Source organism: Phocoena sinus, chromosome 1 (genome assembly GCF_008692025.1).
Source record: "Phocoena sinus isolate mPhoSin1 chromosome 1, mPhoSin1.pri, whole genome shotgun sequence".
Classification (NCBI taxonomy): domain Eukaryota; kingdom Metazoa; phylum Chordata; class Mammalia; order Artiodactyla; family Phocoenidae; genus Phocoena; species Phocoena sinus.
The window spans coordinates 152,094,969-152,167,057 of record NC_045763.1 but is presented as its reverse complement, the minus strand read 5'-3'; the positions used below and the strand labels follow the sequence as shown (position 1 = coordinate 152,167,057).

Here is a 72,089-nt window from a genome sequence, read left to right as displayed (position 1 = left end):
CGCTTTCCTTTAACGCTGTAATTATTTTATTTTGTAACCAGTGGTTTGCCAATTCTTTTTTTTTTTTTTTCTTTTTCATAAACTCTCATTTCCTTGTCCAGAGAAGAAAAAGATTAACATTCCTCCCCTTTATCCTAAATTGGAAGATTTCAGTAAAGTCTCTTAAAAGCCCCATATGCCAGTGATACCCAGATTCCAGGATTTAAAAGGAGAAATCTACTCTGAAAATGAAAATAGAAAGTAGCTCTGATTTAGGACAATCGAGTCTCATTTTTTTCATTTAACAAATAGCTATGGGGCACCTTTGAGTGTAAAGCATGAGGTGGCATACCAGGTCTGGTTTGTGGGCTCAGGAAACTTCCAGGCTCCAGGGGGGATAAGGCACAGGACATACATGTCCAGAGTAGAAGGAAGCATGTAAGGGACACATGATCAGTGTGCTCTTTGCACTTTGGGAGTGGAGAGGAAGAAGAAAGCATAACTCTCTAAGGGTGCCAGAGAAGAATTCTGGAGCGAGGAGATGTTTGAGCCAGTCCTGCAAATGGGTGGCAGATTTTGGCAAAGTAGAGAGGAGGGCATTCAAGCAGAGATGCAGTAGATCCACGTTTGCAGACTGGGGTGTGGTTGATAAACCACACATCAGGGGTGGACAGATAAGATACAGAAAGCCCAGTTAAATTGGAATATTTAGGATTACTTATTCTAGAAAATTTTTGTCATTTATCTGAAATTCTGATTTAACTGGGTATCCTGTATTTTTATTTGCTAAATCTGGTAATCTCATGACAGAAGCAAATGACCACTCTCATATGTTAAGTCCCTGCAATATTCCAGATGCTTAAATGTATTATTTGTAACCCACTGCAACTACCTCTGTAAAGTGAGTGTCAGCACTCCCATTTCAAAGGTGAGAAAACTAAGGCTTCTCGGGTTTAAGCAAGTTGGGGCTCTAGTCAAGCAGTTAACACGTGGCAGTGACAGGATTTCACTCTAGGTCTGACTAGCTCCAAAGATGCCTTGGAGTACTGAAAGGTCAGGTGAAGGGAAGACTGGTAGAGCCAGAGACAGACCTTGCTTGAATGCCAGGCTAAGGAGCTAGGCTTCTCAGAAGGCAATGGAGAGTCCTTGAAGGTTTTTGAGCCAGAGCTGAAATGATCAGAGCAGTGTTTGGAATATTAACTTGGCAGCAGACTGTAAAACTGGTTTGGTCCAGCTGAAGCGTTTAGAGATGAGGAACCCATGCAGCCTTCCTTTCCACAGAGATGTGTGGAGCCCATAACAGGTGCCAGGCACTATGCTAGGCACCGAGGGCACGACGGTGAAAAGGAAAGACACAGTCCCTGTCTTATAGCCTAATAAATTAACATGTAACTGATTTCAATAAAGGGTAATGGGTTTTATAGGAGAGGAACTTGCTCTACTTAGAAGATTATCAACACAGTCTTGGGAGGGATGAGGACTTAGGGTCATGGAAATGGGAATGTTTAGTGCTTTTTGTAAACAAGATTTAAAAATATACTCAGGACATGACCAAGTGACTTAATTCTTAATTATAAGCGTAGTTGGCGTGGGACAAATGCAGGTCATTAAAATCCAGAGCTAACTTTACCTTCCAATTACTCAGTTGTCTCATTCTTTCTACCCCCTCCTCCATGGGTTGTAGACATATTTTTGTCTATTCACACACAAAACAGTAAAGTGTAGTGGCTAAGAGTAAAAGCTTTGGACCTAAATATAAGAACTAAAACTATTCAATAAAAAACAAATTTAATAAAAGAAAAAAACTCTTAGAAGAAAGCAGAGGCACAAATCTTCTTGGCTATGGTTTCTTTCTTTTTTTTTTCAACTTTGTTGAGATATAGTTGATATATAACATACGTAAGTTTAAGGTGTACAGGTGATTTAATACATGTATGAATTGCAAAATAATTACCAGAATAAGGTTAGTTAAGACTTCCATCACGTCACGTTATCTTTCCTTTTGTGTGTGTGTGTGTGGATAACATTTAAAATCTACTCTTTTACCAACTATCAAGGGTATAATACAGTATTGTTAACTATGGTCAGACAATGGTTTCTTAGATATGAGACCAAAAGAATCAAAAAAAAAAATCTTTTATATCAGAACTTCATTTCTTTTTTTTCCCCTAATAACATTCTGTTGTATGGATATGACACACATTTTTTTAAAAATTAAATTAATTAATTAATTTTTGGCTGCATTGGGTCTTCGCTGCTGTGCACGGGCTTTCTCTAGTTGTGGCGAGCGGGGGCTACTCTTAGTTGCAGTGCGTGGGCTTCTCATTGTGGTGGCTTCTCTCGTTGCGGAGCACGGGCTCTAGGCGCGTGAGCTCAGTAGTTGTGGCTCACAGGCTCTAGAACGCAGGCTCGGTAGTTGTGGTGCACTGGAGTTGCTCCGCGGCATGTGGGATCTCCCCAGGCCAGGGATCCAACTGTGTCCCCTGCACTGGCAGGGGGATTCTTAACCACTGCGCCACCAGGGAAGCCCCCGACACACATTTTTTATCCATTCATTAATTGATAGAGTTTCTTTTTGGATTGATGAGAATGTTCTAAAATTGATTGTTGTGAGGATTACACACTCTGGTAAAAGCCATTGAACTGGTTGGATTGTATGGTATGTAAGTGGTTGGATTGTTATTGTTGGTATGCTAATCATATCTCAATAATGCTTTTTTTTTTTTAAAGTGAAGTCTTTAGCATCAGATGGATATGGGTTTGTATCCCAGTTCTCCACTTGATCTTGAATAAATCAACTTTCTGGGTCTCAATGTCTTTAGCTATAAAATCAGGATTGTTATAATAATATATATATATAGTTATAATAATATAATATATATTTATTATTATATTATTATTTCATAGGGTTGCTGAAAGAATTAAATGAGATAATGCATGTAAAATACTTAGCATAGTTCCAGGCATATAATAAGATTTTAGTTAATGTTACTTATGCCACTAAGTTTAGATGAGTACCAAATTTTGTGTGTGACTACAGACCCTGCTTAATTCTAGCATCTTAATTTATACAAAAGTGTCCTCTGAAAACTTCATGGGACTGTGTATACATCTGAGGAAGTTACAACTGTGCAATTCCATATAGCGTTTCAAAATTAGGAAATATACCTCTCGATTGTTGAAACACAATCCTCAGAATTAAAAACAACAAACCCAGAAGACACCCTGAGTTAAACTAATTTTGGTTAAAGGTTTCACAGCAAACTTAGCAGGCGATATTTATACTAACTTCACATCCTTTGAGTGGAACGCTATGAAGGTATGTTTGGTGGGTATGTGATTGACTAAAAGAGGGTATAACCAGGACCAGAAAAGCAAGGAAAAGTCCAACCACAATTTCTGTAGCCTCCACATAGGTTTATTTTTCTGTCATTTAAATGAACTGTGAAAATTAATTACCTGTCATGTCATTAAAGAATAACTGCCTATGAAAATATGAAAAGATGTTGTTAACTAGTTCGATTGGAAAATAATGTAAAAAAGTATATAGCAAAAAAGAAGTCATCTAGAATAGCAATTTTAACAATTTAAATTTCTTCTAATCTTCCTTCCCAACTTAAATGGGGAAAGGCTTGCAAGTGGAGAAAAGACAACCAAGAAAAGGGTTCTCATCTGGCTAAGGTAGCACTGCCTGTGTTAATGATAACTACTACTTTTTAAAAAATATATATCCTCTTATTGTCTCCTTTTATTTTCTTAATTCAATTTTTATTTTATATTGGAGTATAGTTGATTTACAATGTTGTGTTAGTTTCAAATGTACAGCAAAGTGATTCACATATATATACACATATACACATATATATACACATATATATATCCATTCCTTTTCAGATTCTTTTCCCATATAGGTTATTACAGAATATTGAGTAGAGTTCCCTATGCTATACAGTAAGTCCTTGTTGATTATCTATTTTATATATAGTAGTATGTATATGTTAATCCCAAACTTCTAATTTATGCTCCCCCCACCGTCTTTCCCCTTTGGTAACCATAAGTTTGTTTTCTAAGTCTGTGAGTCTAGTAACTGCTACTTTTTGAATACCTGTTATGTACAGGTATTTTCTGTGTATTATCTACCACACAAAACCCATTTTATAGGTGAGAAAATGGAAGCCCAGAGTTAGTTTCCCAAGATCTAGAGGTAGTAGGTGGCAGCACCAGAGCCCAAGCCCCGTGAGTTGTTACCATGTAGAAGTTTCTTCTACTACATCACTGGGGCCTTCACGAATCTTAAGGTCACACTCTTTCCTCTTCTCTGAGCTCAGTCATTTGAAATCTTTTAACCTTCTCTGCAGTGGTCTTCACCCAAGGCAGTTCATTTCCAACCTTGGCTGTACTGGTGCCTGTGTCCCTCCCCCAGAGATTCTGAGGTTGCTGGTCTGGGGGACAGCCTGGGCACCAGACGGCACTTAAAAGGTCCCCAGATGATTCTGATGGGCTGCCAGGTTGAGGACCACCGGATTTGGGGAATCTGTGTGGTAATGATTCTGAGAGGAGATGCTCCAATTTCCACTGAGCTATGGCCAGATGAGTTTTGCACAGAAGCTGCTGGGCCTTTAAGACAAGGAAGAAATATACCTCCTTACTAGGCCTAAAGGCAGCCCAGAAGGACTCTTGCTTTGTAGGCTCCTGTTAGACAGATAAGAAGACCAAACCCGGGCCCCCGGCCAGCAATCCCAGGGTCAGGCAGTGTTTAACCAGTTTAATTGTGTGTGAACAAAATGTACCACTGCAGCACTTTGTAGAATTTGATCTCAGAGGAGCTGTCTCTCCTCCCATCCCTGCCTGATGGCCTGAGCAGTAAAGAGAGCTGACTCAGCATCCTAGCTCTCTCATCTGGCTCCCGTCCGACTCTCCAAGAGCAAGAAACAGCTCTGCCCAGAAACAGGCCGGGAGTATCTGTGTCATTTAGGCAAACAGACAAGGAAGACATCAAAGGAGAATGACAGGAGGATGATTAGGAGCTACAGGGGACAAACACCGTGTGGCTTTTCCCTTGAGTTTTACTATTGTTTGCAAAACCCATAGTATTAAGACACTGTGCCTATCATGGGGATTGTGGAAAAGAAAAGCAGAATTTTAACATTCAGAATTTGAGTCCTCCTATTAACATTAATTGGAAGATAAAATTCACCCTCTCCTTTCCCCTTACATTGTCCACTTATGTAATAAAACCTTTTTCAATCTCAAAATCTTTTACCTAGAAGTCTCAACTATCCAGATCAAAAATGTATGGCCTTGACTTCGTAGCAGAGGTTTAGGCCCTCACTTTGAGCCTCTTTACTTACATTTTATTTTCAATCCTTATTAAGAGAGTATTCCCACTTGAATTTATGAGATCCCATTTATTGGTTCTGCTGGCACTAGACTAGGTGTTAGAGACTGATGATTAAGACATCGTCCTCGAGCTCTAAGAGGTCACAGTCTAGTTGAAAGCTGCCCATCTACAACATACCACGAGACGAGTCAGACAGGCCAAGAAATTTAATAAAATAATAATAATCATAGTAACCCAGTCAATTCTAGTAAGTCTGGTTAGAGGGTTTCTCCAATCTTTAGCGGATTAGTCAGAAAATTCAAATGCAGGAAAGAATTGTTCAAGATAGTTGATAGCCTGGGGCAGAGGAAAAACAGACAATTCCAACAACTCAGAGAGCACAGCAGTCTGGGACCATGTAGTGTGGGGCAAGCTGCCTTATAGGCCTATTTAGGTGTCCCTATTTTACTAGAGAAGTAAAGTATTAGTAGTAATAACAGTATGATTTATTGCTGGGTGCTGTACCGTGTGCTTCAGCATAGATCATTTCATGAGTCCTCACAACAATGCTGAGATAGATATCACTTCCCATTCAGCAGATGAAGGAAGGCCCAGCAAGGCCAAGCAGCTTGCAAGGACCCTCAGCTGTAAGGTGTGGGGTCAGAATGTGAACCCAGGTCTCTCTCTTTCCACTTCATCCCCAAAGTGATGCTCGTGGTTACAAAGTCAAAGACACGTAAGATTTCGCAGAGAGAGCGTCTCATTCAATGTCCTCATTTTACTGAGGAAACAAAAGAGGAAGTCATTCCAAAATATGCAAAATTATACTTATATATATTTTACCGAGGCATAATTTAACCTATATTAATTTCAGATGTACAGCACAATGATCAATATTTGTGTATATTGTGAAATGACCACCACAGTAAGCCTGTTCCTATATAGTTATAGAAAAATCTTTTTTCCTGTGACGAGTGCTTTTAAAAACTCCTCTCTTAACAACTTTCAGATATGCAACATAGTATTATTAACTATAGTCACCATGCCCGTGACATTTATTTTATAACAGGAAGTTGTACCTTTTGACCCTCTTCACCCATTTTGCCCACCATGCACCCCCCCACACACACACAACTCTGGTAATGACTAATCGGTTCTCTATATTTATGAACTTGGTTTTTTTGTTTTGTTTTTAAAATTCTATATCTAAGTGAGATAATACTGTATTTGTCTTTCTCTGTCTGACTTATTTCACTTAGCATAATGCCTTCTAGGTCCATCCATGTTGCTGCAGATGGCAAGATTTCATTCTTTTTTACGGCTGAATAGTACTCCATTGTATATATATATCACATTTTCTTTATCCAGTCATCCGCCAATGGAAATGTAGGTTGTTTCCATATCTTGGTTATTGTAAATAATGCTGCAATGAACATAGGGGTGCATGTATCTTTCCAAATTAGTGTTTTTGTTTCTTCAGATAAATACCTAGAGGTGGATTGCTGGATCATATGGTAACTCTATTTTTAATTCTTTGAGGAATCTCCACAGTGTTTTCCATAGTCGCTGCACTTATTTACATTCCCAACAATAGTGCACAAGGATTCCCTTTTCTCCACATACTTGCCAGCACTTGTTATTGCTTGTCTTTTTGATAATAGCCATTTTAACAGGTGTGAAGTTATATTTTGTTGTGGTTTTGGTTTGCATTTCCCTGATGGTTAGTGATGTTGAGCATCTTTTCATGTGCTTCTTGGCCATCTGTATGTCTTCTTTGGAAAAACATCTATTCAGACCCTCTGCCTATTTTTTAGTCATATTGATTTTGTTTTTTGGCTGTTGGGTTCTATTAGCTCTTTATATATTTTGGATATTAACCCCTTATCAGATATGTGATTCACAAATATTTTCTCCTGAAAAATTGTATACTCAGATTCTTTGCTTAAAAAGCAAAGAAAGGTATAACATTTCATGAAGATTCCTATAAAATATCGTCTTCATAACCCTGTCACAGATTGGGCTTCCTAGAAGCAGAGTCTGAGGCCTGTAACTTATTGCAGAAGTGCTCTTCAGAAAACCTGTAAGGGTCTGAAGCAGGATAAGGGGAAAGAGCCACATGGAACTTAAGCTCTTGTGGTCTCAGGTACAATCAAGCCCTGGCCTGATTCAAGGTGGATGGGTGGGAAGTGGAGCACTCTGGAACACAACATCACAGAGGTGTCTTCTCCCCACCTTGATGCCACAGGGCTGGCCTTTTGTTTTTCCAGATCAGTTAGTCTTTGGCTGTGGGCTACCCTGGGTGGGTCTGACTGGTCAGGAGAAGCAGCCCCCATCAGCTGAGGACAATGCTTAGGAGGAGAGTGGTACCCATGAGCCTTTGGCAGCCAACCCACAAAGCAGGCGTGGGTACACTGGGCAAGGGAAGGCGACCTGGGCAGAGCACCAAAGCAGCATCCATTCACACAGACTCCGGACAAGTTATAATCCTCTGTTTATGACTCTGCTTCTCCCACTAGATCGTCCTTATAGCCCAGCTCCTAGTACAGGGCCTGGGACATAGTAAGCCCTTCATAAATGTCAACAAAAAGACACACCATTAGGAAGGAAATTGCCACCGCTCTCGAAGAGGCAAACTGAAGTTATCTGGAAAAAGTTGCAGCTGAATGAGGAATCACTGAGCATAAGGCCATGCTGGACCACAGGAGTAGACAGGCAGAAAGACTCACTGAGTACAGAGCCACAACCTTCCCATCACCAGCAGGATTTGCTGAGAATGCAGATCTGTTCATCTAAGCAATACTTCTGCTTCCCCACTTTGGGAGAGCACATCACATCAAAAAGAACCTTTTGATGGCTTCTCACAAGCGGGAGACATCTGTGCTGTCACTGAGAATTAATTGTAGAAAACCTCGCCTAAGGAAATGCCCAGATTTCTCCTTTTTTTTTGCTACCAGTTTTGGTATAAGCAAGAAATAGACTGGCAGGTGATTAGCGATATATTCCCTACACCTCTCCAAATGGCCTACTTTTGCAAGCAATGTCCCACCTTTAAATAAAGCTGCTAGCAAACGCGGAAAACTGCCTATGTTCTTCTGCCAAGTTGCAATATCGGGCTTATAAGTGAAATACAGTACAGGCAACCTCTAGCATCTACATGGCTGTTACTACTCTGATAACATAAAATCCCTTTACCCTGAGGTCTCACGTACTGGGATGTATCGATATTTTCCACAGATGTCAAAAATCAAGAAATATGCATGATATCATCTGACTTCTGAATATGCTAATGAGAATCGACACCAGATATAGCGAGGAAGTTGATCAGTTTCAAAACAGAAATGAAGAGATGGAAGGCATCAAGTGTGATGGGAGAGTCAGGGACTATTTCACTAGGTCTCCATTAAGGAAAGTAAACCAAAAACTGATAGAGTTAGTGGAGTTTGGAGCTAGAATATGTACATAAGTGCCCCCCACATCTCTGATGGACCCTGTTAGGACCACCACAATGTTGACGCCAGCATACACGCCTGTTACCGGTGGAGTATATCCTGCCTGTTCTGGCATATTCTGGTTGGGTTTCCATGGGCACACAGTGGAAAGTCAAGGGACTTATCCAGATACGGCTTGTCTTGGCCACAATGTGTTATTGAGGGAGAAGCGGGGAATGGGATGCAAAGAAGAAAGGAAACCAGATGATACAGATGGACTATCCACATGGAGGGAGAAAATTAGAGGCCTGCAAGCAGAATAGAATTTGTCTGGCCCACAGTTTTGTGGGTTTAAAAACTTTTTTTAGATTAGTTGCCAATTTGAAGAATTCAGAGATTTCACCTAAGTATCCAGAATTTTCACTCTTCTTGAAAAATCTACCCACATTCCTACATGGCCAGTCTTGGCTGGGCTGGGGAGCTGCTGCCCCCTCCAGCGTGATGTGCATCTTGCAAGTCACGGGGCTCACTCATCCATTTACACAATTTGCCTGGGCCTGTGGATGTTTGAGTTTGAGAACCCCTGATATCGTGCACTAGTGCTGTGAAACATTGCCTCGTTTCTTTCTTATTCTTTTAAATTGTGGCAAAATATACATAACACAAAATGTACCACTTTAACAATTTTTAGCTGTGTGGCTCAGTGATCCTAAACACCCATACTGCTGTGCAACCATCACCACCATCCATCTCTGGAACTTCTTTTATCCTCCCAAACTGAACCTCTGTACGCATCAAACAACAACTCTCCAGTCCGCCTCCCTCCAGACACTGGCAACCATCATTCTGCTTTCGGTCTCTGTGAATCTGATTAGTCTAGGCAACTCACAGAAGTGGAATCATACAGCATTCGCCCTTTTGTGATTGGATTATTTTACTTAGCACACTGTCTTTAAGGTTCATCAATGTAGTTTCTAACTTAGAATTCCCGTGCTCATTTTACAGGGGAGGAAACTGAGGCCCCAGGAAAGCCGTACATGTCCACAGGTAGCTGGGGGCAGAGGTGGGATTGGAACCCGGATCCCCTGAGTTCCTGGTCAGTCACCTTCCCCTGTGTTGTCCTCCTTAGACTAGGCTTCAACTCTCCAGCACCATCAGTTAGAAAGGCGTGCTCTTCGTGGCAGCAGAGCCATCCTTACCCGGGCAGGTTGCAAACTTGCCCTTCTTTTTCGCTTGACATCAGTCTTGTGAAAAGCAAAAGAGCTGCCCTCTAATCAGAACAGTAGTGGACATTAGTAACCCACTTTCCACAAGAGGCCAAAAAACCCTAGTCGAAACAACAAGAACCAAAAGGCAAACTCATCCTGTCCCCTCAACATATTTTTAGCTAATCCCTCAACTCCAAAGAGGATTTTAACAGTGGCTCTCTAGGAACTGGAGTCGTCACAGCATTCTCCCATTGCCAGGAAATGAGGAGACACATCCTCAACCACATCGGCAGTGTACCTAGAATAGCCCCCTTCTGGCTCTCCAGAGAGTGATTCATTAGGCGGGGTTGTGTTTAGGTTACACCCACACACGAGAACATTCACGGGGGTCATCATTTTTCAGTGAACATGGTCCTGTAACGCCGGAGGGCCCGTGAAAGCAATGCTGCTTGGTGCGTAGCTACAACACCTCTGCATGTTTTTTCCTGCTCTCCACTCACCTGCTTTGCCAGCAGGAAATGGACAGGAAGCTGTCTGTGTGCACCAGGCAGGAAGAAGCCTGGACGGCAGTTGTGCTTACTTTTGTGTACTTTCTTAATGGGCGCATTTCTTCTGGAGCAAAGCTAGTTCAAAGTTAGCATGGCTTCACACAAGCTAATTGGCTTCCCTTTCATTTTCTGCCATCCAAGTTCCTTGGGGGAATCTTCCTCAGAATCAAATGCTAAGTTGGTTTGGCACTTTCTTATTTTAGTCTTGAGATTATTTCTTGATTCGGGAAAGAGTAAAGTTAATTTTACTTCAAAGATCAGCCTCTTCACTTTAATCAACAAGACTTTTCTTGGCTGGGGGGTACGGGTGGGGTTTGAGGACAGAAGGAAAGGGAAAAAAAAAAAGCAAAAAAAGACAACCTCTCAAACATCAGTAATCCTTTTTCTTGCATGTAAGAATCATTAGCAATATTCTAGATGTGAATAATGTGGTCTAGCACTTCTTTATTTATGACTGTGGCAATGAATATAACTTGGTGCTCAACCAATTATTTTTAAGAGGTGGTAGCGCACTGTTTCTTTGAATGTTGAAAACCAGAAATAGAGCCTTTAAGAATTTCTTCCATCTGCCAGCCTGAATTTTGGCTGGGTAGAGATTTCAACAGCACACGTGATAGAATAGGCCTCGTTGCCCCATATGCAGAACACATGCCCACAAAATCCAATGCCCCGCGGGACGTGCAATTAGCTGAATCCTGTTTCGCCAGCCAGCACTTCCCTTAACTGCTTGGCAATCAGAGGGAGAACATCCTCTCTGGGTGGCAGGTCTTAACCCGAGGTAAATAGTGACATTTACCCGCATGAACACTACCCATGCCCAGGAAGGACAGACTGTTAAGGGATAAACACGCATAATGAGGTTGATGGGGACGCCTTGCAGCAGCAGTTTGCTCATTTTAGGAACTTCTCGTCATAGGAATAAGTAGGAGGTGATATCTAGGTTATTGGTTTTGTGGTTTCAAATGTCTATTTGGGTTGGAAATGGCTTGAAAAGGAAGTGGGCTCATTCTGGATGGAGTTAAGACTTTGAGAAGAGATTCAGAGATGATTAAGATACAGTGCCCAACCCAAGGAGCTCCAGAATTTGTAGGGAAGGCAGACAAGTAGTTAGAACTGGAAAAATAAAACACCCTGATGGTTGGGAGTTTGCCCTTGACGAGAGAATAAATCACTATACCAATTCCCTTCCTATTGCTGAGACTAGTGGGGGAGGGAGCCCTGCCTGGGAATTTGATTTGGCCCAAAGTCAAGAAAATCTCAGGGCTTCCCTGGTGGCGCAGTGGTTAAGAATCCACCTGCCAACGCAGGGCACACGGGTTTGAGCCCTAGTCCGGGAAGATCCCACATGCCGCGGAGCAACTAAACCTGTGCGCCACAACTACTGAGCCGGCGCTCCAGAGCCTGTGCTCTAGAGCCTGTGAGCCACAACTACTGAGACCCTCTGCCACAACTCCTGAAGCCCGCGTGCCTAGAGTCCGTGCTCTACAACAAGAGAGGCCACTGCAATGAGAAGGCTGTGCACTGCAATGAAGACTAGCCCCCGCTCGCCACAACTAGAGAAAACCTGCTTGCAGCAATGAAGACCCAACGCAGCCAAAAATAAAATAACTTAATTAATTTTTTTTAAAAAAAAGAAAATCTCAGTGTCATGGCTTCTGCTTCATCAGTGGGTAGCTGAAGGTGGAGTGGGGGTGGGTAGATGACTGTGTGTTGGGAAAGGCACCAAAGTAGGCCCAGTTCTTTCCTCCCCACATTTCAGTTTCCTCATTATGTCTAAAATTTCAGAAAAACCTGTTACACACCCAGCTTCCCTGCATCAGCCCTCTGCTGAGGTCAGCTTGGTGGCAGCAGCTTCTGAGAGATGGAGGACAGTGGTCCTGGGAGGACAGTAGCCCCATTCCCCATACACACTTCCCCCAGATTACCAGGGAAAGGTGAGCCTTAAAGAAAGGGTCAAGAAATACTTGCGTCACATCATGAATATTCACAAGACATGGCAGTGCAGTTTTAGAGTTCTCTACGCAGAGGGGTTTCAACAGCTCGCCTTCACCCCCCCCACCACAACCCTATTTGCACGGGGCAGTTGCAGCTACTCCTTCCTTCCCTCTCCGGGAGTCCCATAAATGTGCTTCATGTCTGCTCACCAACACCGGGGAGCATCTCCCGACTTCCCCTCTGCTGCCTTTGCTCCTGTAGCATTGCTACATTTGCTGCCCTTGTCAAGGGTACACATGTTGAAGAGCATGTCAGAGTGTGCTCCCTCCCTCCCACGGATGCTGAGCTACCCACTCCTGTTGCTGCCAGGGCCCAACACAGAGAACTGCCCTGCGCGCCCAACGTCCCTCAGGGGGCTGGGCCACCAGCTCCTTCGGTTTGGTACCTCTTTAGAAGCCCTCTCTCCCCAGCTCTCAGGGGAAGTTGTGAAAACTGATGTGGAAGACAAACAGGGAGGCAGGGACGGTTAGTTCTAAGGAGAGTTCCTCTTCTGCATTAGCCTCAGGATTTAAGTTAGGACTCTTTAATATGGCCCCCAAGGCCTGCCATGATTTGAACCCTGCCTTCATTTCCAGCCCTATCCCTCACCACCACCTTCATTTTCCCTAGTGGTTCCAAACTCGCCTGTTCTCTTTCACATACCAATCTCTGTAAACACTGTGCCCTTGGCCTGGAGACAGTCCCTTCACCTTTAGCCTCACCCACTTTCCTCCCCCTTCTGTTGACTGAACCCTACTCATTCTGCTGGATTCAGCTATGATACCACTTGCTCTAGGAAGCCACCCATGTCCACTCCCAACATCTGAGAAAGTTGCCCTCTTTTGCTCCCAGGGCCCCCTGTCCTACCATCAAGAAGATCACTTAACACTGCAGTGTCTGTTGGCATCTCCATCTACCCTACCAGTTCTTTAAGAGCAGGGATTGTATCTTATATTGATTTTATTTGCCATTCTATTGAGGGTATACAGGAGACAAATTATTGGATGGATGAATAGTGAAACATTTACTGTTTACAAACAAACTTGTATGCCTGAGTGTCTTCCTTTAAGACACACTTTTCTCAAAGAGGGAAGCAGTCCCCAGTGTGCATAGACCCCTGATGGACCTACCCTACTGGTCCTCTGGCCTGACACTCCTAAGTGGACTCCAGGTCCTCAGGCTGGCTTAGGCTTGAGCTAGGATTCCTCCTACATAAGCATCTGATGGGCAGGGACCACAGCAGTGCTTCTCAAGCTTTTATACATATAGGAATCCTGGGATCCTGTTAAAATGTAGACTCCAGCTTGGTAGGTTGGGGTAGGGTCCGAAATGCTAATACTACCGGTTGGGGGACCCACACATTGAGTGGTAAGGCACTAACTAGAAGTCTTGTGCAGTCTCTTTAAACTGATTCCAGGATTCTGACTTAAAAGAACTAATTGGCAAAAATTCAAAGTACTGAAGAATCCTGTCTAGGAGGTTTATTTATTTTTTATAATGCTTGATCTTATTAACAACTGAACATGTGGCTGTCACTATAGGTTGCTTTCTCCCATTCTTATGCCCAATCCTCTTCTCCTTTGTCTGAAATAGAGGCTGCAAAAGCTCACGTGCCCACTCTCCCAGCCTCTCTTACTGCTCTGGATGAAATATGTAACACAGAGCTGGTGATGGGATGTGGTGAGCCCTTAAGTTCTGCCTTAAATGCTAATGCAATGGCCTGAGTTGCAGAACTAATTTCAGGAGTTCAAAGATAGCAGGCCAGGGAATTCGCTGGTGGCCCAGTGGTTGGGATTCCGTGCTTTCATTGCCGAGGGCCTAGGTTCAATCCCTGGTCAGGGAACTAGGATCTCACAAGCCTCGCGGCATGGCCAAAAACAAAAAAACAGAACAAAGATAGCAGGCCAATGTCTTTGTGATTCTCTTTGCCTTCCTCTTATGCTTTTTAACTCATGGTCACAGAATAGCTGCTGATGCTCAATGAGATCCAGCGTCTCTAAATATCACCAAATATCTAGTCAGTTTCAAATTTTCTTGAACATAATTTTTCTACAGTTCGTTTATTTGAATCAGGCTCATATTACATTTAGTTATTTTTAACTATATTATATGCTTAAACCCCAAATTTCTTTTTATGAGATAAAAATAAATCCCTGCTTGTTTAAGCCAGTTTTCCCAGAGTTTTTACGTTCCCTGCAGCCAAACTGTAATACGGTATACAATTTGTTAAAATTAAAATTTCCTCACATTAGCAAATTAACACACCCTGCTTATAGAAATCTTTAAAAACATGGAAACGTAGAAATAAGGAAAAGAAAATCAGAGTCCCATCATTGAAGTACTGTTAACATCTTGACATATTTTCTTCCAGTGTTGTTTGTATGGTTGCGATAATACAGTAGTAACAAATTTCTGTCCTTTTTTGCTTACCATTAAAAAAAAGCATTTTAGGTGTGATGAAAATATTCTAAAATTGATCGTGGTGGTGGTTGTACAACCCTATGAATATTCTAAAGATCATTGAATTGTACACTTTAGGTGAATTGTATGGCATGTAAATTACATCTCAATAAAGTTGCTATAAAATTTTTTATATAAGCATTTTCTGTCATGATAAACTAATATTTTTAATTCTTGCATAGTCATCTATCAAGAGGCTATACTCCAACTTATTAAAGCATTCCCCTATTGTTGGATATTTGGGTTGGTTCTACATTTTGGCTGCCATGAAAATTGCTACAGTCAACTCCCTGGTACCTAAGACTTCTCTGTATCTAGAATTAGCTCCTCCCAGAAGCCAAACTATTATGCCAAAGTGTAACATTGCTTAAGCATTTATTGAGCATTTATTGAGGGTTTACTACCAGTCAGGTGTGGCCCAAACTAAGTACTTTATATGCATATCATTTCTTCAAATTCTTCATCACCCTAAGAGGTCTATTTTATCCCTATTTTCAGAAGTTGAACTGAAGCTCAGAGAAGAAACTAATTCACCCAAGGTCACAAAGCCAATAAACAGAGGAGCTCAGGTGCCTACTCAGCTCTACCTGCTCCCAGGGGCCATGATCATTACACTTCCTCACCAGGCCTCAATTTTTTCAAACCTTGCTAAGTTTCAACGGCAAATATGTGATCTGGTTCTAAGTGGTTTTCCTTTCATTACTGGTGATGCTGGCTAGTTCTTTGTGTTTGCCAAACCAGACAATTCCCTTTTTTGTTAATTACCTGTTGTGGCCTTTCCCATAATTGACTATACAATTTGACGAGTGAATAAAATGTGATCCACGGCTTATTGCCATGGTTAAAGAGGAAAACTCCAGGCACAGTTTCCTTTCTAGAGGTCTGCACAAACATGAAAGTACCTTTAATGGTAGCCAACCTGACTCGGGGGATTTCCTACTGTCAAGCCCTTTGACACAAGTGCCTTGTTCTCTCCCTCATTGCTTCTACCTGTCTGAGCTTGGCTACAGATCCTTGAGAGCAACACAGTGCAAGGGAAGACTACCTGGCTATGGGGCTGGGCCGGCCCCGTTAAGAGTAGCCTCTCTTCTTTCCTGAAGCAAGAGGGCTTGGAGCAGTTCTCAGGCACGCGCTCATCACTCTGCTTCTAAAGCACTTAACCAAAGAGTGGCTTCCCTTCCACAGTTATGTAGACAAATATCACAGTGTTGAAGATGCCAAACACAGCAAGTTTCAAGCCTGCTGGAAACGTTTCTATGTTCCTGCTCCCAGCGCTCCTGTTCACTATGCAGCAGGCGTTCTCTCTGATGTTATTTCCATGCTTTGAATCTGACGTTTGATGCTCTCGCAGCACACCTGTGAAAACAGTAGTGGCTCTTAGGGTTGTGTACAACTGCTACTTGAGCACCCCTTAAAATCTGTGGGCCTTTGGGCCCAAGGGAGTAACCACGGTGGGGCTTTAGGGAAGAGCGCCACTCATTTAAAACCTGTGCTAATTTCAATGAGTAATGTTAACAGGGTATCACCAGGATGTGAGATCTCTAAAATCCCACAGAGCATTCATTTATCACCTACTGTGTAACGTCTTTCAATGCTGGTGCAAGGCCAGCTTAGGGACTTACAGATCCCCTGGTCCCCAGTGGGGATGGGTACAAGCTGTTGGGGGGCATCAGTTCACTGGCCCTCTTCCTTCTCTCTCCACAGGTATAAGCACTGCCTTTCAGGGTGGAGATGGGAACTATTTTTGAAATCTGCTTATTTTGCATTTAAAGGGGCAAGGGGGTACTTTCTGATCTGCTAGTCAAATCCTGGAAATCGGCCCAAGTTTATTCAGAAGTAAGGGAACTTTCCAGAAGGCTTTACTCTCTGACCCATAAAATGTCCTGTCTTGAGCGCTTATTTCAACTACTTGCTCTTTTGTTTTTTCTTCTCTTTTCCCTTTACCACAAATAGGAATAAATGTCTCTAAATGACTACAAATCAAGAAACTTGGGATGGTCTCAGCTCACCGTGATTTATGGCATCCTCCTCAGTCTCTCTGGCCTGTTTGCTTATCTCTAAACATGGGTGGTGAACTGGACAGTGTGTAAGGCCCCTTTGGCTTCGAAATTGTGAGATATCACCAATCTTTCTTCTTTCTCAACACGTTCTTTACAGACTCAAACCCTTCACAGAGATCTGAATAATGAATTTTTTTCCCGAAGTTACATAAGACAATAATATCTCCTCATATGTTAAGAAAAGCATTACCTTCTTTCCTCAGAACGCTTAGAATCCAGGCAGAAGCCTTCTAGGGCTTTTGGTTTACTGATGGAAGCCTTGGGTCTCTAATGAATCAAAAAAATATATATATATATCAAGAAGAATTTATTGTTTCCAATGTCTTGTACAAAGAATCTTTTTTTTTCTAGAAAAAGTCATATACTCTGAGAACTGATAAGTTTTTGGTATATCAGGTTGTTTACTACTTCATAGCGCAGACTTTCACTTTGCCTTCTTTTATTCAGTAATTAGTAAAAACATCCAAGTTCCGCAGAGTAATATTTTAGTTCAGTGATTCACACACAATAGACATGCCAGTGACGAAGGTCACATGATGCCAGCAGCATTCTGTTCTTAGATAACTGTTTCTTTTGCTCTCTTATTTGTACTTTTTTATTGCTGGAACTTATTTTATGAGCCTGCGCCATTCTTATATAAAGAATAAAGTTAGGGCTTCCCTGGTGGCGCAGTGGTTGAGAGTCTGCCTGCTGATGCAGGGGACGCGGGTTCGTGCCCCGGTCCGGGAGGATCCCGCATGCCGTGGAGTGGCTGGGCCCCTGAGCCATGGCCGTTGAGCCTGCGCGTCCGGAGCCTGTGCTCCGCGACGGGAGGGGCCACGGCGGTGAGGGGCCCGCGTACCGCAAAAAAAAAAAAAAAAAAAAAAGAATAAAGTTATTTTAAAAAACAAGTTGGCCAAAAAAAACAAAAAACAAGTTGGCGACGAATGAGGACTAGAAAATAATTTAGGAAAGTGAAAATGTTCTGTACGAGGGGTAGAAGGAGAGACAATCGTGGCTTTTTTCTTTTTTCCTTTTCCCCCAAATTTCTTTCATGATGGTATTTTTTTCAGTAAAGTGAAAAGGTATAGCTCTTTAGGCCTTTGTTTCCTCCCTGTGAAATAGAGTTGCAAAGATTAAATGATTTAATATATGCAAAGTGATGAAAACATCTCCTGGCACATAGTAAGCATTCAATAAACATTAGTCATAATGATTGTAATAATGATAATTGTTATTAATTTCATGTTGCTGTTTCTCCTCATATGTCTGGTTTTCCTTGACGGCCCATTCATGTTTAAGATTCAGACCTTATCATCCTCAAATGTCTGCAGTGTCCAGGGTGACCCCTAAGAATGTAAAGATGTGGTATCAGATGATGTTGCTGACTGCTGTTTATCAAGTTCCAGGTCCTATTTCCCATGAATTCACTGAGCCTCCTAGACCACCCTGCCCCCATCTGGTAGGCACTCTCATTGCTCCATTTTGAAGATGATGTTTGAGGCACAGAAAGGTTAAGTAACTTGTCTAAGGTCATACAGTATTATCAATGGAACTCTACACTAGACTCCTCTCTACCCTTCAGTTTCTAAAAATAATTTCCCTCCTATAAGAAGTCTTCTTTATTACTCTGTCTACTCAGATCACTCATCTGGTCTGTATTTCTTTGGCACTCATGTACATGTTCTGTACCTGACTTTATTGACCTGAGGTTTTATTTATTCATTCAACAAACATTTGTACCGTGCTGCTGAGTACCAGTCCCCACGCTGGCAGTGAGGATTTCTGAAGGGACAACCACACTATCCCTGTCCTAAACAGCTGACCATTGAGCATGGGGATTTTGTTAAGTATTCTGCACTGACTTCCTTCTCCCCAATCAGACCATCTGTTGGATCTCACAGAGCTGTTTTCTATTTCTCTTTTTCCCCCTGTTTTATTGAAGTAATTGACACATGTCACTGTATAAATTTAAAGTGTACAACATGATGGTCTGATTTTCCATTTCTCTTTAATCAACCCATAATATCTACCACTGGGTGTAGATATTTGCCCCCCTCCCAGGGGCTCAGGACCCCTAAACACAACAGGAGCCTCTGACACCTGCCGTGCTGCCAGAGGCCTCACGATACTGCCAGAGGCTGAGGGCAAAGGAGACAGGCACCAAGAACTCCCAGATATACAGGAGCAGGATGGGACTTGCCTCAGACAGGGAAAGGACTGACCGACACCAGCACAGAACAAGAACCAGAAGGAAAATCAAAAGGAGACATACTTTTTTTTTTTTAATGTAATTTTAAAATACATTTTTATTTATTTATTTTTGGCTGCATTGGGTCTTAGTTGCAGCACGTGGGATCCTTCGTTGCAGTGCGAGGGGTTCTCTCTAGTTGTGGTGTGTGGGCTCCAGAGGGCCTGGGCTCAGTAGTTGCAGCACACGGGCTTAGTTGCCCATCAGCATGTGGGATCTTAGTTCCCTGACCAGGGATTGAACCCACATCCCCTGCATTGTAAGATGGATTCTTAACCACTGGACCACCAGGGAAGTCCCAAAAGGAGATGTTCTGACAGCAATATTGAGAAAGACTGACTAGGGTGTGATGGAGGGTAGGACAGGACAGGGGGCACATGGGCATTCACGTGAGTCACAGAGTTACCAGGAGAAAGGAGAGCCCTGGTCTTAGCAAGTGTGTCATCAGGACACCCCAAAAGAGCATGTAACTCTAATGAGTCTGGACAATCACTTCCAGGGTGTGTTGTATCAGCAGGTGTGATGGTCTCAGCCCAAGGTGGGGTAGAGAGGGCATGGCCTGCTCTACAACCGTTTACTACCGGTCACCCCTTCCCAGTCTAGGCCAGCAATGATGAGTCAGCTACTGCCTCCACCCCTTCCCCTCTACTCCCTGCCCCACCCTCTTAAAGATGTTCTCAACGGTGGTTTAGTGATACCCGGGCAGGGTCTCTGCAGATGGTGGGAGCTGTGCCAGGCACAAGAGTGCCACATCTGAGGGAGCACTGTTCCCAGCATGGACATCTCTGCACATACACTATATCAATTTCCTGGAAGAAGGAAGCAAAGACTCTTGAGGTAGAGAGACTTTGAAAATTCCCACGTGCGTGGGCTGTGGGGATCTGCTCACCAAAAGACACCTCAAATGATTTCCAAGGGTGTCGGAAAAATCCTTTATAAGCACATTCTTTTCTTTAAAGCTTGTTAATTACAGAAAGTGTCAAACATACACAAAAGTAGACAGTAGTAAAATGAACCTCCACGTACCTGTCACATGCAACTTCTTTTTAATTCTCTTAAATTTAAAAATAGATACGTTAAGTAAAGCATTAGGGTAGAAATCTGTTGCAAAATCAAATTACAGGATTTCACAGCTCTTAGGCAATCAGATACTCCCTCCATCTCTTTTCTCCTGCCATAAGGAGGTATAGGTCTTTGATTTCCTTTTCTTCTATAATTTATTGCCCTTACTAACATTCCTAGAGTTCTCCTACAGTATGTAAAAGGTAGACATTTTGATTTTCAAAAAAGGAGTAATTATGGCCTATCAACATGACTCTGCAGCCATCAATAATAATAATAATTATAGGGGCTTCCCTGGTGGCGCAGTGGTTAAGAATCCACCTGCCAATGCAGGGGACACGGGTTCGAGCCCTGGTCTAGGAAGATCCCACATGCCGCAGAGCGACTAAGCCCGTGTGCCACAACTACTGAGCCTGCGCTCTAGAGCCCGCGAGCCACAACTACTGAAGCCCGTGTGCGACAACTACTGAAGCCCATGCGCCTAGAGCCTGTGCTCTGCAACAAGAGAAGCCACCACAATGAGAAGCCTGCGCCCCGCAACAAAGTAGCCCCTGCTCACTGCAACTAGAGAAAGCCCGCGTGCAGCAATGCAGCCAAAAATTAAATAAATGAATGAATAAATGAATTTATATAAAAAATAATAATTATAATGACTAACAGGGAAAAGGTTATCGATTAATGTTAAACACAGTAAACAGTATAAAATTGTATGTACACAGTGATGGCAACTGTGTAAATACATACTGCATATGCACAGAAACAAAACCTAGAGAGAAAAAAATTAAATCAGAAAACATTAAATCAGTTTTTGCATCAGGTGGCATATTTGTAGCTGATTTATTTTTCATCTTTAAACAATTCCTTTAATGTTGTTGTAATATGATTTTCACTATAAACACCATTTACAATGGCACTAAAAAATATTGGTGTTCATTAAAGCAGTGGCTTAGTGAGAGTAAATGGCACCCATGGGGAAATGGAATACTTCTGTTCCTTTCTCCCCATGCTCAGAGCTAGATTCTGCAAACACAGCTGTCTGTTTTTGGTTGTTTTTGTTTTTTTGCAGTAAGCGGGCCTCTCACTGTTGTGGATTCTCCCATTGCGGAGCACAGGCTCCAGACGCGCAGGCCCAGCGGCTATGGCTCATGGGCCCAACCGCTCCATGGCACGTGGGATCCTCCCGGACCGGGGCACGAATCCGGGTCCCCTGCATTGGCCGGCGGACTCTCAACCACTGCGCCACCAGGGAAGCCCCAAACACTGCTGTTTTTGCTCAAGTCAGAAAATTATACCCATCCACCTATTACTGATCAGCTGTAGTTATAAATGTGATAGTTCTAGGTATACCAGTACAATAAACCATGAGTGTCTCACTACAATACTAGCTAACACTTAAATAGCATTTCCTGGGTGTCAGGCCCCACTCTAAAGCATTTTACATAAATAAACTCACTTAATCCTACCACCCTATGAGGAAGATATTTTTATAATGACCATCTTACAGATGAGAAAACTGAGGCATGGAGAGTTTAAGTAGTGTGTCCATGGTCACAGAGCTGATGAGCTGGTGGAGCCAGGAGTCAACTCAGGCTATGCAGCCTCGGGGTCCCTTCCCTTCATACCATGCTGTACTGCAGGATGATGGTATTGCTTTACTAGAAAGGAGTTAGAGATACCATGCCTGAATGTTTAACGTCTTGGGCATTGAACATGCCTCAATTCAGTTGATCTTTCTAACAACTCTAAGAGCTAATCATCACCATGTTATAGATGAGGAAAGAGAGACTTACGGAGCTCAATTATTTGCCCCAGATTACACAATTGGTGAAAGGAATAGCTGTAATTAAATCCAGATATTCTGGCTTCAACGTCAATGTTTTTTGGGGGTTTGTTTTGGAATCTTTCTATTGGGGAAATTTATCATTACAAATATATCAAAACATATTTGTAAAAACTGTTTTTGTTCATTGATAAATTATCTAATCGTCAATCAATTTCTTATAGAAGTAATACTTGCAGCCAGATCTCTTCTTAAATATTTGGGAAATTGGCTTTTTCATAAGATTTTTCCAGGTAGACTATTCTGTGCTAATTCTGGCCTACTTATGTATATCATATTGAATCTGAAAGTGGATTGTGTATGAACTATTATGTCATACTGTGTTACGGTTAACTACAAAACACTGGGCTGATATCTAGAGCCAGAAAGAATAATAATCATTTTGTATTCTCATTAAATCATTACTCATCCGAAAATATATTCGGTTTTTGAAAAATAATCTACCTTGACTAAAGCCGTTCATATTTGCCCATAAAGAAATACAAGTTTGTTTGCATATCCATGAGAAGTATATTTTACACTGTAGACCCAAACCTAGCCAGAAATGTCCTAGGCTGATACCTACAATTACAGGCAATCAAAGGGGTGCTGCAGGGGTTTCCCACCCTTCCTTTCTCTGATTCTTCCAGGACTTCTTACTGTTGGATTCTGGGCAGTCAGGAGCAGTGAAGCTCTGGGGGGTGGGAATGAAATTCTCTCCTAACTAAAATGTGTTACATTTTCCAATTACTTTATTTCACTACGAGACATTTTTACCGATGACTTGGCAAACTGGCAGTTGCAACCCTGATTACAGGCAGAAAACACCTTTTGATTTAGAACAGTTTAAAATTGAGTTAGCCCAAATCCCTTTATTGACTAAAATGATTTAAGTTCATAAAAGATTTTACAATAATTTCAGACCCTTACTTCACTGTTTTTACCTCAACCTTGATTTAACAAAGCTCTCATCTAAAACATTGTGTTTTTGAATTAATTTAAAGCCTTTTAAAATAATCTGCACCACATTAACAAAAGAAAGGTTAAAAGCCTTGTGATCATTTTCATTTCTGATTTTGAAAAAAATTCTCTAGCAAACCAGGAATAGAACGGGAACTTCCTTAACTTGATAAAAGGTGTCTTTAACACCTATACCAAATATCATACTCATATCATACTCAAAGGGAAAATATTAAAAGCATTTTCTTTAGAATAAGAACCAAGGAAAGAATTCCTACTATTATCCCTCTGATTTAATATTGTAATAAAGAGATCTTAGCCAGCACAGTAAAACAAAAAGAAATTAAAGGTAATCAAACTGGACAAAAAAGAGTCTACAGAAAAATTATTGTAATTGCAAAGAGTTCATTTTTAGAAGATCAATATACAAAATCAACTGCATTTCTATTTATTAGCAACAAACTATTTAAAACATAATTTGAAAAAGATACTATTCCCAATAGCAACAAAAATGAAAAGGCCTACCTAACAAAGCTACCTAATAAAGCTAACAAAAGATGAACCTGACCTTCACTGAGAAAATAATAAAATCTTACTGAAGGACATTAAAGAAAATTTCAATAAACGTAAAGAACATGAACAGGAAGACTCAACAGAATGAAAATCCAGCTCTTTCCAAATTAATTTATAAAGTCAATAAAATGTCAATCAAAATTCCAATCTGAATTTTTTTTTTTTTTTTTTTTTGCGGTACGTGGGCCTCTCACTGTTGTGGCCTCTCACATTGCGGAGCACAGGCTCCGGACACGCAGGCTCAGCGGCCATGGCTCACGGGCCCAGCCGCTCCGCGGCATGTGGGATCTTCCCGGACCGGGGCACGCACCTGTGTCCCCGGCATCGGCAGGCAGACTCTCAACCACTGCGCCACCAGGGAAGCCCTCCAATCTGAATTTTTTATGGAACTTGATAAACATTCTAAAATTTATATGGAAGAACAAAGGGACAAGTAAAATAGACACCATTTAAAAACAACGACAAGGTGGGGGAAGGGGTGCTATGGGAATTAAGACATCCTGCCCTCAGCACAGGCTAGATGAATTAATCAGAGTAGAGACCCCATTGTATTAATCATAGTTTTTATTTTCTGTATTTTATGCCTTGACATCTTGGGGCCTTGCTAATCCTTAAGAGACTGCCTCTCAAAGGGCTAGCTAGGGCTTCCCTGGTGGCGCAGTGGTTGAGAGTCCGCCTGCCAATGCAGGGGACGCGGGTTCGTACCCCGGTCCGGGAGGATCCCACATGCCGCGGAGCGGCTGGGCCTGTAAGCCATGGCCGCTGAGCCTGCGTGTCCGGAGCCTGTGCTCCGCAACGGGAGAGGCCACAACAGTGAGAGGCCCGTGTACCGCAAAAAAAAAAAGGGGCTAGCTAATTCCTAGAGATAGTAAAGCAAGCCTTTCATATGCAAACCAAACAATCCAAAACGCATACCCCAAACACCTTCTTACCTAACTCTCACACACCAAGCCATTATTTCTCCTAGTTGGCCAGATATTGGACAACTAGGGACCACACTTATAGCCCAGAGCCCACTAAAATTATTCAAACTAGCTAATCCTAAAATGTTTGCCTTGCTTGACCCACTCCTTCCTGCAAACATCACACTAAAGGCATGAGCCCATGCTTTCTTTCACTCCTACTTCCTGCCTGACCCTGATACTTCCCCATGTGGCCCTGCATGGCATGACGTGCCTGTTCCTCTTGGGAACTGTAGGTAATAAACTCTTCTTTCAAAGGCAGTTGTCTCCATGTCTATCACCTTACCATACTTGATTAAAACAAATCCTAGGTACGTTTTAAAACACCCATGTATGTATAGAAATTTGATATATGACAAGATTTAACACTGCAGATAAGAAGAGAAATGACAGACTGCTCAAAAATGGTTTTGGGAACAAGATGGCTTAGATGTGCTTCTCCCAGTTTCTTTTGCTAAGTACAGCCAAAAACCTGGATGTTATATACAAAGCAAACATAAAAAGACTCTGAAAGATGGAGAGAAGCAGATGGGCTAGGGACCTTGGGACCCGAGGGATGACATGTGGTGAGTGCTCTGAGCTTTCTTTTTACCTCACAAATCCTGGACTGGGTGCTGGAGAAGCCGTAACCTGGAAACATCAATGGGTTCAGACAGAAAAGCCCCCCCAAAAGCCAAAGGACAAAGAAAGGGAAAATGAGCAGCCTAGCAAGACAGAAAACTTTTTTGACAGAAAACAGACTAGCAAGACAGTAACTGCTCTACTTCAGCCAAATGGCACACTCCACCCCCAACATAAAGGCACATGGGAAGCTTGGATTTCCACTTCCATGTGTCAGAAGCCCCCTCCCCAGCTGGGTGATGTCAGGGGAGGCCACGTGGGAGCCCCTGCAGCAGCCCAGCAATAATAAGGCACACATACACACACCAGGGCATCCGTGGAGGCCCAGTGGGGGAACTGGACTTCTACCCCCACGTGAGAGCAAAGAGTTGGCACCCCTCTTCCCCACCAGTGTGGAGTATGAGGAGGTCAGCTGAAGCAAAAGATTTAAGTAAGATCTGGAGTCTCATAACCCAAGTGAGAAAAAACAATAACAGATGCCAACACCACGATGACAAAAATATTAAAATCATCTGACCAGGATTTTAGAGCAACCACCATAAAATGTTTCAAGGAACAATATGAGACGTGTTTGAAACAAATGAAAAATATTAATTCTCTGCAGATAGTACAATATATACAGAAAAAACAAATGTAAATGTTAGAATTGAAAAAAATTCAACAACCAAAATAAAAATTTTATTTAGATGGGTTTGACAGTAGAATGTAGAAAACAGAGGAAAGAATCAATGTCCTTGGAGATAGATGTATATAAATCATCCAAACCAAACAAGAGAGAGAAAATAGACTAAAAACAAAACAAAAACAGAGTCTCAGAGTCTTAAGGGATTAGAAGATCTAATGTATGTAATCAGAGTTCCTAAAGCAGACGAAGATGGTCAGGCTAAAAAAGGTATTTGGAGGGCTTCCCTGGTGGCGCAGTGGTTGAGAGTCCGCCTGCCGATGCAGGGGACGCGGGTTCGTGCCCCGGTCCGGGAGGATCCCACATGCCGCGGAGCGGCTGGGCCTGTAAGCCATGGCCGCTGAGCCTGCGTGTCCGGAGCCTGTGCTCCGCAACGGGAGAGGCCACAACAGTGAGAGGCCCGTGTACCGCAAAAAAAAAAAACCGAACAAACAACAACAACAACAAAAGGTATTTGGAGAAATAATGGCTGACAACGTTCCAAATTTGGCAAAAAGCAGTAATCTACAGATTCAAGAAGCTGAATGAATTCCAAACAGGATAAACCTAAAGAAATCTATGCCAAGACTTGTCATAGACAAACTTCTGAAAACTTTTGTGATCTCAAAGGACATCATCAAGAATGGCAACATACAGAATGGGAAAAAATATATTGGTAAATCATATATCTGATAACAGTCTAGTATTCAGAATATATAAAGAACTCTTACAACTCAACAACAAAAAGACAAACTAACTTGTTAAAATATAGGCATATGGCTTGAATAGATGTTTCTGCAAAGAAGATACACAAAAGGGGAATAAGCACGTGAAAAGATGTTCAATATCATTAATCATTAAGGAAATGCAAAGTAAAACCACAATGAGATACTACTTTACACCTACCAGGCTGGCTTTTAAAAAGAAAGTTGGAGTGGAATAAGAAGTGTTGGCAAGGATATGAGAAATTAGAATCCTCATATATAGGTAGTAGGAATGTAAAATGCTGCAGCCACTGTGGAAAACAACTAGCCATTACTAAAATAGTTAAACATAGAATTACCATAAGACCTAGCAATTCCACTCCTAGATATATATCCAAAAGAACTGAAAACACGTACTCAAATATTTGTATGTGAATGTTCAAGGTAGCACTATTCCCAATATCCAAGAGGTGGAAAGAATCCACATGTCCATCAATGAATGAATGAATAGTAAATTGTGGTATATCCATACAATGAACTGTTAGTCATAAAAAGATACAGATACATGCTGCAACATGGATGAACCTTGAAAACCTTAAGCTAAGTGAAAGAAGTCAGTCATAAAACATCACATACTGAATGATTCCATTCAAATGAAAAAATCCAAAAGTAAATTCATTGAATAGAAAGTAGATTAGTAATTGCCAGAAGGGAATTGGGGAATAACTGCTTAATGGGTACTGAGTTTTATTTTGGGGTGATGAAAATTTTTGAAACTAGATAGAGGTAGTAGTTTCACAGCATTATGAATGTCTTAAATGCCACTAAAGTGTTCATTTTAAAATAGTAAATTTTATGTTATGTGAATTTAATCTCAATTAAAATTTTTTCTGATTCCTGTCATTGTACTGTGAATGTCCTTATGTCTTTAGTCTAAGGAAATACATACTAAAGTTTTGGGAGGGAGTAAAAGGTCATGATGTCTACAATTTAGTTTGAGAAAAAAATAATAGATAAAATTACCAAAAAAATGTGGTAAAAAGTTAAGACTTGGTAAACCTAGGTTAAGGCCACACAGGAACATTTTGTTGGAATTTTTCTGTAAGTTTGAAATCATTTTTTTAAATTACATTAAAAAAAAAAGACACCAAGGGGGAGTTCCCTGGTTGCCTAGTGGTTAGGATTCTGGGCTCTCAGTGCAAAAAAAAAAAAAAAAGTCACCAAGAAAAGAGTGAAAAGATAAGCCCACTGGTGGGGGTTGTTAGTAATGGGAGAGACTCTGCATGTGTGGGGGGCAGGGGTTATATGGGAAATCTCTGTACCTTCCTCTCCATTTTGCTATGAACCTAAGACTACTGCAAAAAAAATCTTTTTCTCAAAAAAAAAAAAAAATTCCCAAGCTACTAGAAGATATGTTCTATACTTAATGACTAACAAAATTAGTATCCAAAATATATAGAGCTCTTATAAATTAACAAGAAAAGGGTAAACAATAGAAAAATGGGCAAGAGAAATGAACAGGCATTTCACAGATGAGAAAACACAAATGACCAACAAACATGTGAAAAGATGCTCAACTTATTAATAATAAGAAAAATACAAATTATAATCATAATGAACTACCATCCTCCAACCACTACATTGACAAAAATGAAATCTGGCAATACTAAATTTTGAAGAAGATTTAGAACAATGGAGCTCTTAGGAACATAAAATGCTGCAGCTTCTTTTCAGAGCAATTTAGCATGCTGTGTTAAGTTGAAGAGAGATATATCCTTTGATTCTACTACTAGTGGAGCAGTTCCACTCTTAGATCATTCATTCAATCAGAAGAAGATTTCTTGTACATTTACACGATGGAGCATTTGTCACAATGTTTGTAGCAGCATTGCTTGTATTAGAAAAACTTGGAAATGATCCAGATGTCCAATAAATAAAGAATGGATAGGGCTTCCCTGGTGGCGCAGTGGTTGAGAGTCCGCCTGCCGATGAAGGGGACACGGGTTCGTGCCCCGGTCCGGGAAGATCCCACATCCCGCGGAGCGGCTAGGCCCGTGAGCCGTGGCCGCTGAGCCTGCACGTCCGGAGCCTGTGCTCCGCAACGGGAGAGGCCACAACATTGAGAGGCCCGCATAACGCAGAAAAAAAAAAAGAATGGATAGATATATTTTCATAATAAGTGTATAGCAGTAAAAATGAACTAGAGCTACAAATATGGGATGAAGCTCACAACATAATACTGAATGATAAAGGAAAGTTACAGAATACTTACATTACGTTATAATTTAAATAAAGTCCAAAATCATGAGAAACTAAAGTCTGTGGATACTGTAAAGAAAAGGAAAAGAATGAAAACTAGAAAATTGAGATCAGTGGTTACCTTGCGGGAAAGGAAGGAAGGGAATATGATCAGGGAGGGATACATTGGGGTCTTCAACTGAATTAGCAATGATTTTTTTAAAAATCTCTGGAGTGGGACTCTACTCATTATGTGATTCTTTATAAATTTTTGGATGAGTAAGATATGTTATAATAAAATGTCAAAAAAAGTTTTTCAGGTTTGAGATTTTTTTTTGTCCACTTGGGAGAATTCCAGGTACTCATATGCATATGTGTCAGCCCGTTTTAACTCTCATGATTTCTGTAGCACGCTTTAAGGTGTGAATGGAAGTCACCAACGAGTGCCTCGCAAGGACTTTCTTTGCAAAGCAATCATCAGAAAGAAAGCCTTTGCTTCCATGGGTGAACAGATGTTCTGGAGTCCTTCTGCGATATAAAAAAAAGGGACACTGGGGGGAGCTGTTTCACTACTCAGGTGCCTGGTTGTTTTTCCACCCCTCTGGCAGCTTGATATACTGGAAAGGGCAATAGAATGGAAACTGGGAGACTAGAATTCGATTCCAATTTTTCTTCTAACTCTCTGTGCTTTGGACAAGTCATATGCCCTCTCTGCTTGTTTCCTCATCTATAAGATGAACCATATAGCCTCCTCCAAGAAGCCTTTCGGATAGTAAATTCCATAATCAATAATTATCTATAGTAAATCATGCCTGGACTCATGAATTGCGATGAATAGTGCCTGGTGCTCACAAAGCCCTAACAAGTCCCAAGAGATTAAAATAACTCAGGGGTCCTCATGTGAGAGGTACAACAGGAAATTCCTCTCCCTAAAATGGATACATATATCTATACTCATAATGCAAATTATAAATTAGCTAAAGTCAGTAATGGTTATTACTGGTTATACTCTTATAACCAGTATTATAATGGTTATACTCTTAGATGAAAGGGAAAGGAAAGCTGCGTTTCCTAAACAAATTCATATTTTTCCTACAGAAAAAGACCACCACTGCTCATAATTCAGTTTTATGAAAATAAATAAGTTTACCTTTATTATCATCTTAGAATCATTGTAATCAGAATTTGGTTTCACTGTCTCTTCCTGCTGCTCTTGTATTTCAAAACTGGGTTCTACTACACAGAAAGAATCAGCATGTAATCAATAAGATAAAGGTATATTGATCATCAGGCATATTTAAGCATATCTACCAGGAGGTCAGTATTTTTACAAGAAGCATGTTAGGGCTTCCCTGGTGGCGCAGTGGTTGAGAGTCCGCCTGCCGATGCAGGGGACACGGGTTTGTGCCCCGGTCCGGGAAGATCCCACATGCCGCGGAGCGGCTGGGTCCGTGAGCCATGGCCGCTGAGCCTGCGCGTCCGGTGCCTGTGCTCTGCAACGGGAAAGGCCACAACAGTGAGAGGCCCGCATACCGCAAAAAAAAAAAAAAAAAAAAAAAAAAAAAAAAAAAAAGAAGCATGTTAAATTACATTCCTTGTAAGGATGGCATTTAGCTCCCACTAGCACATGTCATAGGTAAGAACAAAGGGCTTATTAAGTAGTTATAGAATATGTAATTTACTCTTCACTTTGATCCAACTGTAATATATAACTACTATTGGGAATAAGGATGCTTTTCAATTAATTAAGAAACTGTTGTAGAGATGTTTAACCTGATCAGGTCTCCTAAAATCTTGACATGCGACTCAAACCACACACTTAATGGTAGTCTTAATGGTAGTATATTCCCTTGGTACACTGGGCCTTCTGATTGCAGCACTTGAGGTAGGCCCTGCACATGATAATTATAGGCCCACAAGATATATTATCAGCAACAATAGCAACTGAGACACAGAGAGTAAAAATCCTATTAAAGTCCTGACACAAAGACAATGAAACAGACCTCAGAACTGGAAACGAAAAAGAGACATGAAGCTTTCTTTCTCTTCCTTTTCCTTCCCTGGAATGTCAGTGTGTCCTGCACTGGAAGCGTGGCAGAGGGGACAGGGACTCAGAGTGTCAGCATGCCTGGAGGACAATGAAATGGGGTAGGGAGCTATGGATATGGAGGGGACTTTGGGGTGCCTGGTGGTTGAAGAACAAGAGCAGTAGGGGAGGGGACCGCATGGAGGCTTTAGTGCGCCCTGTGTCCAAGGAGGACGGTAAGGGGAGGGCCACATAGAGGTGCTGACATGTCCAGGGGTCACGGAAGTGATGATGGGGACCATGCAGAGGAGGAGCAGGCTGCTATGATTGTGAGATTAGTTACACTGAGAAAATTAGAAAATTGAGCAAAAATGTAAACATATTGAGGCTAATGGAAGGCAGGCTTCTCACTATCAGAGAAGTGACTTACAAACACAGAAAGGGGAAAGGTTAGAAAGAACACTGCAGTGCTGGGTTGTAATTGGAGGTCAATAGGGACTCATGGTTTAAAAATACATAGAGAGAGATATATAAAAATAGTGATAGATGCATGTGTGTATGTGTACATATATACAAATATTTATTTTCTAGCTCTGTCCACTGAGAGGGCCTAGAAGCAACAACTCTCCAGCAACCAGGAGCTCACTGAAGGCCTAGATCTTGGTTTCTGAATTGATATCCTGCAGTAAAAGGAACCAGCTTTCCTGCGGCAGAAAAAGCACAAGATGGGTCTGAAACATCTTGTTGGGCCAGAAACTAAGGAAATGCTCAAGGAATGATGAGGACACGTCAAAAGGACACAGTATCCATCTTTTTTTTCTTTGCCGCATGGCATGTGGCATCTTAGTTCCCTGACCAGGGATTGAACCCACGCCTCCTTCAGTGGAAGCGTGGAGTCTTCACCAGTGGACTGCCAGGGCTCCCACTAGCCAAATCTGGGACAAATTGAGCATTAGGATAAATAATCATATCAACAGATACAACCACTGAAATGAAGAGTCAATGAACTCATACTAGTATGAATGAATGAATGAATGAATGGACATATGGACAAACCAACCAACCAATCAACCAACAAATAAATAAATAAATGAGGGTGAAGGGAAAGTCTTCCTCACAATAGAATACCAACTAATAAATTTAGAAGAAATAATAGAAATAGAAACTTCCAATGGGCCATGATGATGATGGAAGTTGAATTCGGCAGTCACTTATGGGTACTGGGCTAATGGATAAGGTTTGATGAGGTGTCATTTCAGAATATCTCCACAAAATACTGTTCAGTTCCAAAGGGGAAAATGATGGCTTTATGGAGGAATCTGAGAGACACCAACTTTTCCAGGTGATTAAGGCTGGCATTACCAGCAGTGAAACAGAATTAGAAGAACACAGCATCATTTCTGAAGAATTCCTGCCTGGATACACGGCCTCTATGAATAGTCAAAAGAAAAATCAGAGAAATCACCTGCAGAATGAAAGGTCTATGCTCTTTAAAACAGTCAAGGGCATTTGACAGGGAAAGACTGAGGCACTGTTGTTCCAGACTGAAGGAGGCTGAAAAGACCTGACAACTAAAGGCAACACATGTTCCTGGATTGGCCTTGGACCAGAAAGCAAAAGATATTATTGGAACAGTTGATGAAATCTGAATGGGGTCTGAATATTGGATGTTAGCATTGAATCAATGTAAATTTCATTATTTGGAGTGTTATAAGGTGGTTATGTGGGAAAGTATCCTTTAGGGGTAGCAGAATACATGCTGGAAGGCGGAGGGGCTTCATGTCTACAGTTTGCTCTCAGTGGTTCAGAAAGACATAATGGTAAGGTACCTGCATGCACACACACACACACACACACACACACACTAAGGACCTACTGTATAGCACAGGGAACGATACTCAATATTTTGTAATAACCTATAAGGGAAAAGAAGCTGAAAAAGAATATATATATATATATATGTATGTATAACTGAATCACTGTGCTGTACACCTGAAACTAACACAACATTGTAAATCAACTATAGTTCAATTAAAAAAAAGTGTGGTAAAAGGTAAAAATTAGATTATCTGGGCTATGGGAATTCTATGTACTATTCTGGCAACTTTCCCTAAGTTTGAACTTATTCTGGCAACTTTCCCTAAGTTTGAACTTATCTCAAAATAAATTGTTCAAAAAAATGTTTAAAGGGGCACGGGAAGGATTTGAACCTAAGATTGAGAAGACGGAATCCTATATACTGGGAGGGCACACATGACTTTTTTTAAATGCTTGGTCTCCCTCATTCAACACACGGCGCTCACAGAGAACAATCTTTAGTTATGTCTGTATATTTAACTATATAAACATATCTGTGGGCACCTGTAAATCACATTCTATGGTACTCGGGAGTTCAATACTAAAGATTCGGTTTCCATTATATTATTTTTCACTAATTATATTGCTTTGTATTGCAGATAATTAAAGATCATGCTTTTTATATAATAATAATATTAATGATAGAATAATACTTATTGCACTTATATAACTCTTATTATATGTCATCACTACTCTATTTTACATATTTCTACTGAATCCTCACAACACCCTATGAAGTTGAGACTATTATTATCCGTATTTATAGATGACGAAACTAAGACACAGAGAGGCCAAGTGTCTTGTCAAAGTTAGTGGCAGAACTGGGATTTGAACCCAGGCAGTCAGACTCTAGAGTCCATATTTTTGGTACACGTATTCTTTGTTTCCAGAGCTCTATTTAAATTTCTTCAGGACAGAAACTACGGCTCCTTTTGCTCCTATTTTCTTCCTGAAGAAGGTCTAGCACGATACCCTGTACACAATAAATAGTTGTTAACTCACAGGCTGAGATCCAGGAGTGGAAGCTCTGCTACAACCATTCCCTGGATGGTCATCAATTTGTGATGACCTAAGCATTGTCTCTCAAGAGAATACATCAAGGTATGTCCAGGAGATGCCACAGACTAGGAAGTCAGAAAGCGAGCTCTTCAACATCAGTGTAGGGTAAAGTTTCCTTTCAGTTTTCCTTTCAGTTTGGCCAACAGGGACTGAGTAACTCCCTCTCCCCCCATATGTTGAATTAAACAGAGGATTCAGACATAGGTTTTCACCCTCAAAAGTTTACAGCCTAGAGCAAAAGCTCCTGGGCAGAGGGTGGAAGTAGGGGTTGATTGAAAAGGCAGATTCCTAGAACCAGACCCACAGAATCCATTTTGAGAAACTCCTAGTGGAATGTAGTATAGGACAGGTGGCAAGATGAGAAGAAGGCATTCCAGGATGGGAGAACAGAATGAACAGAGATTCTGGCAGGAAACAGCATGCTCTGTCTGGGAGAGAATAAGGAAACACCCAGATGGGGTCAGGAGCACACACCTGCCCGGGTCAGCTGCCCTCTGGGTGCTGCCTGCATCAGTCCTCCGCAACCAGCATGCACGTCCAAACACTTCACCCTTTGGAACCACTCCCAAACCCGGGGTGACAATATGCCCTGTTTCCCCAGTTCAGTACTGTTTCACTTCTGTTATTCCAGAGTCCCTTCTGGTTAGTCTCCCCTTTCATTCTCAAAAGCATCCCCTTTGGGATGATAAATTATATGGTCACCCTACTTAAACCCCACTTTGTGCAATCTCGATGTTGTAGATTATTTTGCCTCCCTACTGCCCCCAAACCCTATTTTTTTTCCTCTTTGGGGGAAGGGGACTTAGAGCCTGAGTTATACACATTGGCTTAACTCCCTCCTCCATCAGTGGAAACATAAGCTGTGTCTAGAGTCTACCTGATGAAAAAAAAAAAACAATTAAAAAAAATAATGACCTGGCTTTCTGGTGGTCTTAATCACCAAATCAAATGGGCCATATATGTGACTTGATAAAACACACAGAGTATGAAAAAGTGTCCAGAAATCGACATAATCCAAATCTCAATGTGGTTTGTATTCCACTAGAAACCTACTAAAATGAGAGGAAAATGTGTGTTCATTGGTGTTTCGAAGAAATGCAAATACTACCTTTGCAGGTACTTAGAGGACTGTTAGGTACAGACCACTGCTTTTAAGTAATTAAAGTCTATGGTGTTCGACAAGTGTCTCAATAAACACATGTTCTACCACCTTTTACATGGAAATTTAAGTGCTTATTTACATTTACTTTCAGATTTAAAGTTGAACAGATGTCCTGGGGCCCTTCTGAGAATCAAAATGGCTTATGTAAATCCTTCAGATCAAAACATTTTATGGCCATCACAAACTTTCTATTAAATTCTATTGCCAATTCAAAATATTGATGTGGTTTTATTTCGGGTTTATGTAAAGCAAAGACTGAAGGGCACTGGTCCCACCTGATGCATTTTTAAATACTCAGGCTGCTGTTTCTCCTGTAAATGTCTTTGCAGGAACTATACAAAAGGGTTTTCTGTGGAAACGAGGTTTAATGAATGGAAAGGATTCCTTTAATGAGCCATTTAGAAGATTTTAAAAAACCTTTTAGAAAATGTATAAGATATCTGAATTCCTTCATCTAATTTGAATTATGTTTAAACGGGAAGTTAAAGCTAGAGCGTACTGCAGGAGTGTTTACTTGGGGGCTCCTTTTCATTTGGTATTTAAACTCAGCAGGTAGTTTAAATACTAGATCACATTGGTAAACTTAACCTATTTGTCACTAGAGTGTTTGATGAGGTGAGCTTTGGGACCCTACTATGTGCAAGAGCCCGTGACAGCCAATGAAGGGAATAAAAGGCAACTGTAAATGGATGCACAGGATTGGCCTTTGAGACGTTTCTTAAATGATCACAGTATTTTAACAGGAAGAAAAATGGGGAGGGCGTGGGAAAATGAAAGGAATTCCAGCCATAAAGAACAGTTGAGGCAAAGGCACGTGGGAAGAAAGTGTGAGAGGTGCAGAAACAAGTAATTATGGTTTGGATCCGACGATGAGGGAGATAAAGTTACCGGAGACATTGGTGTCTCCTCATGGTGCATAGTAAGTTTGCCTCTTGTTGTAAAGTCTCCAGGCAAATTAATAATGTGATTTAATCTCTGCTGATAGATTTGGACCTGAATTGGGAAAAGTTGGAGGAAGAGGCCAGTTAGGAGGATTTTGCAATTGTTTTTAAGTAGCTGAATGCAAGCTAAGATAGCAGCAGTGGGAAGAGAAAGGGGGATAATTTTTTTAAAACTCATAATTCTAATCCATGGGACTTGGCGATTGTTTATACCTAAGGAGCTGAGGGGCGTGGCATCCCAAGACAACTAGGAGGCTTTGAGCCTGGACAGTGGGAAGGCAGTAAAGCCATCAGGATAAACAGAGGTCACAAATGCAGGTTGGGGTGAGTGAAAATGAGCTTGATCCTGGATACCCTGAACGTGAGGTGCTGGAGTATAACCACAGGGGGAAGTATAAATACATATATCTAATCTTTGAAATGTTCATGATGACAAACATTTGTTGGGTGAATGCGGGAAGGAGGGAAAGCAGGAGGGGAAGAGAAGGAGAAGGCAGGAGTTCTCCAGGACAGAAAGCAACTGGATATGCAGGCCTAAGCCTAGGAGGGGTGTCCTGTGTGGAGGTTCTATGTGGAGTCACGACATAGAGGCGGGAAGTGAGGAGAGAGCAAGGGAAACGATGCAGAGCGGAAGGAAAGAGGGCTGAAGACAGACCTCAGGCACAAGCTTCTTTAGGGGCCAAAAGACAAAGACTCAGCACAGAACAGGAAGAGGGTAGAACCAAGAACCAAGAGAGCACAGAGCTGCCCAAATCGAAGAAAGCAGGTGTCTCTAAATAAGGAGGGGCAGTGGTCAGAAGACTGAGAAAGGGTCCCTAGAGTTGATGACCTGGAGTTCATTATGTGAGCTAATGATGTGCCAGGTCCAGGGCTAAGAGCGTTACCGGCCTTTCCCTTCCCAGCCACCCTGCAAGCGGGCGCTGCTATTAAGCGCTGCACTAGGGGAGGCTTAGATCTGTTAAGGTCGCACAACTAACAAGTGGAAGGGCAGGATCCCTAAGCCAGCTGGGCTTACCCGAACCTGTTACTCTCACACACCTGGCCTTGTGCTTCAATGACCGCAGTGTCCAGGAGAGAGAGAGAGAGAGAGAGAGAGAGAGAGAGAGAGAGAGAGACGGGAAACAGGAACTCATAGTTATTCCATGCTCACTGTGGGTCTATACGAGACCATGGGCAGCAAAAGGAGAGAGAGGGGACAACAGCTGGAGGGGAGAGAGGGTGGCTATCTCAGGGTGAGGAGATGGCGCAGGAGGACCCTGTGACTCTGGGTCCTATGCCAGAACGTGGAGATAGTTTCAGAAAACAGAAACCTTCATTAAAATGAGCTGTTTTAAACTAGGATTTTACCATTGTAACAGAATGTAGTGACTCTCTGTTTCCCTTCTTAATACACATGAAAAGTGCTATTTTCTACATTTAATATATGTGTAAAAGTATTCATGCATTAGAATTGTACATACTTTTTTGGGTCCCTTGTTTTTTTCTGATGAGAATATGATATTTCCTTTTGAAATGATAGTGGCATTAAGCTCTGGATCATGGGAAACAAAAGGAAAATAGGCCATGAGAACATATGAGCTAGCAAAGGGAATACACACCAATGGTAGGAGTGAATTCTCTCAACTGTAGGGCAAAAGATTTTTGTGAGGGGAAGAAAATTCACTTTGCCTTTCTGAGGGAAAAGAGCATTTCTGCAGTGGCCTTTGTGGAACACACAGGGCTTCCCCTGGGAGCACAGGGAGGGCTTCTACCAGGGAGGCTGTCACATTTGTAAGCCTCTGAGAGAAATACATTGCAGAGCCTGAGCTGGCTGCTCATCTGGGCGCGTTTTTAGTCTAGTCATTGCCCCTTCAAAACAGCTGTAAGCCTCATGCATCCCTGATTGTCAAGACAGGGAAGGAGGATTTCTTCTGTATCCCAAGAAGCATCCAGGGGAGGGAAGGCCAAACCTGTGCAAAAAGGCTTTAAAATCAGGGGAACCGCCAGGAGCAGAAAAGGTTGTTAATCAACCCTCGGCTTCAGTCTGTGAAGAAGCATTTTGATAAACTTGGAGCAGTTGTGTGCTGTTGGACATTCAGCAGAGGTTTTAATGCAGGGGATTTTATTAATTAATTTATTTTTTGCTGCATTGGGTCCTCTTTGCTGCGCATAGGCTTTCTCCGGTTGCGGCGAGCAGGGGGTCACTGTTCCTTGCGGTGCACAGGCCTCTCATTGCGGTGGCTTCTCCTGTTGCAGAGCACGGGCTCTAGGCACGTGGGCTTCAGTTATTATGGCACGCGTGCTCAGTAGTTGTGGCACGTGGGCTCTGGAGCGCAGGCTCAGCACTTGTGGCGCACGGACCTAGCTGCTCCGCAGCATGTGGGATCCTCCCGGACCAGGACTCGAACCCATGTCTCCTGCATTGGCAGGCGGATTCCCAACCACTGCGCCACCAGAGAAGCCCTAAATGCAGGGGATTTTAAATGAGTTCTCCATGTCACAGATATTTGGGAAGTTTGAAAAGAGGTGAGATCATTAACGCTATGTCCACCTAGTGAAAAAACAATGAGTGAAAATGAGAAAACTCGAATCCACCCATTGTTTGGATGACCTAATGCTCAGCCTCAGGTCTGGAACTGCCCTGCCCCTCCACCACAACCCCACTCCAGGCCTGGATGTCTCTGTGAAATGCCCAAGGCTGAATTCCACAAGATCCCATGAGTTCCATGACAACCCCTCCATTCTAATGGCACTAGGGTCTTATTGAGGGTCCTCAACTAGCAGATTCAAACATCCAATTTAGACCTGACCTTGACAAGCAGGTTTTCTGTTTGTATTAACCACCAGCCATTGACGTTGCAGAATAGCATTACAAGAGTAGGACTGAACCAGAGCTTCCCCCTCTGACCTGACTGCCCGCAGTTGGCTAGCATCTGGTAGACAGTCTAAAGCAAACCGAAGGACCAGCTTTCTCCTAGCCCTCGCATAAATGCACCTCTTTGGAGGGCTACATGCTGGGAACCAGGATGGCTTGAGACCACAACAGCTTGTTTGTGCAGGTCTGACCTGCAGTCCTGGGCAGTCGTGAGCAGTTGAGTGTACAAGCCTTCCTCTCTGGAATCTTCTAGTCTGACACTGCTTTTCATCAGAGGGCTGGTCTAGTCCCCTCAGCTCGTATCTTTGGCAGGGAACAGAGGCAGCCCCAGGTCTGGGTCAAGATTTTGAAGGCATCCCACATCCAGAAAGGGTCTGGGGTCGCCACTTGCCTTGAGGTACCCCCATGCTAACTGTTCTTCTCAGGGGCCAGTGGGATCTGTCCCCAAACTCTGCTGCCATTTCCAAATGAGGCCATGCCAGACTCTCGGGGAAAGCTCCGTGCCTGCGCCACCACCAATACCAGGCGATACAGGGGACTTTTCAGAGGGCCCCAGGCACTTACATTGTTTGTTGAGCTCTTAGTTTGAACTATATGAAACCGCCATTTTTTGTCCAGACATGGACAAAAATGTCATCTGTTCATCCTCATAATAGAAATTATGAGAAAGTGTAGAGTATGTGGTAGAAAGAGCACAACTATGACAGCCAGACCCGGGTTCAAATCTCAGTTCTGTCACAGTATATTCAATATATGCGAATTCCTGCTATGTGCCTAGTACTGTTCTAGGACCTGGACACGTGGTGGTAATGAAGACAGACGGGCCTTACTCTTCATGGCACATTCTAATGGAAGTCACCTGGCCTGTCTGAACTTCAGCTAAGTATCGTGAAGGTTAAATGAGATAATGCCTGTTAGGCCAGAAATGCACTGATGGCTTTCAATAAGTGATAGTTTCTGTCATTTTACTGTGGCTCACATAGGACTCCTAATAAATATTTATTGGATGAAAGAGCCTCGGAATGCATTGTGGGAATCTTCAAGCCCACCCCTAAGAGCCCAAACTGGACACCCCTGCAGGAGAACGGTGCACCTGGGGCAGGGGCCACTTAAAGGGAAACCCACGGATCCCAGAGTTCACCACTCCCGCCCTCCCTGGGACCTGGAAGAGACCAGCTGTGGTCAGCCCCCATTCAATCAGGAAGGCAGTAGGCACAGGAGGAGTTTGGGGAGGTGCAACCTAGTTCATATTTCATTTTTTAAAATTTTTTAAAAAAAATTTATTTATATTTTATTTTTAGCTGTGTTGGGTCTTTGTTGCTGTGTGCGAGCTTTCCCTAGTTGCGGCGAGCGGGGGCTGCTCTTCGTTGCAGTGCGCGGGCTACTCAGTGCGGTGGCTTCTCTTGTTGTGGAGCACGGGCTTTAGGCGCGCAGGCTTCAGTAGTTGTGGTACGTGGGCTCAGTAGTTGCGGCTCGCGGGCTCTAGAGCGCAGGCTCATTTGTTGTGGCGCACAGGCTTAGTTGCTCCGCGGCACGTGGGATCTTCCCGGACCAGGGCTCAAACCCGTGTCCCCTGCATTGGCAGGCGGATTCTTAACCACTGCACCACCAGGGAAGTCCCTAGTTCATATTTCTTAATGGATGTGCAATCGTTTAATCTGAAAAAAATAATTGTCAAATTTATTGATTGAGGCAAAGCAGAGGTTGAGACCTCAAAAGAGACCTGGAAATCACCTGTAGGAACTTCCGGTTTTAGAAATCAAACACAGAGTTGGCTCTGTTTAGTAAGAGAACGTGCAGAATGACCAGTCCTTCCCCTGACGGTCTACCCCACTGAGGCACCGGCATGAATGTAGACATGGAGTTAACAGATTCCTTTTGCAGCCCAAGGGCCTATTTTCCAGGCTCTGTGTGCAAAGAGCCCGTAGGGATATTTGCCTACCATTTAAAGCTGCATAAATCATGCCGGACAAGGTATGAGTAAGCGCACAGCTGCTATCTACAGTACAGCTTCTGACGGTACCTTCACTGTCATCATAGTCCTGAGCTCTGTCCAGCTCTCTGGGTCCGTTCATCTCCGGTGATGCACAGGGAGTTGAGACCAACAATTGCACTAACTTCTTTTCCTTCACTTTTCTGGTGGAAGCTGAGGAGGAATGTGGAGAGCAGTTAAGTTGCTCTGTTTGTGTATGTGATCTCACTGGATTCAAAATATTTCACAGTTCAGGTCCTTATTCTTGTATCTTACATTATTGGCTAATTATGGCTTTTACAATAAGGTAGACCCCACAACTACTCAACTCACTCCTTTCCTTCCACCATCACTTAAGGTGGGGCCTCTGTGGATTGGCCACGGAGTCAGGCATTGGGTACAGCGGGGAACAAGATGGACGAAGTTGTACATCCTATGTGCGGGAAATATGGACAGTAAGTACATAACCAGTTAACACAGCGCACATACTAGAAATGCAAAAAGAGCCCAGGGTGATATAATCAAGAGTAACTGGTGTTTCACTACTGTAAAAAATCAATCCTTCCTCTTTGGCACCAAATTTACTAATGTGTGAGTAAGAGCTGGGTTTAAAATTTTTTTCCTATTTCTATTTTAATGGTTTTTATTGCATGGGTTCCTTCCACTGTAAATAATTCTCAATCTTTGGAGGTAGCTTACAGGTAATCATTGAGTACCCTCTAATACTTGCTGCATACATACATACGTAGTATTGGGCCAGGTGAAAATCCAAACTTGTCAAGTTCGTTCTATAATTCATCGTCACTCAGACACTTCACATCCACCATGGTGATAAAAGTTTGGTCTCTTTTCTGACAGTGGAATCCTTGAAATAGCAAAACATTAACTTCCTTAAGACAGACTTACAAATGAGAACTAAAACTTGACCAGTCCACAGAAGTGTTTACGACCCCAGCTCCCCAATCTTGGAGGCACACAAGCAGTAAAGCAAAAATCACCATTTCCTGCCATTTTTCTGTCATAAATCTCTTCTGGATTTAGTGGCCTCAATGAAAATCTTTGGATGGGTGTCATTTTTCCCAGCGTCTTTGGGGTTCAATTATTTCTAACTTTTCTACTCAACTAATGGAAGAAAAGTCTTCTGCACAAAATGAACAAATATTTCCATTACTGCTTAGGAACTCTATGTTAAGACCCAAGCTCTGGGAAGAAGTTAATTAAACATGAAAGAGCTGAGAGAGATTTTTCAGTGAGTTAAATAAAAGTTATTTATCCCTGCCCTCCTTTATGATGAGAGCACAGAGAGTACAGAGCATTCAGTTATTGCAAACAGTAGTCTTTTCACACTTGTAATTTAACTCTGAACATAATGAGATGGTAGTTTTTAATTAACCACCAGCAGACTTTGTAATTGCTGAATTGGCATTTGAAAAAAGTCAGCTCTTCATTCTCTGGCACACAAATTGATTTATATAGATTTAGGCAAGTCTTGATATGGCTTTCCAAATCTGCACAGCCTCAAGTTCAGTTTTATTCCGTTGATCCCTTTATCCCCTAAAAGTGACCCCTCCACCTACTTAACAAGATCCTAAAAAAGACAGACGCATTTGTCAAACCTTTTAACAAACCTTTTAATTCAGTTTATTTATTGTACCTCATTTCTATTATGTTTCCAGTCTTTTAATACTGCAGTGAAAATGACTGCAGGACAATTACTCAGCATAGGAGGATCTGGACCAATTTTAAGTGCTGACTTGGCCTTTATTGGTGGTCAGTCAATGTCCGATTAGGAAGAACATTGTATACAAACTGGAAAGAGCTGCGAATTGTCGTGTATAACAGGGTTGTTCAAGAACACCTAGCTTACCAGTTCTCCACCTTAAAGCTATACTTTGACCAGAGTCACATTCTGGCACACAGTAGGTTCTTAGTAAATGTAAGTTTCCTTCTTTCCTATGTGTTTAGGAAGCTGAACTGACACTTTCAGGCCACTAGTAAACAACCTAACGTTATGAAGGAAAAGGACAATGCACCTCAGACTTTTTTTTAACTGGGAGCTAGCTTGGGCAGATCCTATGACACTTGTTCCCAAGAACAGCTGTCTGTTGTTTCACCACCTTCCCAAAAATAACCTCCAAAAGAGCCCTCATCAGTTTCAAGTGACACTAGACGATTGCTTAAAGGGAACACACATATGGAAGAAAAATATTCAAATGGAATGCAACTGAATGATTAATCCATTTACCCATTTACATGGTTGTCTAAAGTCTATGCAGTTGGGTTGGTTACTAAAACGGTGTGAGTTTCACCCAAGGGTTTCCACTAACAACCAATCCCTTTTTGCCTGTTAGGTATTATGGTAATCATAATACCGACAGTGTGACATCAGAAGCCCCATGGCAACAGACTGATGTGAAAGTCAGATGATTAATTTAACCTGAGTTCAAACAGAAGGAGGCACTGGTCGACTTCACAGGCAGACTGCCATGGTAAAATGTCAAGAGACACAGAGAAGTTATCATTATGCACAGGGAGTAAGAAGGAGCTGCTACCAAACCAAATGGTGCCAAGAAACTGGGAAGATAAAGGAGAAATCAAACAGACTCAAGTGACTAGGCCATTATCAAAAGACTTACAGTAGCAGTTGGGTAATTTGGCCATATTACTCTAGGGGACAAAAGAAAGTGGCAGAAACCCATATTAACTTGTTAAGGAACTGCTCATGTAGGAATAAGAATCAGTATAGACTATAGATAAATAATAATATGTCGCAGAATTTTGATGGCTTTGGCCTTTTCAAAGCACTCTCGTATCTTCTCATTTCATCCTCTGCACACTCCTTAAGACCTCCAGCACAGATATTATTATCCATATTGCAGAGGCTAGTTTCTGTTATTGTTGCTTTATTTTGTTTAAGGAAAATCCCTCAGACAATTAGCTTGGGTATTTCAAAAGAGACTGCTAAGACTTTAAAAACAATTATGCAAGACAATATAACTTTGTGAAAACACAATGCTTTCATTAAATACCAGAGATAGGAGGAAATCACGGGAAGGGGTTAAGGGGACAGTGGAGCCAGCCTGGCTAGAGTCAAATCCCAGCTCTGTCTCTTACCGGCTGGGTGACATTGGGTGGGGTAAGTTACTAACCTCACTGTGTCTCCTTTACTTCGTCTGTAATGGGGATGAAAACTGTACCTATCTCACAGGGCTGTTATGTGGATTCACTAAGTTATAATACACATAAAGTGCTTGGCACATAGTAAGTACTATATAGATGTTTTCCGTTGTTCTAATTTTTCATGAGCCCTACCCTCAGAAAAATTCTACATCCAGTCTGTTTCTTGGGAGGCTCCATCCCATTTACCCTTGCCCATGGGAGTCTATCATTTCAACACTTTCCAGATACTGGGAAAGGACTGACCATCTTTGCATGCACAGTCAGGGAGGCTCATTGGGTGATCCCAGGCTGTGGTTCCAAGGGCTATGGCTCTAGAGCTTCTGAATAGAGCATCAGTTTCCAAACAAACATGCAACGCGAACATTTGCCAACATCTGAACACTGGATTTACCAAACAAAGACTTTGAAAATTGACACATTTGTTTCAATCAAAGCAAACAAATGATAGGCTTGGGTTATTAGGATGCACAAGCGTTTTATCCACATTTCCCAGAACTGCTTTCAACAAAAAAGCAGCCGGCAGGTGGGACTGCTTCCATTTAAACAGACTATTGGGATGAAACTGGCATTTCTAAAATATTTTCTTGGTCAGGGCTGTGGGGTTTAAAACCAAGCTAGGCTGACAAAGGATTCAATCAGACGATCTGATTGGGTTGAGCCCCCTATTGTTTGCAAACCATTCTATCTGAAGTTATTCTTTTGAGGATCCCACTGGCATATCCATGATTCTATTCTCAGTGTTATTCTGTTTAAGAATTCCTGTACTCTGCAGTGTCCTGAAATACTTGGTTTTGATGTTTATAGCACCCGTTTCCCTTGGTTTTATCTGTGAAGTCCTGGTCATTAGCTTGTTTTTTGTTTTATCCTCTCCACGGCTGCAAAGATGTTTTATTCCATTTCTCCAGGGAAACAAGTTTTAATTGCCAATTGACTAGGTATTCAACATGATAAGGTATCTAAACCCTGAGAGCTTCCTCCTTTCATTAAAATGTAGATCCAGTTTCTTTTCCCTTAATGCCACATGCTGTTATTAAACTGAAATAACGGAAATAGTAAAAGCCAGATGTCACTTCAGTCTCAAGTTTGACATGGGGCACAATTTCCTCTCCTCAAGTTTAATCTGCTGTTATTTACTAACCCCATCCTTTGGAAGAATGAACAATTTAAATGTAAATGCAATTTACATAGGGGAGCAGATAGTAGATTTGCAGTTTCAATTGCCAATAACCATTTGCAAAGGGGGAAATCAACTAAAGCAAAGACCAGCAGCTGTCAGGCTGAAGTCTGCATCGCTTGCAGAGCCTCCTGCAACTTTCCTCCCGAATCCACCGGGACCTCTGAACCTCAGCTGGGCAGGTACAAGGAAATGGAGAACTGAGGCATTTCCCCAGATATTTCAAGCTGGACCTACTATTGACTGGGGGAGAAAGAAGGAAGTTTGAGTTTCAGTGAGCTAATCCAGTTGGCATCATTGTTGAAACCATCAACTGACCAATTTATTTCAACAAATATTTATTGATCATCTCCTATGGGACAGACTTTATGCTTGGCCTAAATTAGGGGAGAAAGAAGAGAATACAAAGACACAAAAGCTACAGTCCTTCTTTTAAGAAGCTCATTTCCTTAAAGAGAAAAGAAAGCAAATAACTACAAGAAAATAAGCTGTAGTGCTCCAGGAACCCAGAATTGGAGGGTTCTAAGGGTTGAAAGTTTCATTTGGGCTTAGACTTCTAGAATGAACAGTAGTTTGCCCTGTAACAAGGGGGCTGGGGACAGTCATTCTAGGATGTGGTGATCGAGAGGGAAGTCAACCAGGTGGACAGGTCTGGCCACTTTATGAAGAGTTCTGTGGGCCAGGCTAAGGACTTAATCACCTCTAGGCACATTTGGAAGTTTGTAAGTGGCACATGGCATGACCAAATTTATGTTTGACACTAGGTAGAGGACGATGTGTTCATGCATTTGATACAATTTCAGTTTGATTCTGAGTGGAGAATGAGTTGGTAGGGCAGAGTCTGGAGGCTACTTGGGGGAGTTATTGCAATAGTCCAGAAAAGAGTTGACTCAGACCTGGACCAGGCCAGTCTGTGGGAGGACAAGAGAGGAAGACACATGATTCGTGAATGATTTAGGAGCTGGAACAGCCCAGACAGGATGTCTGATTGGAGGTTTCCTCTTTGTCTCACTCGCCCAGGCACCACCTCAGTCTAAATCTTTTGTCTCAGCCATGAGCCCACTTCACAAGGAACTACCTGGAGTTTAGTCGACATAGCACTGACACTTAAAAAATTATTCTGTGCTCATTTAGTCAGCCCTTGATTCTCCACACTACTTTAAGGCAGCAGCAATGCAGATAATCCATAGCTCTCTTCTCTTTGGCTTTGGAATTAATTACACTTTTAAGAGCAAATTTGCCTTCCTAATTAATCTTTCTTAGGCTAATATTAAAATTAACTAATATTCTCAGAGCCCGTGACAGTCGGGCAGGGGAAGAGGGGAGCAGGGGAGGGGAGGGTAGCATGGCTCAGCTCCACAGTCTCAGGCTGAGCAGCAGGAGAAAGCCACGCCACACTAAGATCCCACGTGGATCTTCCACGGGGGCCACAAGCTGGGCCTGGCTCATTGGGAGGTGGCTGTGTAACTAGAGAGTCAGATCCCTTGGGAGTTCGGTGACTGAGCACCTACTACACACCCGGCACCCTGCTAAGCCTGAAGATGAGCAGTTGGATAGAGCAGAGTGTCTGCTTTCAAGGAGCCGCCTGGTTAATGGGGACAACAGAGGAGTGAACGGATTGTTTAATCAAATGCAGTGAGGGCTCTGGCAGAAGCATCTTCTCAAGAGACTAAGGCATGAAGAAGGTTAATGGAAAAAAAACAAAACCAGATTTGTGTGAAACGAAGAGAAGAAAGTCGCTTAATTGCCATTTTATAAACACAACAGCAAATATGCTTTCAATAAGATCGAGTGCACACAGTTTCTTCTTTCAGCACCCAAATTAGTAAATGCTGCTTATGTGAAGTACAATAAGACATCATCTTCCCTAGTGGTTTTCAAGCCATGATACTCCAGCCCCAAGATTTCCTCTAGCCTGCCATGGAGGGGTGGGGGGGCACAGGACAGCCCCACTCCAGGGCAGCCAGAACTACTCCACCCGTGTCAGCTTTACATATTGGGCTCCTACGAGGATTGCCTTTAAAGGCAGAATTTCACTGCTACTCAAAGTTACGAAGCTACCCATCTACCCTGTTCTCTGTGCTGCTTCTTAAAACCAAAATGGATCTATCTTCTAGTCCTGTTATGAAGACAAACCAACCCTTAGATGCTGACAAATTCTTATCTTGAGGGCTCCCTTTCTGGTATCCTATGGGTCCTGTACAGGGAGATTTATTTGCATAACCCAAGTGGGAGAAACTCTGGATAATCTGTGGACAATAGAAAGACATCTAAAATGTGGTTTTTGTTCTCAAAGGGATTACGTTCTAAATGGAGAAACAAACAAAAAACACGTAAGATAAAAGGTAAGAAGTCAAAGTTCATAATCAGATACCAACACAGTACCCATAAACGCTGTAGAAGTTCAGAAGCAGAGAAAAAAAATCACCCCTGGTTAGGGGTGGGAGGTGTTCAGGGAGAGCTTCCTGGAGGAGGTGGAACTCGGAGTGGCACATACCGAACAAGTAAAGTCTGGATACGCAGAAGTAGGAGGATGGGCATTACAGGCAAGGACAGACACATCATGAACAAAGACCTGGAGTAGTGATGGGGATGAGAGCAGTCTAGCTTCAGCAAAGGATTCGCTTTACATGAGTGGATGGACACGCTTGGCCCAGATGAGGCCTAGGATTTCCTACCAGGGTGTAGGGCCCCAGGTCCCTTATGCCTCCAGGATCCTCCCATTCTGGGGCCCTCTGATGCCAATGATGGGTTGCCCCTAGAGGCCTCTGACAGGGTGCTCAGTGATGACAGCAGGGCCATCAGAAAGACTAATCTGACAGTGCAGGGCAAGATGCACTGCAGGGGAAGAGAGGCCAGTAGGGAGCGAGACGCGGGGGTCCTTCACCCTAGTCTCCCCATGGAATGATAATAAGCAGTAGTAGAAGGAATTCAGGGAGGCTGCGGACTGCCAGAGTCTCAACGAGGAGCTCAGGACCCTCCAGAGGACCTCAGAGGCAAATGCAGAGTGGTTCAGTGCAGACTCTGGGGCCAGACTGCCTCTGTCCCTATCCTGGACCTGCCACTTACTATAAGCTCTGTTACCCTGGGCCTTGGCTTTCACATCTGTGAAATGGAAATATAATAATAGTGTACTCTTCATAGAATGACTGAGGACTGAGTTAATGCACCTCAAGTGCTTTATACGCTATTTTCAGTAGTGCCCATAGTAAGGCCTCAAAAGTGCGGGCTGTGAGTAAAACCCCATTATTCTGCCGGGGCGCCAGTGTCCTATCCCAGGGTTCTTGGTGGGGAGGGGACACAGGTGTGATAGGGCATCTCTCAACCTTATTTAGTATCATAGCCTACCTTTCCCTGTGAACTAGGGGAAGCTGAAAGTATATAGCTTGTCCTCCTATAAAGACCAGTCAGGGATCTGCTTTTCCTCTAAGGACATGTGAGAGACAGAGAATGCACTGGAGGGAATGGGCTCACACTGCAGGAAGAGAACAACCCACAAAAGAATAGTCAAATTTAATAAAAGATGACAAACCAAGATGGAGAGGGCATGGTGGGACATCCATTTCTGCCCTTAAAACCCAGGAGAAGTGAATTCCCATAGCTTAAAGGAGAGTCTGTGCCAGCAAGGGTTTGAAGACAGGCACAGAAAGATAATCAAGGTAGAAGCAGAAGAAGAAAGAACAAGCAGGAGCATAAAATGGAGCCAAGAACGAGGCTAAGAGAGATGGAAACTCCAATGGCCTAAATGTACATTTACTGTCCTTGCAGGAGGAGCTCCAAGCTGACCCAGCTTTCCAGCAGCCACATGCACACAAATCTACAATTCTCTACTCATAAATGAAAACAAAACTACTGTTCCGGAGAATTCTAACTGTTCCTGGTGCTAAGAAGTGTGGATGGGGACTTCCTTGGCGGCCCAGTGGTTAAGACTCCGCGCTTCCACTGCAGGGGGCGCAGGTTTGATCCCTGGTCGGGGAACAAGGATCCCACATGCCGCGGGGCATGGCCAAAAAAAAAAGAAGTGTGGATGTTTCACGGGGATCCTCTCAGTGTGCAAAGCAATGGGGTGACCGGCAAAGGGTGAGGCTGGAAGACTCAGGGGCTGGTGAGTGAAGGGCACGAGAAGAAGGACCTCCAAGGCTTTACCCTGAGGACAGTGGAAGCCACTGAAGGTTTTATGATGTGTTTTTGCTTCCATAGTTTTCAAATTCAATTTATTTTAAACGGTTTCCAGCAGAAATAAATTACAAGCAAGTAGAGTGAAAGTATAATGAAATCCACACATACCTCTTCACTCTGCTTCAACAGTTGCCAACATTTTGCCTGTCACCGAAGGCCCTGAGCCGGGGAGTGGCATGAGGACATCTGTTTGAGGAAGATGCCTCTAGATGCGATGGAGAGAATGACAGGAGTGGCGCAGGGACAGGGTACCATTAGGTTGTGGCAACCCATTCATTCATTTACTCATTCATTCCTTCAACGAATATTTCCTGAGTCCTACCACGTGCCTGGCACAGTTCTTGGTGCTGTGGATTTAAGGGTAAATAAAGCAGAAGGGGTTCCTGCCCTGCTAGAGCTTATGCCTCTTAAGGGGAAAGCACACAGACAAGCAAATGAAGTGAACAAGAGAATTTCAGAGTGTGATAATGAGACTGACATGGGACAGAGAAGGACTTGGGAGGGAGGGGTCTAATTTTTAGAATGGGTGGTCAGGGAGGGTCATCTGTACCTGGAACAGCAAGAAAGTCAGGGTGGCTCGAGCAGCATCAGTGAGAGGGTGGTAGAGATGAGACCGGAGGGCAAGGTGAGAAGGGATGACAGCTTGGACTAAGGTGGTAGCCGTGGAGATGGAAGCAAGTAGATTTGAGGGAGATTTAGGAGGGAGAGCCAACAGGATGTGGTGATGGATCGAATGTGGGGTGGAGAGTGAGGGGGGTGTCAAGATGACTCTCTGGCTTGAATTGAAGGATGATTTCTGGCTCGAATATCTAGGTGGTCAAGGGTGCTGTTCACTGAGTCAGGGAAAAGGAGTAATGGGAAGGGCCCAGACCCCCAGGTGGCCCCCTCACAGCCTTTCAAAATGAGGGCCTGGCAAAGTGAAGCCACTTCTACCACCAGCCCCAGTCAAGAAACCAACTAGCTGTGTAACTTTTGGATGAGACAGTTCCTCGGGCAATTCTGAATGACCATCACCTCCACCCCTCACCCTCCAAAGCAGGACCAACCCACCTTCCCCTCCAACACACAGACAAGTACAGAAGGACGCTTATGAGCCCAGCTTAACTTGCTTGGCCAGTAAAGGAGACGCCACAGCGATGATATAACACAGCCGCAGGGGAAGGGGGAGCACTGAGCCCACCCAGGGAAATACGGTATCCGTGGTGATGTTTTTATCACAATAGCAGGGGTCCTCTGAAGCCATGTCAGTGTCTCATGCCATTTTGAGGCTTGGCTCATTTCAATGTCCCCTGTCTCAGGACGATATTAGGGCTGAGGCTTAAAGGGAGCAGGATTTTGCTGGGAGGCAATATACAGGTCTGCCTAGAGGGAAGTCTGGAATTAGAACAGTGTTACACCCACACCCTGTGACTTTGCATGGTGCATGGATTTACTAGAAGGGACATAAAAAGTGGCCTGCGAAGACAGCTGGGTGGGGGAGGGGAAGACCCTAAAATGCAATCTGGACAGGAGACCACAGGGGCTAGGGCAGGTGTCCGTTTCTGGAAATGACTCCTCCACTCTCTTTTGCCTGATTTTTAGCTATTATCTATCCTTGCCGCACCTTGCCCTAGAAGGGCATTTTTCCCAGCTGTCTCTTGGGGGAGGGGGCCGGCAGGGACGGGCATTCGGGGTCATTGTCTGGGAACGAATCCTGGACAGCAGGAGGCCGCTGTTCTCACTCCTCATCCCGTCATCTGTCACCCAGCGAGGGCAGCCGGCCGCCAGGCTGCGGCTTGCCTGATGAAGACAGAGCGGTGGCTCCGGCTGTGTGCAGGTGCCGCTTCCCCATTAACAGAGGTGACATTCCGAAACAGTACTCATTACAGAGCAGACATTGGACAGGGCTGGGACACATACTGATGGCAGCAGAGCCAGCCAGCGTCTGTCTCAAATCCCACTGCCCCTGAGAGATCGAGCGAGAGCCAGAAAGAAGCATCACAAGCGTCAAACCCACAGGCCCTTCACTTTGCAGAGAAAAATGAATTCTTGCCTTCCCTGACATTTAAGGCTAAGTCATTCTCTCCACTGCTTGCAGACCCAGGGGGACTTAGCTTCAGGCCCACCCAAACGTTGACCAGTCCTGATGAATGCCCCAGCCCCTTCCTTCCTGGGAAGGGCTCTGGTATGGATGGCTGTGTGTGGATGGGGGAACTGGTCCTCAAAATGATACCGAGATCCGGAGCCCGTGAGGTCTTGCTTTAGAGTTGGAATGGGCCCAAGGTGTAGCTAGGAGAGCTGATGGTAGGCTAGGGAGAAGAACTTCCAGGCTGAGGTTATCAGGGACTGGGGAGGGTGGACAAGCAAAGCCGTGGAATCTCCTTCCCACTGAACCGTAAGAACAGGACAGATCTCCATCTTGGCTACGATAGGATGTGCGGTTTCCCTTGAGACTGGGGGAGCCTTCCCATCAGCTCCGGAGAGGCAGAAATGGCAGATTTGGGTTTCCGCGCCTACCAAAGCTCGGTGCAAAGTGGCGAAAGGAAGAGGCTGCACCCACGCACGCACCGCCTCATGTACAAGCATCGCCAGGGAGCCCCAGCACCCCGAGCCGCTCTGCGCGGGCGCACTAGGCCCGCCGCGCCCGCCGCCCCCGCTCCCCAGCAGGGCGCCCCCGCCCCCGCCCTGCTTGATTTTAAACCCGCAGCAGACGGAACTCGACTTAAAATAACTATTTTGACAGTTCAGATGTAAATATGTGAGCGATGCGTGGGGCTGTTTTTCCTTCACACTTCCCCTCACCCCTCGCTCCCTACGGCAGCCCCAACTCTGTTGAGGCGGAAATGATGGGAGAGCGCCGCCTGCAGGATGCTCCCCAAAACGTGGCCAGGGAAGTGACTCGTCCTAGACCGCTCAGCCCTGGGGGGACGGGGAGAATCAGAAGTTAGAGGAACCCTTGCTGACTTTCACCACACCACACCACTGTGCTAGAGTCAGTACGATATGTGAGATACGCAAAATCTCCTGCCACTTTTAATGCTTTCAACTAACCCCTTCACTTAACTCATTGAACTCCCGCTTTGTGCCAGGCACTAAGTAAGCATTTTAGCACATGCTGTCTTATTTGATCCTCAAAAAACATGGGGCGAGCATTATTATCTGTATTTTACATATGGAAAACAGAGGTTTGGGGAGATTGAGTTCTCTAGGCTGCCATAGCTAGCGAAGAGAATTGAGATCAGAACCCATGTCCTGTGCTCTTCCCCACCATAGCCAGTTGAGAGGAAGGAAGGTGGAGGCAGAGATCCACCCATTCTATAAGGAGGGAAACCAGAGTTTAGACAGACGAAGTCACACGTCTTTCTGGCCACTAACAAGCATCTTAGCTGGGGCAGATCCAGGACAGAAACACAGCATCTTTAGGACAGCTAGCCCATGCCTCTCTCCCCAGTCTGGACCCAGGCAGTGTGCTGGGACATGATGGGACATCCTTTGGAAAGAGGGTAGGAGAAAAGATACTTGGAGAAAGAAAAGAGGAGGAAGGGAAAAGGAGGGAGGAGGTCTAGCGAGTGAAGGAGCTTAAGTAGGCATAGACTGCATAGCCTGGCCAGGCAGAGCTGTGAAGTAGGGGAAGTTCATTGTCAGAGCTCCCAGCTACCCCTTTCTTTGCCCCCTTTTCCGCACCAGGTGCCCTCTCCCCCCACCAACCCATGCCGCCCTGGGGCCAGATGCCCACTGATACTCCCATGCTTTTCTCCCATCCTAATGAAACCTGCTCCGGGAGGGAATCCAATGTATTCTTTGATGCTGTGGGGCAAATGCCTGATAACTGCCCAGTGTTCACCATCCTCCTGGATGACAAGCCCCAGGGAATCAAATCCTGAAGTAAAAGAAAGGAAGCACTACTGAAATGTCAGACTCCTGGAGAGGAAAGGAATTTGGGAGCAATAGGGCCCACCTGTGACAGGAGAGGCTACGTATAGCACCTGTTTGCAAGGTGACTGCTGGCTTTGCATGTGCATACAACCAAGGGCAAATGTCGTAGAGGTTAGCAAAGTGGAGAGAGGGGTCCTGGGATCTGTGCTTTGAACATTCCTTCTGCTCCATCCTTCAAGTCTCAGCTCAAATTCCACCTCACTGTGAAACCTTCCCTGATCCCTCCCCACTCTCCAGACACTTTGCTTGTACTCTACATCTTGCATGTCACATCCTTCAAGCCTTTGCGTGTTGCTTTTTATTAAATCGTGAGTTCCTCAAGGGGCAGGGCAATGTCTGATTTCCCTGTGTTTCTCCTACAGCTCTTCCCAGAGGGCTCTGCACAGTCAGGACTCAATATTGATGGGATGGATTGAATTGACAGGAGTGCACAGCACACATTTCCCCACACAAGGGGTAAGGACTGGGATACTGACAGCAGAAGGGCCAGGGGCAGGCACCCCAGCTGACTCCTGGAGACTGAAAGGTGTGGGGCACTTATTTGTCCCAGACCATCAGCGACCACTATTGAGTGTTTACGTACTAGCACTGTGGTGGCTGCTCCGGGAGAAGGGGCAGCCCCTCCCAGGAGCAGTCAATCTACCCTGTAAACTATGGGGCAGCATGTGACACTTCAGCCTCATCCTGCCCCAGCTACTCCATGCCTTACAGGATGCTGGCTCTGGGGTTAAACCTGATGGCTCTAGCTCTCTGGCCCCCTCAGAGCCTCCTGCTTCAGTGATAATTTGGATTTGCTGGCCCTCCAGTCAAAGTGGAGTTATGATATAATAATTCTTTTAAAAGATAGTTTTTAGGGGTAAGACAGGAATAAAGACACAGACCTACTGGAGAACGGACTTGAGGATGTGGGGAGGGGGAAGGGTGAGCTGTGACAGGGCGAGAGAGAGTCATGGACATGTACACACTAACAAACGTAAGGTAGATAGCTAGTGGGAAGCAGCCGCATAGCATAGGGAGATCAGCTTAGTGCTTTGTGACCGCCTGGAGGGGTGAAATAGGGAGGGTGGGAGGGAGGGAGATGCAAGAGGGAAGACATATGGGAACATATGTATATGTATAGCTGATTCACTTTGTTATAAAGCAGAAACTAACACACCATTGTAAAGCAATTATACTCCAATAAAGATGTAAAAAAAATTTTTAAAAGATAGTTTTATTGATATATAATTCACGTACTGTATGATATAATCATTCTTGTTCCTAATATTATGCCGTCTTACAGCATCTGTCTCTCCTTTAAGTCTGAAAATTCCCATTTGTTACATCACTAGCCTTGAGAAGTACAACTAAAGGTCTTTATTCTCCTGTAAAAAATAAAAGCATCTTTATATCTGTGTGATTATATTGTAGTCCTAAACCACCTTCCCTGTTCTCCACTTCATCTCCTCCAGCCAGCTTTATCCCACTATTTCTCTGAGGTGCTAAGAGGCAGGAGGCCAGCCTTCCCCCAGTTTCTAGATAGCACAAGTGAGGCTCACAGCCCCAGGGGCTCAGCGTATCTCCTGAAGCCACCTCCTAGGCCCCATCACCTCACTTTATGTTCACACTCTGCTCCCTCCCAGTCTCCCTTCTCCACAACAGAGTTGGTGGAAATAAATGTTTAGCTTCTGCTGCTGCCGTGTATCACAGTGCAAAAGAAACACTAGGGTAGATGCCCCATCTACTCTGACAACATAATTCATTTACCGCAGAGGGATATAATAAAGTCTGTTTGTTACAGCAATTAACAGAGCAGCATTTGCCGGCATGCTTTTCAGAGGCAACCAGAAAAGCGCTTACTCCAGGTGCATAGATTTCGGAAACCATGCATCTTGGGCCAAAATGAAACCAGTTAGAGGCTTGGCAACTGGGTCCCAGCCCCCCTAGAAAAATTAGCCATCCAGGAGTCAGTTCACCTGAATGCAGGAGCCTGACACAATATGATTGTACTTTACTGGGTGAAGACCTGGACCTGTCTCCAGGGTCATGGTCTTCAGGACATGCATGAAATGCTCCCTCCGAACCCACCCACCCTAGCTGTTGGGCTCAAATCTCACTGACCATCAAAGCATATAGGTGGGGAAGGTTAGCACCATTGGCTCTCAGGGGTACCTTGCCACTGAGGTGGGTGGTGCATAGGGAGAGGACCAGAGGCTGGGCCAGGGAGGGAGGCTAAGAAATCCTTTCATTAATCCCTGCTTCAACAGCATCATCAAAATTTAAGACCTCAAGCCTCTGGAAAGAGACAGCTGTTGGGGGGTGGGGGGAGGGAAGGAGAGAAACTCATGAGTCTGCTCTCCGGCCTGGAGAATATATGCTAACCGGCTTTGGGCATAAAAACTGGACAAAGGCATGAAGGAAGCCCAGTTGCCCCAGTTCTTTGGTGGAGGGGTAAAGGAAAGGGAGGTACCGGTTTAGGTTCCTTAGTGATGTTAAGTATATCTGATTACCAATAAACCAAACTTAGCTCTCTAGCCCCCTTCAAGGGGCCAGGGGTTGGCTTCTACCAACAGGACATTCTTCAGAACCAGCTCTGGTTTTCCCAAGAAGGGCAGCAGCCCCAGTGTCATAGCTTTGTGGGAAAAACTCATTGCAAGCAGCAGCTCTTCCTTTTTTCTCTGGAGCAGACTATCAGGAAGACGATGGGGAGTTTTGATCTCCTTAAAAACATAAAACTGAGCACCTAAGCCACTAGAAAACCAAAGGCTCAAAAGTGCAGAGGCAAACCGCTGTCAGACAGTTCCCCTGGTTGAGGGGTGACCCAGCGGGTTCCTGTCTCCTGCGTTACTCTTTTCCCCTCTCAGGCCTCTGGGAGAAGGTACTGCATTGAAGGATGAGGGCAGAAGCCAGCCTGGCCTCTCCGGAACAGAGAAAGTCAGACCTTTGAGCAACATGAACAATGGGATAAAAATAGCAGTGTTGCCATGGCAACGAAGGCTGGGAGAGTCCTGAGGATCTCTGGGTCCTGCCATCTTCCCCTTCAGCCTTCCTCCCGCCTCTCCGATGGAACACAGGAATAAGCTGAGGGAGAGCGGAAGACTGCCCAAGGGGAAGGAGACAGACCAGTAACCCACTAGGAAACCCTTAAACTCCAAAGCCTGAGGCTTCTGCCAGAGCCTGGGCTCCCAAGTCTTGGGGCTCCTGGGTTTTAGAATTTCTTCCTCAGTATAACACGTTCATCCAGGGATGTCCAGGGTACCCCCCAGACTTCACCCTCCTGGTGCATGGTCCTGACATCCTGGGCTCCCCTGTGAACAGCCAAGGTCACTGTTTAGTCTTCATGGTCTGTGGTTCTGATCCCAGATAGGACTGGCCACAACAGCCCAGCATAGGGCGCACTGACTTGGGAGTATGGCCTGAGGGATAGAGGATTAACTCCCATGTTCCTCCATTGTTCACAACTTGGCCTTAGGGAGCAGTTTGTATTGGGAACAGGGTTATGGCCGGGACAGCTATCTCTTGCTCTTGCTTTTGTGTCCGGGGATGGAGCATTCACTCTTTGGGAGCAGCTTCTGGCTCTTGGTTCTCGTGGTGTCAGCCCCATCACCAGCTGGACACAGCAGCCACCTTCAGGGTGAACACCACGCTTTCTGGTCCAGCATGCAAGGAGCCCACCCAACACAGCAGCCTGAGATTTTCTTCTCTGGTGCCATCGCATCTTCATGGTTGTGGAAGACGCTTGTGTCTCCAAAAGTTCAAGCCACACCTGGGCACATCTGATCCAATGTACCCCTGCAATGTATGCCTTCCTGTGAGGTAGGGAGGAAATGGGTCTTGTTGCCACCTTTTATAGGGGCTGGGAGAGAGGATGCAGGTTGCCGAGGTCAGGAGTCAGCCATGGGGGAGCTCTGGGAGACTGGGGGCTGCAGCTCTCTATGCAAAGACGGTCATCAGCCCATCCCACCCCCGGCACATCCCAGACCACTGGGCAAAATGCACATTCAGTCTGTAGACAGCAGATTGCAGCCTGAGGCACTTCCCCTTGCAGAAGGCAAGGTAATAAGGTGGGGTGGGTCAGTCAGCTTGGAGATGGGCTCACCAGCAGCTGTGCAAAAGGGTTACATAAACTGGGGCAGGGAGCGGGTCCTTGAGTTCCATCTGCAAGGTGTGTGTGTGTGTGTGTGTGTGTGTGTGTATAAGAGAGACCGTGCACAAAAGTGGCACTTGGCACGGCCCCAACAGGGCCTGGAATTGGAGTCCTGGCTACAAGAAGGAGAGACAGAACTTCAGGGCATCCTGGTTCCCTGAGCAGGGAGTGCTGGGTAGGAGTCTAGCAGGAGAGGCTCTGGGTGCCTTGGCTTTCCTTCTCACTCCTCCCACCCTTTCCTGGATCTACCATATCACTCCCATCCACCCTCCCCGCACATTTGCTGCATGCACAAAGCACACCAGCTGGGGCACAGGAAACCTGCAACCCCTCTGGTTCCATAGCCTTGAGCCCCACTGAGGTTCAACTTCCCAGACCCACAGAGCCCTGGGCTCTGGAGGGGACTTAGAGGACATTAGTGCAGTCCCTTCTTTATAGTTGAGGAAATTGAATCCCAGAAATAGGATATAATTAGCCTAAGGTTACGCCATCAGTGACGAAGCAGGGCTAGAACCCAGGAGAGCTGGTTCCCGGCTCAATGCTCTTTTCATCCCACTGTGTTACTTTGTGCATAGTTCGGTTAGTCAAATTATTGCTGTTTTTTTTTTTTTTTTTCCCAAAAATAACAATCTTCCTATATATTCCCATTGAACCATATGCTACATGCAAAAAGCCCTTCTCTGGGAATGGAGAAGGAAATGACATTCTAATAAAAAAAGACCTGAGACAAGAAGTTCCTCGGGATCCCTCCGGCCAGGGTCCCAGACAACACTCAAGTCATAAGAGCCTCAAGCACCCTTCACGTCTCTTTATCCCGCCACACAACAGCCCACATAACTAGAGGGGAAATGAGCCGGCGGGCTTCTCCCTTTTATAGATGGGAAAGCTAAGCCGTCTCACCTGTCTGCGAGGAGGACTCAGTGCCACGCAGCAAGACCGGGAGGCCCGACCCCTCCTCGGAATCGTCTACTCATGTTGCCACCTGCCTCACCCCTGGAGCTCTTCGTCCCCACCTCAAGGCAGGGTCTGGGAGAGAACATTGGAGTGGAGGAAATTAGAAACAGGGAGGACAAAACAGTCCAACCTGACCTCTGGGAAGGCATGAGACTCAGGGCAGGAAACAAGGCAGCCAGACCCCCCCCCCCCCCAGCCCCTAAAAGGAACAGGAGGAAGAACAGCCTGGGCTACAAGTCAGGTGCTTGGGGCACGTGGTCTGTGGATGCGGGGGCTGCTTCTGCCTTTTTGGGTTAAACTTCTCCCCTGGGCTCCCCTTCGAGATGCTGAGAGGGGCCAAGTCCCCATTTCCCTGAGAAGGAAACTGAGGGACGATAGATTGTGGGGTGAGTTGGCTAGAAGCTGCTGCCGCCTCCTACTCAGCCGCAGTGTTGGCCTCAACCTTAGCCCCGGATGAAAAAGGGGCCACAGCTTGGAGGCCAAAGGCAGCTGTCTGCAGATACAGCTGGGCCTTGACCTTGGGACCTCTCCATGTTCCCACAGCAGGGGCTCAAGATATCCAGTATCCCTCAGGAGCCAATGGAGTTCCCCTGGGGGAAGCAGCTCTCTGAGCTGGCTCACTGCCAAACCCCTGCAGCTGAAATCCCTGCCAAGCCTGAGAGCACAGGGGAAAGCTCTCGTTTGCCACCCCTCCCGCCTATGTTTCCCACTCTCCTGACCTTTCCTCCAGGTGAGCCCATGTGGTCAGGACAGAACACCCAACACCTCTGTCTCCAGGGATACAATTTCATCCTCCACCACAGGAGTGACTTCGCTGGGGCTGCAGCCTCGCAGGCAACTGCTAGAGACGTACCTGGCCTCCAGGTGGGCTCTCCCGCCCATCAAGGAACCCTTGAAAGCGTTTCTGCCCATCTCTTTGCCTCACCGAGGCCTCTGCTGTCCAAGAGGCTGAAGAACCAGGGGGTTTTTCTTCTGTCCCTTGTGACCCCACTGGCCTTTACTGCTCCTTCCTTGAGGGAAGGACTTCTGTTTATAATTCTTTGGATATAAAAGGAAATAACAGATTGCAGAAGGTTGGGGCTGGGCAGTAAGGGCAAAGGAGGGGGTTGGAGGATGGGAGGAGAGAAATCTTAAGCTGTGCTCTAGCTTTGCAAAGAGGACCTGCATACCACCAAATCCGCCAAAAGCCCAGGAAATGCCCCTGCGTGTGGGGCTTGAGGGAGACAGGCAAAGGCTTCTGCATGAAACAGTGGAGGAGGTGTCCTGTCCTCCCTAACTACCCAGAGAGGTCCACATTCCAAGGAGACGGGTACACAGCCCTTCCTGTCCTAGGGCCCTGACCTCCTCTACCCAGGTCACTTGTTATGTTTCAGAAAGGTTATTCTGTCCCTGGATGCCAGAGGGGCTGTGACTTTGTTCCTGGGCTGAATTGTTCCTGTGATGAAGTAGAGGGCAGACTTGCTAAAGCTACAGAATCTGCCTAAAGTGTCTCTGCCACTGGCATTGCTGCGTGACCCTCTAGCACCTGAGAGGTCCAGGCACAGTGACAGAAGGCCGAGTTTCATCAAAATGGGAGGCAAGGAAGGAAGCGAAGGAAGGAGATGGTTTTTTGTTTGCTTCCTACCTCCTGGAAATAGGCTGCGGGTGGAGACAGATTCTGACCCTGAAGGTTGCTGGAGGTAAGGAGATTAGGGGACAAGTCAAGGAAGGTCTTAGAGGGCCCCCTCCTCCCAGAGTGTCCCCTAAAGGCACCACATGTCAGCATTTCCCCCTCTAGGGCTTCTGAGAAGAGAAGGAAGGGGCAGGTGAGTGAGGCAGGAGATGGGAGAACAAAGGGAGGGCTCAGTTTAGTCCAGGAAAGGGATCACCCGGTCTGGTCCCGGAAGGCAGTCCCTGAGGAGGGGAGTCAGGGCCTGGGAAGGAGGCCGCCCACATCTAAGCTGCTGCTGAGGAGACATAGTGGAGATGAGTGGGCAGAGAGGCCAGGCTGGAGGGAAGGCTGCTTTCTAGAGTGTGGGAGAGAGCAGTGCAGAGGGAGACACAGAGCCTGCCGTGAGCTGGGGCAAGGTGAGGACAGGCGTCTGCCCGGCCTCTCACCGGCCCTGCACAGCCACGCTACTCACAGCCAGGTGGCCTCCCTCAGGCCTGGCCCAAAGGGACGCTGGGAGGGGACAGACGGTAAAGGACTCATCTCCTGACCACATTCCTGTGGACTCGGCTCTGGGCTCTGTGGAGGCTCCCGCCTCAGGTCCTGGCATCCCAGGAGAGACTCCATCCTGGGCTTGGAGCAGGTCTGTCTCACACGTCTACCTGCCTGAGGCCTCTCCCACGGTCAAGGCTGCTGGGAGTTTCTCTGGCAGAGCAGCCAGTTTCCCATTTAGCAACAGCTCCCCTGGCCCAAGGCAGCATGTCCCTCATGGGAGTGGTTACCCTGAGCAGAGTCCCAGAGCCCTCGGGACCTCAGGACAGAAAGAAGCTCCGTTCCTGGGGCCTCCCTGGGGCTTCTCAGTCTCTGGAAGGCACACGGCAGGTCCTGGGCTTCCCCTGGTGTGACTGGGGCCTCTCTTCCGGGAGGTCTCAGGATTGGAAACCCAGGGGCAGGAGGAGGCCAGGGCACACAGGAGGCTGATGCTCACAGGTTAGACGGGGTCAGGTGGTCGGGTCGCCTGAGAAGAGCCCTGGCCAGATGGAAACTTCCTGCTCCAAGCCTCAGACAGAAGCAGGCGCCTCAGGCCTAGGACCTGCTGGGGGCTGAAGAAGGGGCCCTGGCTCCGCTCACACCGCCGTTTCCCGCTCTCTGTGAACTTCCTCCTTCTTCCTCTTCATCTTGCAGAAACCGTGGAGGCCACAGAAGCAAGCGAAAGTGAACTGGGGCATGCCCTGGGCCAGGCTGGGGGCTGCTCACCAGAGAAGATCTGCAGGGAAAGGCAGAGGAGGAAGAGGGGGCAGGAGAAAGGCAGGAGAGAGAAGCAAGCTGGGGTTAACATCCTGGAGCCCTCCTGAGGCTGCCCAGGCCCCGCTAGACCTCTCACACCGCTGGCGGATGGGGCGCGCCACCAAACAAAGGCCTCTTTGAAACCTCAGTGTTTCCCGGTCGGTGGAGTTGATGTCATTCCTCAAATTGGAGCCTGGGTGAGTCCAGGGTAGAGAAGAGAAGGCCCCGGCTGCAGCTACCTTTGTCCCCCTCCCGCCCCTCTGCCTCCCCTCGTCACCACACACCTATGCTTGGGAACAGGAAGCAAGCCAGCTCAAAATAAGCTCTGTCTTGTGTCACCTTGCACAGGTTAGAGGTGGGGGGGTTCCCACTGGATCCTTTAGATCACACAGTCCGATAATCCAAGTGTGGGACTTTGGGGACCTTGAAGGAAGTCCCTCATCCAGCACAGCCTCTACCCTGACACCTGGAACTGAGTCTCAGATTCCTCCCTTCCCTAACGGCCCCAATTTGTCTGAAACCCTTAGGGCAATCTATAGGGAACATAAGGCACTTCCTTTAACCACTCCGGGCAATACAAATCCCCATCCTCCTCAGTAGAGAACAGATAGCACAGAGTTCTTTCAGCCAACAGGCTATTTTATTGAGCACCTATGCTGGGCAAAGGGCTTGGGAGGTAACAATGTAAGGGTAAGGGTATGCTTTCTTCCCTGGCACAAAAGTCAGTCTGAGGTAGGGGCTGAGGCTGGATTTACCCCAGCTGGGCATGTTGTCCCCCACCTCTGGCTGACACGATCCTCATCACAGGCAGCAGGGGCCCCTCTGGTATCTGCGGCATGGGAGGGGGCTTCAGAAGACCAGCTCTCAATCTGTGAAAGTATCCCTTTCTCCAAACACTCACTGAGGTCTCCTTGGCCTCAGCCATCCACAGATGCCTCCAGCTCACTTCTCTGCCCCTGGGCCTGCCCTGGAGGGAGCAGAAATACATTCAAGTCAGCTGCAGCAGGGCAGCCGGGACAAAAGCAAGCACACTGCATTGAGGTCATGCCTGCATCCTGGGCCTGGTCTGATCACTTGTCTCTCTGGGAAGAACACCAGGGACAGCCCAGATGCCGAGGGGAAGGGGTTTGGAATAAGGAAGCATGAGCCATATCCTGGGCCCAGCCCCTCCTACAATAGAGATTGCATAGAATGTCCAATGCCCCAGATGCTAGGCACGCCTGCAAAGTGTTTCCATTGTCTTTGAGGAACTTGGCAGGGCCCGGCTGGTGGCTCTCTCCACAGGCCTGGCCAACCTGGCTCCTTTGGACAAACTTCCTTCATGTTTCTCCAGGCAGAGCAGAGGGCCCAGCTGGTAGGCCCTCACCAAGCACAGTGCCCACAGTGGAGTGGGTCCTGTCAGGATCCTCCCCTCCCTCCCCCTCACAGTGTCCTGGTAATCCAGCTAATGACTGTAATTAATAGGTGCAATGCATTTCCAATGGCCAGCTGGGTGGGCAGGAAGCCCAGCTTGAGTCAGCATGGGTAGGTAGACTGGTTATTTAAATACCCGCTTTCTAGCACCATCCACACACCCACTCTCCTGGAGTATATATAGAGAGCAGAGAGCAATCTCCGGGATATATATAGACAGAGCCAAGACACAACTACTATATTTCTAGATCTATCCACCGCAGCTGTCTCTGGATCCCTCCCGTGACAAACCCAGAGAAAGACCGGGATCTTAATGGGGGCTTAGGTGGCCTGGGTTCTATTCCTGGCTCTGACACCGGCATGCTGTGTCACCCTAGGCAAGTGACTGTGCCTCTCTGGGCCTTCATTTCCTCATTTCAGTGTTCCAGGAGATTAATCAAGGTTTAACACTTAGACCCCAAAGCTAAGGGGCTGAAAGGGCACTAGGAATCCTAGCCTGATTAGGAAGAAGGGAGGGAGAGCCATGGGTTTCCTTGTGATCGGTAATTGTCAATGCATACACTTCCTTTGCTGCAGGAGGTGGGGTATATCAAGGGTACTATCGACAAAGCATTCCCACAAGTACAGGAAAAGTATCTGGGGAGGAATCAGTAGGCACAGCACGTTTGATCTGGGGAAGGAATTCACAACTAAAACAAGTCCAGCAGGTAGCTGTGACCATCAGTCCCCCATCACCACCCTCACAGTCTCTGGTCCCAGGGTTCAGAGATCGTCTTCCGTCCCCACCCTACTTCCCATCCAATGCCTGCTTTCTTAAAAACAGCAAAACGTACACACAAACACCCCCTACATTCCCCTCCCCCTTGCCAGGCCAGTGACTGTGCCTCCCAGGGATCCTTTGGGAAAGATGAGAACGTGCGGAGTTTTCTGTTCACTGTGACGACAGTGGGGGCTGGGAGAAGGAACCAGGACCTACACATCAGAGGAAAGGAGGGTCAAGTGAAGCCGTTCAAAGCTGGGCTAGGGGCTGCAACCTGGCTCCCGAGGTGTATCTGAAAGCCAACTGCTCACTGGCAGTGCTGGGTCCTTGTTTCTAAGGGCAGAGGGTATACCCGGGGGAGCTCAGGTCTTTGACCTGAAGTGCCTGGCTATCCTCCCACTCTCTACCAGGGAGTGACGGGAGTGACAGGGTCTTCACTGCAAGATGCAGGACTCAAGCCCTGGTGGCACACAGGTCCCCGGGTCAGCCCCTGCACTGGACAGACCTGGGGCAGAGAGCCCCATCCCACTTTCAGGCCTGCTGTGAGCCCCCTTCCTTCTCCCTCAGAATCCCTCTGCCCTACCAGCAGGAACCTGGGGACCCCCTTTGCCTGGGCTGTGGTCTCTGCTCCTCTCTCTGCTCTGGGCCCCCTGCCTTATGCTCTTCACACTAGCTGGGGGGGCTCCCTGGAGAAGTCAGATCCTGAAGAACCTCCTCTAACTGTTTCTACTTGAGGGGAAAGGGGTCTGAATGTCTGAAATGAACAGTCTGGGAGTCTCAGTGAAGCCAGTGGACTGACTGGGGGCACTCCCCACTCGCCCCCCGCCCCCCGCTCATCCGTGGTCCGTGCTCACTATGGAAACTTCCCCTCCCACTCTGCAGCTTTCTCCTTTAACCTTAATTTCCATGCCCAGGAGGGCCTAAGGATTTGAAAAACAGCCCCCCAAAACCCAGAATAGGAAGGAAAGGGAGGTGAACACTGAACAAACGGCTGCTGTCCCACGGTTGGTTGCATCTGACTGCAAGCTGTTGGCCCTGGTTTCTTTCACATCCTCCTCTCTGGCTTGGCCCCAGCTCAGGTCCAGATGAGACGGTGTGGGGTACGGGGTCAGTAAATACCCTCTGCTGGTCAGCTTTGTGGAGGCCAAGCAGAAGCGCTGCCAAGCCACAGAGGATCATCCCCAGCCACCAGGAGTCTCCCCAGCCTCCCTGCTGCCCCCTCCCCAAGCCTCTCACCCCCACTTCTCATCTCTTAGAGGACCCTGCAGACACCCTCCAGGGTCCTCCGATTCTAGCCCCTTCAGCATAAATGGGGCAGTGGGTCAGAGACTGCTTGAATGGTGGAAGAACCAGGAGGAAGAAGGGAGTCAGGGCTGGCTAGAAACTAAGGTGAGGAAGAAGCTGGGGCTCCAGGCTCGCAGAACACAAACTCCTAGGTGTCTCAAATTTTGTCAACGTCCTTCATCAAAGTGGGCGGCGGTAGGGGTTGGAAGGATAGGGAGATATTTACAAGTGTTGGGACAAGCCTGGAATTCCCTGACAGACAAAAAAGGGACATATTCCTTCCCCTGCCCCCCACCCCAATCCCCACATCTCCCGAAGCAGAGTAGCTTCCTGCAAGGCCCTCCCATCTTCACTCTGCCCCACCGCCGCCTCAGGTAAAGGGCAAAAGAGAAGTGACCCAGAGAGGAGGGGTGCCCTCAGCCTCTAGGACAATGCTGAGCCCCCGCCCCCTCCCCAGCTCCCCTTAGCACCGCGCCTCAGTAATTAAAATATGAATTCACCTTCCCTCCCCGAGCCATTCATCACTGCGAAGGGAAGCAGATGCGGCTTAGGAGACCGGATTTGGGGGATTAGCTCCGGCGGTGGAGCAGACACACCAGGAGAAAGAATTAAAAAGGGAGTGAATTGGGTTTTCTCTCCCCACCTCCTCCCCTCTCCCTCTCCCTCGGGCCTCGTCGGAGCCTCACACCCCACCCCTTTTCCCCAAAGCCTGGCCTCGTTAGGTTTCTGGGAACTGTAGTCTCCAGCACTGTGTTGATAAACAGGCAGGCCAGGGGTGGGTGGTGGCACAAACTACAGATCCCAGGCCTTCTTCCCAGGGTTGGCAGCAGCAGAACTGGGCACAGGCTTCCAGTCTGGGAGAAGCCCAGTTCTCCTTGGAGATTAACTCCTTCTTGGCCTGCTTGAGACTGAGTTCCAGCCTCTGGCTTACTGAGTGCCTGGAATCTGGAGCCAAGGTCCCCTCTGCCTTTGACAGCTTGCCTAAGCCAATCCTCCCCGCTTTTCTTGCTTGCCCACTTATGGAGAAAGAGGGAAACTGCCCCCACCTTTCAAAAGTACGAGGGCAGCCTCGCATTTACCAGTGGTTCTGGGGGACTTGGGGGCTTTGGGAGCTCAAGGGGTCAAAACACTCAAAGTCTTGACATGTCTTTACCCTGGCTTCCAGGGTCTTCCAGGCCTGCTTGTCTGAGGCTGGCCCATCACAAGGGTCATTACAAGCATGACTGGGGTCATCAGCTTGACATGGTGACGTGGTGGTCCAGACCATCGGTGCCATAAGGGCCCCAGAAGTCAAACGTTAGTGCCGTGCCCTTCTAAAGATGGGAGAGAGATTTTTTTCAATAGTCTTTGCATTTAGAAAGCAGAGTTTTAGCAGTCCAACTCCATTTCCATGGGACGAATACAACCAGAGAGATTCACTCGAATCACAGCCGTGTTAAACACGGGGCCACTCTCCCAAGGGAGGCCTTATGCTGGGTATCGCTGAAGACTGTGGAAAAGACTTAGATGGCTCAGAATATTTTAGGTTTCAGCTGTCCGCAGGCAGGTGACAGGATATACACAGCCCTCTGATCTGTGAATCCTCCGGGAGGGGGCATGAGGACAGCTTGCCTATTCAATTCAGTTCAACAATTACGTGAAATATATAACTGCATATCTCCTCTAGGCCTGCCCCAGTGGCAGTGGCCAAGAGGCAAAGAAGAGAAAGGAGCTGCGACTTTTTAACCCCAGAAGCACCCCAGGCCCAGGCGCAGCAAGGTAGGACTGTCTCAGGTGAGTTGTGGGCTTGGTCTTGTGCCCCTGCTTGCGGCAGCTGACCGCTTTTACCCCACCCACCTGTTCTCCCAGTTCACAATTTATTCAACAAACGTTTACCCAGCAACCCCTACTGAGAGCCTTGCCTCGCTGGAGCCTCACAGAGGCATAATAATCCTTGAAGGGGTCATCTGTCCCCTCCTTCCCAGGCCCAGCCCAGTGCCGGGGCCTTCCTGGTAAATTGTGCAACAGGACTCCTGGGAGGGACTCAGCTGTAGGCAGGAAGGGGGCACTGCTTCAACCTGACTTTTCAATTAGGACATGGGGAGCTAGGGGGAGCAAATCAGGTGCCTGGATGTCCTTGTAGGAATAGGATAGGCTCATTCTGAGCAGGGGTGGGGAGCGGGACAAGGAGGGAGGTGGGGGGAGGTACCAGCCACCTCTGATCTCTGGCCAAGGGAACCCAGAGGGAAAGTGGGAAACCCTGGCAAATTCTCATCGCTGTTCTTGTACCATCTAAGCTGGGGCAAGAGGGGAGATGGCTTGGATGAGCCCCAGCAAAAACCCAGCTGGCTCGGGCTCTTTGCTTGTCCTGCTGTTTTCATTTTCCCCCCTCTGCTCCTGCTGGAAAAGGAAAACCTGTGATGGACAAAGGGTGATTAGAGTTGGACCACAGGGCCATTTGTGGACATACATCAATAGAGACCTGGTGAGAAGAGGCCCTGGTGTGAGAACAGCACTTTCCCATGCATCTGCCTGTTGGCTCTCCCAACACCCAGCATGATGTGGAAAGAGCACGGATTCGAATTCCAGCCCTGCCTCTTTCTAACCATGTGAACTTGGGCCAGTTTCTTAGCTCCCTTGTGCCTCAGATTTCCCATAAGTAAAATGGGATAATGATAGTATCCTTTTCATAGGGCTGTTTCCAGGATTAGATGAGTTAGTACAGGTGAGATAGATTGAATCATGCCTGGTAAATGTTGGCAGGGGAAATTAAGAGCTCTGAGACATTCTAAATCTGATTCTCAATACCAAATATAGTACCCTCCGATTCTTCAGTGGTCTTAGGCAGACCGGGGGCTGGAAGGAAAGGGGAGGCGAGGGTTGTTCCTCTGCTGCTCTAGCCAGACTGCCTTATTTTCATCTGCTAGAGTCTTCCAGGATGGCTGGGATGGAGTTAGGCAGATTTAAACATGAGAGCAGAAATAGGCATGGGGAGCTCGGCCAGATGAGTGGCAGGCAGGAAGGAATAGAGAGAGCAGGTACCATTCACAGACCCAGAAGGAGGGAGGCAAATGCCTGGACTGGGCAGCAGATCAGAGGCTGGGGACCCTGGGCTCCAACTTGCAGCCCATGGGGGAGCAGCTGCCTTCCTAGTTTCACTCTGTCGCCTGAGCTCTCTCATTTCAGCCACTGAGAAGTCCCGAGGTCTCTCTCACACAGAAAAAGGTTGAGGATTCCGAGCTGACCACAGAGATGTGAGCAAGGCCGAGAAGCAGAGGCTGTCCGGGAGGCACCGAGCAAAGGCCTGAGTGCTGTGCTGTGTGGTCCAATGCCCCCGACTCCAGCCCCCAAAGCTCTGATACAAGACACGCCTCAGTAACTTGGCAAGGGGAAAGGAACCAACTCAGAAATCCCAGCACCCCCTGAATGTTTCCCTCCATCCTAAGGGAATTTCCCTCTGGAATCACTCATCCTGCCTCTTCATCTCAGAGTGAGAGACCAAGTCCAGAGAGGGGAAGTGACTTGGCCAAGGTCACACAGCTAAGCCTCGATCCCAGGTTACCAGATCCCCTGCATGCACAGCCCCCAAGCGGAGCCCCCTTTGTGGCTGCTTCCTAGCCTGGTCCTGGGGGGAGATGTAGGTGCTGCAGGAGTAGGAGCGCGCCCCTCACTGTAGCCCATGGCTTTTAGCCCTACATGAGTTTGGAACAGTAATCACATAGGAATGAAAAGCCATAGGCCACAGCAGAGCTGAGGGGGTCCAGCGGCAGGAATCTCAAAAGGACGCAGGGAGCTGGGGGTACCTAGGGAGCCCTCACTCACCTTCCCACCAGCCCCACCCACACACCCACACTGCCTCCCAGGAAGTACCGGGCCCCCCAGGTCACATTCTCTTACCATCCCCCACCACCTGCCGGGGCCCCTGAAGCATTAAAGCCACCACAGTAATGAGTTTCCAGTTCTCGCCCTACAAAAGCCCCGCACAATGGGCCTCACTCCGGGGTATGAGGAGGGGTGGCTTCCTGGCCATAAAGGACCTCCTCAAATTTCCTTAATTAGCCTCCAGCCCCCCACCCAGGGTCCTTAACTACCTCCTCCTCTAGAGAATAAGGCCGGATCTTTTCAAAGCTACTGCTGCCGGTGCCCAAGACCAGCCCCATATTAGGCTCTCTCCTTACAAAGCTTAACCCTTTCTAGTCCAGCCACAGGAAGCAAAGAGGGCCGAGGAAGGCCTGGGCTTAGAGGGGTGAACGAGTGTTCTGAGCACCCCCAAGGCTGGGGGCTGGCCTGCACTTCCTAGACTAGTCCAGGTGGCTACCAACTGCACCCATTCTTGCATGACACAACAAGGGCGGGAGTGGTCTGAAGGATCTCTGTCTTCAGACCTAAGTGGAGGCAGGAAAAGGGCCTGACCTTGAAATCCCCACCAGCTGAGAGCAGCCAGCTTTGGAGCCATCCCTGGGCAATGCCGGGGCGGCGGGGGCGGGGGCGGGGGGGGGGGGCTCTTGGCGCTCCGCCTCCCTTATCGGCAGGATATGGTGGTTGGTACAGGCACCTCTAGGACTAGGGTGAAGAGCTGAGTCGAGGTGAACCAAGGTCTCAAGACCCTGGAAAAGATGTGCTCTAAGCACAAGTAGTCTCTTCACTCCCTCTCCTATGATGCGTCAGTTGTGGGCATGCATCAGCCTCGGAGAAAAGGCGTTCAGGGAAGCCCCAAGGGATTCAGATCCCTGCGCATGGCCTTCACCTCTCTCAGGGACCCCCAACAGAACGGTAAGAGGCCTTAGGACCAGATCAGGCCCCGGCTCTGCTAGGGAGCAGCTGCAATCCCCACCTGAGCCCTCCCACCACGGCTCAGAGGCCCTGGATCTCTGCAGGACCCTGGCCATGCACACTCCACACAGCACACCCCAGTCTTGCCCAAACTTAGGGCCAAACTTCCCACCTGAACTTTGGGTCATCGGCCCCCAACCCCAGAAGCCTTTAGTTTTCCTTCCTTTCCTCTCCCATGGGTCCCCAAACCCCAGACTCAGGACTTGTAAAAAACCGTGGGCTCCAAGCAGAATGACCACAGTCCCCTCCCAAGGGACACTGGGCTCTGGGCGGGGGTCCAAGGGCCTGCTCACCTGGTGGGCCCAGCGAGGGCCCCTCTCCCTCGCGGTCTCCCTCACATTCCCGCAGAGCCACTTCCTGACTTCCAGGCAGCCACTCACTCCTCCACTTACCCCCAGAAGCTCCAGGCCCAGCCCTGAGAGGGCAGGCCTCCTCCCTCTTCCCGCCCACCACTTGCCTGGTCTGAGCTGTGCCCGACTCAACTTGACTCACTAGTGAAGACCTGGCCGCCCCTCCCCCAGCCGGTAGCCAGTGGGTGAGGGCAGGCCGGGCAGGCAGGGGAGGTCAGGTATTCCTTCAACCCTGACTTGGGCCTGGGTAACAAAGGTCTCATTGAGCCTGTGGCTGTCTGGTTGGTGAAGCACAAACCTCTTGTATCTACTCGCTTTTGATCTCACTCCCTCTGAACCAGCCATGTATTACTCACGTCCCCCTGCTGGGCTATTGGTGTGGAGGGGCTGTTTTGTCTCCTCCCTCCCTCCCCATCTCTTTTCTCTCCTTCCTTCCCCTGCTGCTCCCCTCCAGCGTTTTTATGGTTTAATTTTTGGCAGGAGACCTGAGGCGGCTCCCTGGAGGCCCCCTCTTCTGCCTGACTGCCCCTCCCCATCTCTGCAGGCCTAGCTCCTCTCCACGCTCCCCCCGCCCCCCACTCTGTGTCCCTCCACATCCTCTGCTCCCGCACTCGGCCCCGCCTTCTATTTCGAAGATCCTCAGACCGGTCTGGTCCTTCCCTCGGATTCCTGGCCACAGCTGGGATCCAATCCTGGCTTCCCGGCCCCGAGCACAGGAAAGGCTCAGCCTGCCTGCCGGCCCCAGCCCACCCGACAAGCCCAGGGAAGCTCCAGAGCGGGGCAGCCTCTCTCCACCATGTTCCTGGGGCCAGAAGGACTGGAGGGTGAGGGGCGAGAAGAGCTCTCAAGTCTCAGGTATTAGCCTGTCCGAGACCTCCTTGGAATGTGGAGTAAGGGAGAGAGGTCACCAGGCCTCACCTCCCTTTCTGCTTCCTCCAGTCTCGAGAATCTGGTTTCTAGTGAAAGGCCACCACTTGGTGAGAACCCCAAGGATTCACCCTCTCAAGCTAGGACCAACCCCCGCCCCCCCGCAATTCCTGTCTCCTCTGTGGCTGCCTCTGAGCCTTCCGCACCTCTGCTGAGGGTGAGGACCGAGTGGGGCTCAGGCAGCTCAAGGAGCAGTGCATATAGGCCACCCCACAGGGTCACCGGTATGACCTCTCTCTGGCTTCCCTGGTCCTGTTCCCCAGGAGAGGCCACTCCAGGGAAAGAGACAGTCACCTCTGAGGTCTGAGCTCTCCCTGGAAAAGCCAACAGATGCTAAGAATTCCCATGCTAGTGACGCCAGAGAGCCCTGCCAGGTCCCCCATGCCTACCACCTGTGGCCACCCCTCCACCTCTGGGAGTTTCCACCCCTCCCTGGCCCCCAGGTACTCCCATTCAGCTGAGCTGAGGATTTGGGAAACTTCTCCTGCCCTGACAGAGGCCCCATTCTTCCTGCTGCTGGCTCCCATTGTCCCTCATGACTCCACACATTCTTGGCCTCTAATGAGAAGCCGAGACAGCCCTTCCAGCCCTGCTGTTGCTGTCAGCACAGCCTGGGCCCAGCCACCAGCCTGTGGCAGGAATTGGGGGGTGGGGGTGGAAATAGGAGGGAGTAAATGGAGGTTGGAGACAGAACAGAGGAGGGGAGGAGACAAGTGGGAGAGACAGAACAGAGACGCTGAGAGAAATTATGAAAGAGGAAAGGAAGTGATATAGGAGAAAAAGGGAAAGGAACTAATATTTTATTGAGTGAAAACTATGTGTCATGCACATGCTAGGCCCCTGTTATTTATAATCACTAGGTGAATGCAAACACTATCATTATTATTCCCATTTGGTAGATGAGAAAACTGAGGCTTGCAGAGGTTCGGTGGGCATTTTGCTCTTAGAGAAGAGGGCAGGAGGAGGCTGAGAGAGAGAAAGGAGAGAGCTGGCAAAGGAAGAATGCTGACCACGAGGAAAGTGGAGGATTGCAGTGGAAAACAGGCAGAACAGGAGGAAGCAGAGAGGGATGGGGGAGCCGGCTGGTGGCTGTTGGCTCGTGAAAGCAGACCTGAGGTATTCCCGACCTCCTGCCCTCCCCTCAGGGTTGTCTGCCTGACTGGAGAGCGGACATCCTGAGGCCCTGCGGATGTGCTGTCCCCTCTCCACTAATAAGTTCCTTGATGCCCACATATGCCGGAGAACAGAAGTCCAGCCTGGAAACTGAAGCCTGTTTCACTGGGGAATAGGCTGCAGCAGCTCCCGTTCTGGAAGCCCCCAGTCCCACCATTCCCTTCGAGGGCACACAGTCACCCTGGATCTCAGCCTACATCAGGGCACTGGGGCTGGAGATGGTTCCAAG

The 72,089-nt window shown here is 46.2% G+C and overlaps 1 protein-coding gene across 1 annotated transcript; it reads right to left on the bottom strand.

The window, feature by feature from the left end:
* Positions 1 to 16,073: 16,073 nt before the first annotated feature.
* LEMD1 (LEM domain containing 1) lies at positions 16,074 to 41,505 on the bottom strand. The gene is given in 5 exon segments (XM_032606533.1): positions 16,074 to 16,179; positions 17,168 to 17,244; positions 37,313 to 37,383; positions 40,730 to 40,852; positions 41,424 to 41,505. Coding segments are annotated over 5 exon segments (459 nt in total).
* Between the last annotated feature and the right edge of the window lie 30,584 nt (positions 41,506 to 72,089).